Here is a 69,997-nt window from a genome sequence, read left to right as displayed (position 1 = left end):
GTCACCTCTGAACATGTGAATTTTTGATTATGCACTAACCCTCTAATGAGTTTGTTTTGAGTTTGGTGTGGAGGAAGTTTTCAAGGATCAAGAGAGGGAAATGATGCAATATGATCAAGGAGAGTGAAAGCTCTAAGCTTGGGGATGCCCCGGTGGTTCACCCCTGCATATTTTAAGAAGACTCAAGCATCTAAGCTTGGGGATGCCCAAGGCATCCCCTTCTTCATCGACAACATTATCAGGTTCCTCCCCTGAAACTATATTTTTATTCCATCACATCTTATGTGCTTTGCTTGGAGCGTCGGTTTGTTTTTGTTTTTGTTTTTGTTTGAATAAAATGGATCCTAGCATTCATTGTGTGGGAGAGAGAGACACGCTCCGCTGTTGCATATGGACAAATATGTCCTTAGGCTTTACTCATAGTATTCATGGCGAATGATGAATCTTCTTCGTTAAATTGTTATATGGTTGGAATCGGGAAATGCTACATGTAGTAATTTTAAAATGTCTTGAATAATTTGATACTTAGCAATTGTTGTGCTCATGTTTAAGCTCTTGCATCATATACTTTGCACCCATTAATGAAGAAATACATAGAGCTTGCTAAAATTTGGTTTGCATATTTGGTCTCTCTAAAGTCTAGATAATTTCTAGTATTGAGTTTTCAACAACAAGGAAGACGGTGTAGAGTCTTATAATGTTTACAATATGTCTTTTATGTGAGTTTTGCTGCACCGGTTCATCCTTGTGTTTGTTTCAAATAACCTTGCTAGCCTAAACCTTGTATCGAGAGGGAATACTTCTCATGCATCCAAAATCCTTGAGCCAACCACTATGCCATTTGTGTCCACCATACCTACCTACTACATGGTATTTCTCCGCCATTCCAAAGTAAATTGCTTGAGTGCTACCTTTAAATTTCCATCATTCGCCTTTGCAATATATAGCTCATGGGACAAAATAGCCTTAAAAACTATTGTGGTATTGAATATGTACTTATGCACTTTATCTCTTATTAAGTTGCTTGTTGTGCGATAACCATGCTCCTGGGGACGCCATCAACTCTTTGTTGAATATCATGTGAGTTGCTATGCATGTTCGTCTTGTCTGAAGTAAGGGCGGTTTTCACAATCAAATGGTTTGAGTATGCATACTGTTAGAGAAGAACATTGGGCCGCTAACTAAAGCCATGAATCATGGTGGAAGTTTCAGTTTGGACATAAAACCTCAATCTCTTATGAGAATATTAACTGTTGAATGCTTAAGCATTAAAAGAGGAGTCCATTATCTGTTGTCTATGTTGTCCCGGTATGGGTGTCTAAGTTGAAGAATGATCAAAAGCGAGAAATCCAATGCGAACTTTCTCCTTAGACCCTTGTACAGGCGGCATAGAGGTACCCCTTTGTGACACTTGGTTGAAACATATGTCATGCAATGATAATCCGTGTTAATTCAAGCTAATTAGGACAAGGTGCGGGCACTACTAGTATACTATGCATGAGGCTTGCAACTTGTAAGATATAATTTACATGATACATATGCTTTATTACTACCGTTGACAAAATTGTTTCATGTTTTCAAAATAAAAGCTCTAGCACAAATATAGCAATCGATGCTTTCCTCTTTGAAGGACCTTTCTTTTACTTTTATGTTGAGTCAGTTCACCTATTTCTCTCCACCTCAAGAAGCAAACACTTGTGTGAACTGTGCATTGATTCCTACATACTTGCATATTGCACTTGTTATATTACTTTACATTGACACTATCCATGAGATATACATGTTATAAGTTGAAAGCAACCGCTGAAACTTAATCTTCCTTTGTGTTGCTTCAATACCTTTACTTTGATTTATTGCTTTATGAGTTAACTCTTATGCAAGACTTATTGATGCTTGTCTTGAAGTACTATTCATGAAAAGTCCTTGCTTTATGATTCAGTTGTTTACTCATGTCATTACCATTGTTTTGATCACTGCATTCATTACATATGCTTACAATAGTATGATCAAGGTTATGATGGCATGTCACTCCAGAAATTATCTTTGTTATCGTTTACCGCCGGGATGAGCAGAACTAAGCTTGGGGATGCTGATACGTCTCCGACGTATCGATAATTTCTTATGTTCCATGCCACATTATTGATGATATCTACATGTTTTATGCATACTTTATGTCATATTTATGCATTTTCCGGCACTAACCTATTAACAAGATGCCGAAGAGCCAGTTGCTGTTTTCTGCTGTTTTTGGTTTCAGAAATCCTACAAAGGAAATATTCTCGGAATTGGACGAAATCAACGCCCAGGGGCCTATTTTTACACGAAGCTTCCAGAAGACCGGAGGGGAGACGAAGTGGGGCCACGGGGCGCCGCCACACTAGGGTGGCACGGCCAGCATAGGGCCCGCGCGGCCCTGTTGTGTGGGGCCCCCGTGGCGCCCTTTGACCTGCCCTTCCGCCTACTTAAAGCCTCCGTCGCGAAACCCCCAGTACCGAGAGCCACGATACGGAAAACCTTACTGAGACGCCGCCGCCGCCAATCCCATCTCGGGGGATTCAGGAGATCGCCTCCGGCACCCTGCCGGAGAGGGGAATCATCTCCCGGAGGACTCTTCACCGCCATGGTCGCCTCCGGAGTGATGAGTGAGTAGTTCACCCCTGGACTATGGGTCCATAGCAGTTGCTAGATGGTCGTCTTCTCCTTATGTGCTTCATTGTTGGATCTTGTGAGCTGCCTAACATGATCAAGATCATCTATCTGTAATGCTATATGTTGTGTTTGTCGGGATCCGATGGATAGAGAATACTATGTTATGTTGATTATCAATCTATTACCTATGTGTTGTTTATGATCTTGCATGCTCTCCGTTATTAGTAGAGGCTCTGGCCAAGTTTTTACTCTTAACTCCAAGAGGGAGTATTTATGCTCGATAGTGGGTTCATACCTCCATTAAATCTGGGACAGTGACATAAAGTTCTAAGGTTGTGGATGTGCTGTTGCCACTAGGGATAAAACATTGATGCTATGTCCGAGGATGTAGTTATTGATTACATTACGCACCATACTTAATGCAATTGTCTGTTGTTTGCAACTTAATACTGGAAGGGGTTCGGATGATAACCTGAAGGTGGACTTTTTAGGCATAGATGCATGCTGGATAGCGGTCTATGTACTTTGTCGTAATGCCCAATTAAATCTCACTATACTCATCATATCATGTATGTGCATGGTCATGCCCTCTCTATTTGTCAATTGCCCGACTGTAATTTGTTCACCCAACATGCTATTTATCTTATGGGAGAGACACCTCTAGTGAACTGTGGACCCCGGTCCATTCTTTTACATTAAATACAATCTACTGCAATACTTGTTCTACTGTTTTCTGCAAACAATCATCATCCACACTATACATCTAATCCTTTGTTACAGCAAGCCGGTGAGATTGACAACCTCACTGTTTCGTTGGGGCAAAGTACTTTGGTTGTGTTGTGCAGGTTCCACTTTGGCGCCGGAATCCCTGGTGTTGCGCCGCACTACATCCCGTCACCAACAACCTTCAACGTGCTTCTTGGCTCCTACTGGTTCGATAAACCTTGGTTTCTTACTGAGGGAAAACTTGCTGCTGTGCGCATCATACCTTCCTCTTGGGGTTCCCAACGAACGTGTGTATTACACGCCATCAAGGGTTAACTCATAAAGCAATAGATTCAAAATAAAAGGCATTGAAGCAACACAAAGGATGATTAAGTTTCAGCAATTGCTTTCAACTTGTAACATGTATATCTCATGGATAGTTGTCTACATAAAGTAATATAACAAGTGCAATAAGTAAACATGTAAGAATCAATGCACACAGTTGACACAAGTGTTTGCTTCTAAGATAGAAAGAAGTAGGTAAACTGACTCAACATAAAGTAAAAGAAAGGCCCTTCGCAGAGGGAAGCAGGGATTACTCATGTGCTAGGGCTTTTTATTTTGAAAACATGGAAACAATTTTGTCAACAGTAGTAATAATTCATATGTGTTATGCATAAAACCTCCAAGTTGCAAGCCTCATGCATCGAATACCAATAGTGCCCGCACCTTGTCCTAGTTAGCTTGGATTTCCATGGATTATCATTGCATTACATATGTTTCAACCAAGTGTCACAAAGGGGTACCTTTATGCCACCTGTACAAAGATCCAAGGAGATAGATCGCATTTGATTTCTCAATTTTGATAGATCTCAACTTGAGGACATCCATACCGGGACAACATAGAAAACAGATAATGGACTCCTCTTTAATTCTTAAGCATTCAACAACAGATAATATTCTCATAAGAGATTGAGGATTAATGTCCAAGCTGAAACTTCCACCATGATACATGACTTTGGTTAGCGGCCCAATGTTCTTCTCTAACAATATGCATACTCAAACCATTTAATCATGAGAAATCTCCCTTACTTCAGACAAGACGAACATGCATAGCAACTCACATGATATTCAACAAAGGTGTAAAAAGTTGATGGCATCCCCAGAAACATGGTTACCGCTCAACAAGCAACTTATAAGAACTAAGATACATAAGCGACATATTCATTACCACAATAGTTTTTAGGCTACTTTCCCATGAGCTATGTATTGCAAAGACAAGGAATGAAATTTTAAAGGTAGCATGCAAGCAATTTACTTTGGAATGGCAGAAAAATACCACATAATAGGTGGTTATGGTGGACACAAATGGCATAAGTTTTGGCTCAATGTTTTGGATGCACGAGAAGCATTCCCTCTCAGTACAAGGCTTAGGCTAGCAAGGTTGTTTGAAGCAAACACAAGTATAAACCGGTACAACAAAACTTACATAAGAACATATTGCAAGCATTATAAGACTCTACACTGTCTTCCTTGTTGTTCAAACACTTTTACCAGAAAATATCTAGACTTTAGAGAGACCAATCATGCAAACCAAATTTCAACAAGCTCTACAGTAGTTCTCCACTAATAGATTTAAACTACATGATGCAAAAGCTTAAACATGATCCACTTGAGAGATCAAAACAATTGCCAAGTATCATATTATTCAAGACAATATACCAATTACCACATGAAGCATTTTCTATTTCCAACAAAATAACAATAAGTGCTGCGGCTTTCAGCTTCCGCGATGAACATGAATTAAGAACACAAGTGTTCATATGAAAAAACGGAGCGTGTGTCTCTCCCAAACAAACATGGTATGATGGTGCCCACTTTATTGAAAATAAAATACACAACAGAAAATAAAGACGCTCCAAGAATAACACATAATATATGAAGTAATAAAAATATAGTGAACATAAACAAGACCTGATATTTTTATTGATGAAGAAGGGGATGCCTTGGGCATCCCCAAGCTTTGACGCTTGTACTTCTTGAATATATCTTGGGGTGACATGGGCATCCCCAAGCTTGAGCTTTTGTCCATTCTTCATCTCATCTCATCATTCTTCTTTCCTACACTTGAAAACTTCCTTCATACAAAACTCATCACAAATCTCATTAGCAGCGTTAGTGCAATGATAATATTAATCAAATCTACAAAGTTCAGTATGACATAAAAAATATATTTTAATAAGCATTAGCTACTGTAGCACAACTTTAATAAGGTTCTTTGATCAAGAGAACTCAAAAAGGTGGGCAAAAAGATGCAAATGCAAAACAGTGCAAGAATCTGTCAAAACAGAACAGTTCGTAAAAATTGATTTTTAAAAAATAGTTACGCTGCGTAACTCGAAAAACTCTGCACTAATGAAAGTTAGATAAATACCTGGGGAAGATGCTCATAAATTGGCAGCTCAAACTTACGTTCTGGTGATTTTTGGCGATTTTTCTCGTGACGAACCAGAAACAGTAAACAAGATTGCAAATCTCCCAAATACCACTTTCTTACCATTAGAGGCAATTCTTGGCACAAAAACAAAACAAACATGATAATGAGAGGTTGCTACAGTAGTAATAACTTCCAAGACACAACAAAATAGTAGCAAAATAAACACATGGGTTATCTCCCAAGAAGTGCTTTCTTTATAGCCATTAAGATGGGCTCAGTAATTTCAATGATGCTCTCGCAAGAAACAAGAGTTGAAGCAAAAGAGAGCATCAAAAGCAAATAAGAAACACTTTTAAGTCTAACCCACTTCCTATGAAAAGGAATCTTGTAAATAAACAAGTCATGTAAGCATAATGCAACAAGCATAGAAAGGCAACACAAGCGCAACTTCAAGATTCTCAACATAAAGAGGGGAAACTTAATATAAGATGCATATAACCATGTTTCCCTCTCTCATAATAACTTTCAGTAGCATCATGAACAAACTCAACAATATAACTATCACATAAAGCATTCTTATTCACATGCATAAAAGTATCATTACTCTCCACATAAGCATAATCAATTTTATTAGTAATAGTGGGAGTAAAACTATCACAACCATCATTGTAATTATCATAAATTGCAGGCATGGTATAATCATAATAAACTTTATCCTCCATAGTAGGTGGCACCAAAATACCACTATCATTATAATCATCATAAATGGGAGGCAAAGTATCATCAAAGAAAATTTTCTCCTCAAAACTTGGGGGACTGAAAATATCACAACCAGCTCCCCAAGCTTAAATTCTTTCATAGTATTAGCAATAATAGTATTCAAAGAGTTCATGCTAATAACATTGCTACAACTATTTTGCAAACAAAGTTCCATGGGTTTTTTAATTTCCTCTTCAAACACATCATGTCCTAATTCAATATAAAGTTCATAAAGATCTCTAATTTTTTTTGTTGTTTTCCATTATGCCTAACTAGTGAAAATAAAAACAAGAGACAAAAAGATAAAATTGCAGAATCTAAAGGAGATACCTTCGAGCACTCACACACCGGCAACAGTTCTAGGAAATAGCTTAGTAGTCGGAGGATGTGAATACCTTTTACCTTACCTCCTCGGCAACGGCGCCAGAAAATAGCTTGATGTCTACGCACGCTTCTATTCCTGTAGACAGTGTTGGGCCTCCAAGAGCAGAGGTTTGTAGAACAGCAGCAAGTTTCCCTTACGTGAATCACCCAAGGTTTATCGAACTCAGGGAGGTAGAGGTCAGAGATATCCCTCTCAAGCAACCCTGCAATTAAGATACAAGAAGTCTCTTGTGTCCCCAACACACCTAATACACTTGTCAGATGTATATGTGCACTAGTTCGGCGAAGAGATAGTGAAATACAAGTAATATGGATGATTGTAGGTAGTAATTGCAATCTGAAATAAAAATGGCAGCAAGCGAACATGTAACAGAACTTGTTGGAAACGGTGTTTCAATACTTAGAAACAAGGCCTAGGGATCATACTTTCACTAGTGGACACTCTCAACAATGATCACATAACTGAATAAATAAATGCTACTCTCTAACACTCTCTTGTTGGATAACAAACATCATTCATTGTGTAGGGCTACAAGAGCACCCTCAAGCCGGAGTAAACAAGCTCCACAACTTCATAAAGGAATCACACACGATGCGCACACTGTCACCGTCACACCGTGGAGAGTGAATCCGGAGTTCATATTAAAGTAACCTCTAGAGTGCATAATAGACCGTTGTAATTTAGACCGAGTACTAACATAGCATACACACTGTCAACTATAGCTATGAAAGGGGGAATAGATCACATCAATACTATCATAGTAATAGTTAACTTCATAATCTACAAGAGATTACAATCATAACCTACGCCAAGTACTACATGATGCACACACTGTCAACTTTACATCATGGAGGAGGAATAGACTACTTTAATAACATCACTAGAGTAGCACATAGATTAATAGTGATACAAAGCTCATGATCACATAAAGATCACACCATGGGAGAGAGAGATGAACCACATAGATACCGGTAGAGCCCTCAGCCTCGGGTGAGAACTACTCCCTCCTCATCATGGGAGACAGCAACGGCGATGAAGATGGCGGTGGTGTCGATGGAGATGACTCCGGGGGCAGTTCCCCGTCCCGGCGGCGTGCCGGAACAGAGATTCTGTCCCCCGAAACTTGTCTTCGCGATGGCGGCGGCTACGAAACTCTTTGTGGAACATGACTGGATTTTTTAGGGTTTTCGCGACGGGGAGAATATATAGGCGGAAGGGCGGCATCGGAGGAGCCAGGGGTGGCCTCCCCATAGGCTGGCGCGCCTGGGGGCCTGGCCGCGCCGCCCTGTGGGGTGGGCCCCCTGCTGGCCGCCTCCGACTCTCCTTCGATGTTCTGGAACCCTCCGTGGAAAATAGGGCCGTGGGCTTTTGTTTCGTCCAATTCCGAGAATATTTCCTGTGTAAGATTTCTGAAACCAAAAACAGCAGAAAACAGGAACTGACGCTTCGGCATCTTGTTAATAGGTTAGTACCGGAAAATGCATCAAAATGATATAAAGTATGAGCAAAACATGTAGGTATTGTCATAAAACTAGCATGGAGCATAAGAAATTATAGATACGTCGGAGACGTATCAGTCATCGGCGTTAATAGCCTCCCGCGCGGAAACCCAAACGGCGAGGGCGGCGATTGGCTACGCGGTGTCCACCTACGTTACCCACGTGCCTTCAATGCGCGTCCGCCATCTCCCTTAATACCCCACCGGCGCGCACTACTCACGTTTCCCCACCGTCCAACCCTAGCCGCCGCCGTCCAACCTCCGCGCAAACCTCCCACGCACCCCGCCGACGATGGCGCACAACGACCAGGCCGGCGGCAGCGGCGGCGGCGTGCTCCGCTCGACGCAGCTTAGCTTCGACGAGGCCGACGTACTGTACTGGCACAGCATCCCCGTGCCAGTACAGTTCAAGTTGTCATACGGCTGGCACGTCTCCAACGGCGGCTTCGTCGTGCCGCCGCCGCCACCGCCAGGAGCACAGACGCGGGCCCTTGCTCCTTTGACTCCCAGCGCCGCTAGATTTTTTTTATAGTTTTTTTAGTTTGAATTCGCGTTAAATTTGTACAAATTTTGTTCGAACTTCGTATGAATATCGTTTTCAAAATTTGAATTTGATTTTCTAAATCTACCGGAGCCCGCCGGTTTGGGGGCGCCAGTGTGGGCGCAGCATCCCCAAATAGAGGATGCTCTGCCGGCGCCCCCCATATGACAGGGCCGACGCCCCTGCCGGCGCCTATTTGGAGGCTGCCGGTAGAGATGCTCTTACTTTTTTGAAAGAGGCAAGGTCCCCAAAGACCTAGACTATGCTGCATTAGTCAAAGCGGTGGTACACGATACATAATAAAAAAGAAATTACAAACAAGTCCCTCAATTTTGCACAGGGACCTCTAAGGAACTTGCATGAACGCGATCCAGTCCCTCTGTCACACTGCCTCTGGGGGATGAACTGCGCCGGTGGCCTCCGTCTTCCTCGTCGGGGACATGACCACTTGGGAGAAGCGTCGCCACCGCATCATCAGAAATGGGCCTCCGAAGGAGGTTGCTGAGACGCCTCCCTGGCGTCAACTGATGCCATCCTTGGGCATCCAAGATCGATGACCCTCCTGTGGTCACCGTGAAACAGCTCAAAACTACAGCATGAGTCTCGCCGACCGTCGAGGCTTCCCTATCGCCATCGGTGCCCTCTCCCTAGCTGCCACGGCCGACCAAGATGACACCCAGGAGAAAGAGGAGCTTAAGCTGCCGGAGCATGCACTTATTGACCGAGCTCGCCGCGGTCGCGCTGCTCGTCGCCCACCTCGAACACGAATCCTAGAACCACCAGGGTCTACTCCCCGATGATGCGCCACCGCATCAGGAAACACGAGCTCCCACCCGTCTTATTTGCCGAGATGCCTGAGCCGAGGTCGCGCGCCAGCCACCGCCCTCGCCACCGGAGCCGCACCGCTGCACCACCCAACAACATGATGCACCAGATCTGACGAAGAAGAACTGGTGACCTACTCCAAGACGTCACTATGGAACCACTACAGCTTGCTCTACTATATACACTACGAAGGCTGGAGCCTCGCCTCAGTCACTCCCTGTCGGAATCGGTCCGGCCTGGAACAGGGGAAACCTCTCCCAACTACTGTAACGAGGTGAGAGAGGGGGAGGGGAAAATGAGTGATAATCGGTATTTGCTTACTGAACATCTCATTCTCTTTGAAATAGACTGGCCTCATTCACCTCTACTACTCAGTCTGCCGAAGGCAAACAGCAAGCCCCAGTAAACCATACTATCATAGAGTGACCTGGCATACTTAATTTAACCAAATTCTCGTTTGGACTTCAGGATAAACCAAGGTTTCAACTCCAGAATTCAACCTGTCAACTCAAAAAAGAGCTTTGAACTCGATGAAACCAATGTTTCAATTCCAGAGTTCAGATCCCAGGCTTTCGACTTCGATTGGGAAACCCTCACCTGTGATATGTGTCCGGGGAAACTTGCCAACATTAGAGCATCTCCAGGCGCGTCCTCCAAAGCGTCTCCCAAACGGCGCGGCATCGAGCATTTGGGGACGTGTTTTGTTTGTGCCGCGTTTGAGGGACGTCGCTCCCCAGCCGCGTCCCCAAACAAAATTTGAGAAATTTAAAACTTGAGCGAATTCATTTAAACTTGCTATACATTACATAGATTCAAATGAAATTCGATGAAATTTAAACTAAACCCTAATCTAGAAGTACTTGCTGCGACTAGATGCGTCGTAGTACTGGTGGAAGTTGTACATGTCGTCGGTGACGATCTCCTGCTCGTTGACGGGTTCGTCCTTCACCAGTCCGCTTGGCCCAGCCTCGCTGTCGTCGGTGAGGTCCACGAGTGGCTTGCCGGTGTCGCGGATGGACATGGTGATCGCCGCCTCGAGGTCGCCCCTCTAGGTGTCCTTGTCGTTCAGCGACGCCGCGAACGCCGCGTGCAGCCCTGGGCAGTCCTCGGGGTCGTCCCTGCTTGCGATGAGTCGCTTCTGCCGCTCGTACTCCGCCAGCAGCGCCGCCTTCTCGGCTGTCTCGTTGTCCTGGTCCTCCTCCTTCACCTCCGACTCTTCGGGATGAGGAGGGCATCGCCGCCGCGCCTTTGCTGCTGCCGGCTGCCGCTGCCGCGCCTTTGCTGTTGCCGGCTGCCGCTGCCGCCATGCCTCGGATTGACGGGCGGCGTCGCAAACTCCGGCTCCTCCTTCACCTCGCTCTTGGGGACGGTGTAGGGCACAACGCGGGGCGACGAGGACGGCGCCGATCGCGTCGGCCTTGACGAGGAAGAGTTGGAGGAGGACGTACTCCTGGGCTGCCAGCGCGCTGCGGGAGACGGTGGCGGCGTGGACGGCTTCTCCAACCTTGGAGCGCCGTTGTGGATGACGTTCTCCAGGGTCCGCCCCGGAACGCCCCAGAAGAGGACGCGCCCATCCTTGTTCCAGCTGTTCCGTTCATCTCGATGTCGTACTGCGCTTGGAAGTAGGCGACCCACCAGGCGTCGTTGCCGGTGGCCGCCCAGGTTGGATCCGCCCGCTCCTCGGCGGTGAGGCGAGTCCGCCGGGTCCTGATCGCCTCCCTCCAGTGATCCGTGTCCAGCGACGGTGGCGGCGAGACGCCTATGCCGTTGATGGCCATCCTCCACCCACCGCTGCTTGGCAGGCGCATGTCCGGCGGGATGGGATATCCCGCGCGGTACAGCGCCCACGCCTCCGCCACGGTGAGGCTGCCACGGCCGAAGCCATTCGCCGCGGCGTTCTTTCGGGAGGACGACGACATTGGCTAGGGAGAGGATATTTGGGAGCGGCGATATATTGGGGTGGGGAAGGAAGCAGGGGCGCTCTTAATGTACAACGGCGGCAAACGAAGCGGCAACGGGTCGTTGGACGCAATAAACGCCGGCGCGGATGGCCACGCAGCCATTCACGACGAGACGCGTCCCTGCGCCATCAGGGAAATCTGGAACGCCATTAACGTCGCTTGACCAAAGGTAGAGGCGACGGAGTTTTAGGCTCCCGACCCGCTGACGCGTCGGTCCCGCCACTCCTCGCCTCTTTCGTTGTGTCCGACGTGCCCGAAGCGTCCCATATGTAGCGAGGACGGACTCGAGGTGCCGGACACCATTTTGGATCGCATCGAAAAAAAGAGACTTTAAAACATGCGGTTGAAAACTTCTTTTTTGTCAGGCACGCTCCAAATCTCTTTAAGGACGCTCTTTTGTCGAGGGTATTATGGGGTGGTAGCAGAGCCGGCGGCTGAGTCGTGGATGGCTCCCGGAGTAGCTTACGGGTTGGGACCGTCGATTAAATGGGAACAGCGGTCTTCTGTAGGTAGACAGGCCTGTCCTTGTCGTTTCCTTATCAATTAGGCGCTCCATTAAGATGCCCGATAGACATCAGGGCATCTTCAGCGGCGTGATGCAAATGGACGCTAAGCGAACGTTTCGTCGAGTCAAAAAAAATGCGTCTGGTATCACCTTAGCGGGGCGATGCAAAGTGTTCGAGCCATCCGCGGTGACGCAAACCTGATCCAAATTATGCGTCTAGGATGCGTCTCTGCGGACGCTGCGCGGACGCGCAAAGTGTCCGCTCGCATCTAGCGAACGTTTCGTCGTGCCCGCCTGGCAGCGACCCTGCATCGATGCGTATTCTCAAGCGCGTCAGCAACTGGCGCCGCTGCGTCGCTTCGGCAGTCTACGCCACGTTAATGGCGATGCCTCGGCTGCCGAGCGCCCGCTGCCTACCTCCGCCAACCACGTTAATGGCGACGCCACGCGCGTCCCATGGCCATCGCCTGCCTCCAGCCTGTATAAAGAGGGCGCGCGCTCTTCTTCCTCATCCACTCCTCCAAACAAACCCTAGCCGCCACAAACTCCACCGTAGCGCCGCCTAGCTCTTCCTGCGACGCAGCCAGGCCCGCGAGGAAGTCCATGGCGAGTCCTGGTGGCTGGCGAGGCGGTCGAGGCCGACTGCCAGCTCACCTTCCTCTACGAGGGGGACGACGAGATGATCGTCAAGGTGTTCGACGACACAGCCTACCGCAGACACTACCACACTGGTGAATCCGGCTCGGACACCGATAGTTAAAACTTAGAGTGTTCTTTCTTTGCAGCGAATATGGCTACGGCCAGACGAAGCCAGTAGTGAAGGTTTCTGCCTGTTCTTCCTCGAAAGAACCAACATGGGCACCGTCCCAAGCTGGATTTTCCAGTTTGGGTGACTGGGTGTGCCCTCGAATATTCTTTCTTGGCAGCGAACAATCGGGAATCAACACAACTGGTTTATTTTTTAAATATTTTTATTTGTGTCAACCATGGTTCAGACTATGTATTAGTTTATGTAAACCATGTTCCAAAGTATGTGTTAGTTTGTGTAAAATCATGTTCCAATATGTAATATTTGGAACTATGTTTAAATGGAGAAGAGGAAAAAAAACACGTCAAAAAAATGCGTCGCCTCGCTGGAGCCACCCCAAACGCAAACGGACACGCGGACAAAAACGGTCATTTCTGACAATAAAATGTCGTCGCGCCGCTGGAGATGCCCTCAGTCGGCCGATGCAGACCCAAAAATTAGTCGCCTTCTATTTGTGGGTCCAGTACTATTGGAATATTAATCAAGGACGGCGACTGATTAGGATTTTTCAGTTGTTGGACAGGACTCCAGGGACTGGAGAACACATCTAAAAAAAAAGGGACTGGAGAACAGAAGTCATCCAAGTCAAAGAAATGAGATGCATTCACTTTAGTTAGCTGTTACAGGTAACATCAGAACGAGCGACTGTAAGAGCATAAAGTCATAGCAATAAGCAGCTTTCACGAAAGAAGATGGACAGATAACAACCCATATACTCAGTACTCACCTTAATTTCCAAGCGGTTAGAATTGACAAAGCTGGTTAGCTGAGCACAACTGTCAACCACACCATTTCTCACATTACAACCATCAGGTGCTAATATACGAAGAAAGAATGAACAAACTAACAGTACACTATGTTAAGGATGAGCAGAGGTGCATTCTTCCAGAAAAACAAAGGGATGTAACTTGTTTAAATTAATATTTGCTAACCAACACACAGCCAGAGGTAAATACAAGTATTCAAGTTTTGTTTATAACCAATCGTGCTTTAAGAGAACATGAGCCACAGCCCAGAACAACAGAGATCGACGCAGAATCAGGTGCCTGCAGTTCTATCTCCCCATCTTCACCCACCAAAATTCCCATCTCACCAAGTTCACAAGAAGTGATAGAAAAATAATCACCACACCTACAATCGTACAACAGCTCAACACCATCGGTGGAACTTTCAACAGTCATATCATCAATCTCAATTTCGGACGCAATAATTTCAATACTCTGTCTGGATGACCGCAGCTGTTTATCGTACTCTGCTCGAGATTTAGGATGCCGTAGGATTTCCCATGCTTCCTGTACACCAAAAAACCCATGCTGCTCACTGGAAGACACAAATGGTTCGAGAGTTGTCTGTGCTTTGTCAGGATGTGTACTTAAAGCAGCAGACTTGTATGCCGCACGGATTTCGTCATATGTAGCATCTTCACTCACAGATAGAACTTCATATAAGGTGTTCAGGTTGGAAATGCTGTTGCCTTGAAGCATTTGCAGAAGTTGGTTCACCGAGACTGTGCAAGTAAAAAAGGGACTCAGCAAAACAAGGAAACGGAGAGAGTATGCAATCTAAACCTAGTCAGACTTCATCAAGAAACAACTGGGACCCAAAGCAGAGTAATACATACTGAATATATAACATAGATTTCTATAAAGAAAAGAAAAGACACTCCAATAAATGGGAATATTTCTCCACCTTATGCAATGTTCGGAAACCACCTTTTATCAAGAACAAGCTTCAGGATGTCATATTTGATACTGTTGTTACTTAAGAAACAGAGATCAGCCCGAAATCAGCACCTTAGAGCATCTCCAGTCGCGTCCCCCAAACCGTCCCCCAAACCGCGCCGGATCGAGCGTTTGGGGGACGTGTTTCGTTCGTGCCGCGTTTGGGGGACGTCGCTCCCCAGCCGCGTCCCCCAAACGCCGCCCCCAAACATTTAAAATAATTTTTCTGGCATTTTTATTTCAATTTCCACAAACTAATACATAATTGGGAACGTGGTTTACACGAAAACATAATTGGGAACGTGGTTTTCCACAAACTAATACATAGTTTGAACCGTCGTGGACACAAATATAAAATGTTGCAAAGAAACTAAACCTAACTAGGCCGTGCATCGAAGGTTTCCTGTGTTCGCTGCTAAGAAAGAACACTCGAGGGCACACCCAGTCACCTAAACTGGAAAATCCAGCGGGAGGATGGTGCCCTTGTTGGTTCTACCGATGAGGCGAACAGGCAGAAACCTCCGTGCACGTATTCGCTGCGAAGAAACAACAGGCAGCGCCTCTCGTCGAAGACCTTGACGCTCATGTCCCTGTTGCCGAAGTAGGAGAACACGAGGATGAAGCCGGCTTCGAGGCTGTGGTGGCGCGCGAACTTCTCCCAGCCGATGTTGAGGTACATCTTGCCGCGCGCGTCGTAGATCGCCTTGACGATCCACCGGCAGTAGCCGCACGAATGCTCCCGCAGATGCATCGTGCGCGGGCGTACGCCGCCGACGTACTCGGCGAAGGAGTCCGGCAGCCTCTGGATGCCGCGCGGGTCGCCCTTGAGGACGTGGACGAACTCGAACAGGACGTCCGGCTCCACGTCCATCTCCGACGACGAAGACGACGGCGTGGGAGGCGACGGCGAGCGTTCAGCTATGCCGCGGCCACGACCACGACCACGACCACGGCCGCGGCCGCGAGGTCGGCCTCCGCCTCTACCAGACATAGCGTCGAGTCTTGTTGAGAGATGGTGGCGGCTAGGGTTTGGGAGAGAGGCGCTAGGGTTTGTGTGTGAGAGGGACGATGAGAGGCGCCCCTTTTTATAGGCCGGAGGGAGGCGGAGGAGCGGTGGCGCTCATTAACGCCGGCACGCAGAGCTAGGCGCGACGGGACGCGTCGCTGCGCCTCTCGCGGGAATCGCACCGTCGGCTGCGCGCCAATAACTTCCGTCGCGAGGTAGGCGACGGTTAGGTTTAAATTAATTGTGCCGCTGACGGGTCGGCCCCGCCACTCCCCGCCTCGCTTTTCGTTGTGTCCGGCGTCCCCGGAGCGTCCCCTGTGGGACGGGGACGGGCTCGGGGCGCCGGACACCGTATAGGGGCGCGCCGGACAAAAAAGGGCTTTGGGGGACGCGGCTGGAACGCATTTTCTGTCCGGCGCGCCCCAAATCCCTTTGGGGGACGGTTTGGGGGACGCGACTGGAGATGCTCTTATAAACACCACTTCCAAGGCCCATCACCAGATTAACAGCACAACTAAAAGAAGATGGCGGTGGGTTCTTTCACAAAATTGGCAAGAAATAATGACCCTTACTATTTCCTATAAACCTATCCAAACAAAATCCAGTTCCAAAATGATATGATAATTTGTGTACAACCAACTGAACAGAACTATTAATTTCAGGTTTTGATTAAAACCCATAAAGTGTAAACTTTACTTGGCTCTGAAGGAAAAAAAACTCTTCCCCTTTTTTCCTGAACACAGATTTCAGTAATGAATAATGTCGAAAGAAGTGATGCCAAAAGTTCTTCTACATCTCTACATCTGATTGCAGGTGGACAGATTGCTTGAAGTAATTCGTGCACTACATGCTACTTGTAAATTTTCCTAGAGAGACCATCAACGCCAATTATTAGATTGTTCAAGGCGTACCGGATTAGCTGACTAATGGAAGACCTGAGACGCTGCCTCCAGGATCTGCAAGCAGTCCACGGCGAAATCCTACAGCCCAGGTGCACGCAGCTCAAAGTGATCACCAACCAGCCAGCCCCTGCCACACGTGTCAGCCTGCCATCTGCCACCCAACTGAGTCAACAGCCGCCTAAGGTTTTCGCCGTAGCGCTCGCTTCTTCTCGGCTAGTCGGCCTCAGTTGTGTACTTCCTGAACGACTCAGCCAGGTTACCGAGACTTTTTTTTTTAGCTGAGGCTGTGGCGGAATCAGCAATGGGTTGGGTCTGGTGAGGGAGCTGGTGTGCTGGGGAAATGTCCGAAATGCTCCTAGGATGCTGAGACAACTGTAGTTTGCTACTGTCGTCTGTCGTAATGCAAAATTGACTGATAATAGAACCTTTTGGTGTATATTAATGTAAAAAATTATTTAAAGTTATCAAAATGCTAGCTAAAATGACTACACGATTTTTTGCGCAAAGGGTTCACATACCCACGATCATGTTGGGAATATACAGTACATAATTTGGCAATTTGCAGTAAGCGCACTTCGTCCAGATTTCAGAGCATATTTACCTTGCTTGCTGCAGAGGCTGGAGGGGAGGGGATTGGGGTGGCGGGGCAGCAGGTGCACGAGGGCCTGAGCAGCTCGACTTGTGCCGGCCCTGGAGGAGTGGATCCAGGCGGCGGGGATGGGGCGGGAGGACCGAAGGCGGCGTCGACCGGGAGGCTTGGTCGGGCGGCTACTGGAGAAGAGGGAGGCGGCGAGCCGATTCGGGTACAGAGGTAACCCACGCGGCAAGGTCGGCGACCGACGGCGGGGTCCCGGAAGGAGGGCGGCGGCGGCGGCGACCGAGCAGTAACCCTACCCGCTGGTCTCGCTCGGACAGAAGGGTTGGAGCCTACGCGTCGACCCTGTTCACAAAAAAAAAAAAAAAACGATAAGAAAACCCTGGCCCTTTCCGTGCAGGCTGCAGGCGGCGTGGGGCAGTATTTATTCGCGAACGAGGCGATATGCGGGCACTCACGGCGGCGGCAGCAGCAGCAGCAGTGGCGGCGCCTACCCCTGCGCGACTCCTCCTCGTCTCCGCCCGCCGCGCCGCTCCGCGATTCGGTGAGTCGTCGATTCCTCCGCGACCTCTCGTCCACCTCCCCAATCCCGTCCGGTTCCGCCTCCGCTTCGGCTGTTCCTACCGCCGCGGCGCCGCGCCGTCCCCCAGAGTTGCGAGGTCCGGTTTGGCCGCGGGAATCCGGGGGTTTATGGGGCTTAGAGTTTGTGCCTATGTTCGCAGGAGATTTAGCGGAAATGGTAGATTATCTACTGGACTTAGTGCGGGATTCAGAGTTTAGGATGCTGCTCGAATATAGTTTCCCCGCTAAACCAAATTTGTTCTGCGCGAATCTAGTTGTCAGCGGCAGTATGTTCGCAGTAGTTTCGAGTTGAGCACTAGGAATTTATGCACAGATTTTGGAATTGGGGCCACTTTGCTCAACTGAACATACGAACATGCTAGGATTTAGGTTGTAGCTATTGGATTCGTGGCTAGAAATCGTAGAGCCTTTTTGTTGTATTCTCGAAAAAAATAGAGCCTGAATTTAGGCATGCTTTCTCATTTTTGTTGCTGCCTATCTAGCTAGGTTATTGTAGAGCATCTTCCGCCTCAAGGCTACTGAGGAGCTCCTGCTACGCTTCCACCACCATGGAAGACGAGACCTCCACTTCCGCCTCTGCGCAGGTGCAGGAATCGGTGAGTATTGGATGTGTGTTTTGCCTGTACCCATTTGATTGACAAATGTGACAACTCAAACATATCGCTATGCACCTGTGCCGCGCAGGGAGCTGGGAGTGTCAAGCAGCAGGTCTCCAACTTAGTGGCTTTGTCACTCCGTGCAACGGTGCCTGAAGTGGATGTAGAACCGACGGTTGAAGTTTGCACAACAAAATTTGGTGACTACCAGTGGTATGTATGTTATTGATTCTTTGCCGTGCCTGCTCCATCATAGCATCCCTTCTATGTGCTCATCAAGTGATTGCCATATGCAGCAATAACGCAATGGGATTGTGGTCAAAAGTTAAAGGGTCCGGGACAAGTTTCAAAAATCCCAATGCAATTGGACAGGTTAGAACGATCCTATCCTTTTGGAGTCCTGGTGGTTTACTATAAGAAGACCTCATGGAGTAGCATTCTTTTGATCGGTGCTGCTGCCATTATTTCCTTGTTCGTTCATTATTTTCCTTTTTCATGGATTGGATGCTGAATTTGTCACAGGCCATTGCCAAGAACCTACCTGCCGGTGATGTTATTGAATCAACCTCTGTTGCTGGTCCTGGTTTTGTGAATATTGTATTATCCAACAGCTGGGTTGCAAAGGTCTGCTTTACATGTTTAACCTGCAAGCTTTGCATCTATTGGCACTATAATTCTTTCATGCTAATCACCAATAAACTACATTGTTGCAGAGAATACAAGATATGCTTGTAAATGGTATCAAAACTTGGGCACCAATTCTGCCCGTTAAGAGACTAGTGGTTGATTTTTCATCCCCTAATATTGCAAAGGAAATGCATGTTGGGCATCTAAGGTCAACAATCATTGGAGACACCCTAGCACGCATGTTTGAGTTCTCAAATGTCGACGTTCTCCGACGCAATCATGTGGGAGACTGGGGTACACAGGTAACAGACTAGTTGATGCTTCTCGCAGCTGAAAATTGCTATTATAGATGTATGGTTGTTTAATCTGCCTAATCCATTTTGGTTCATGGACAATGCGGTTATACACACCAACTCATACTTCTTTTTTCCTCGGTGAGGTTGTCCTTTTTTTTTGGCCTGCATCACTTACCAAATTCATGTACCTTCCTTTTTGGGACACATCAATGCATTAAAAGGTTCAGCTCGTGCGCTTCTTTGTGACAAGGTCTATTGATTCTATTTTGCATGAATTCTGAACATCCTACCTAGTACCCTATGATTTGCTTTATTGCACTGTTTTCTGTACTTTGATAGTCTGATAAAATAGAGCTTGTTTCCACTTCACAATCCAATATAATTTGTTTTCCAGTCACTATCATCTCTTTGACCGTTTCTCATAACCTTGTAGTTATATTATACTATTAGTATCTAGGCTTTCCTGAGTACTACTTTATGTAGGAAAAATTGGAAGTGTACTTTTGCTGTGCTGGAGAAATTGCTGCCTTGGTATATTGCAATAGCAGAAATGTCTACTTCTGCTTGTTCTGTAGGCACTAGTAACTGCTAAAATGTTTGCTGATATGGAGGCCTTATAAGTTAACGGATTTGTTGCTTTTCGTACTAAACTATGCTCGCCTTTGTTCATGCAGTTTGGAATGCTCATTGAATTTCTGTTTGAAAAGTTTCCGGAATGGGAGGAACTTGGCAGCCAGGCCATTGGTGACCTCCAGGTAAGGTGTTGTTCCATGCATTGGTGGTACTATTATAGTATAATTTGTATATAAGGCTGCCAAGTTCGCTGTAATGGTTTGCTTAATCTATGCATCAGTATTATCACTGTAGTGGTTTATGCCTTAACCAATTCTAGTAACATATTAGGCAGGCATGTGATGCTATTGTTTTGAATGCTAAGTTTAATTGGATTGCCTTTTTTGTATCGCTTAGCTTGAGAGGGTAAGGGCCATGGTGTTTGATTTCATATCGCTGCGTATTGGATTTTCCTCTGGTTGCTTGTTCTCAGCTACTATCCAGTTATCTGCTAACCTTCCTCAAAATCCTTCAAATTACATTTCTTAAATTTTAAATAATTGGAGCCCATGAAGCTGTGCAGAGCAGAAAATCTGAATTGGTTGTCATTAGCATACAGTCAGGATGAAATAACTGTGAATATTCTGAAGCGCATACTATTTAGATATGTGTTGCCTGATTGCCTCTACATGTGCATGCATGTTCATATCTTGCGAAGGTCGAAAGAGGTGCTTATTGTGCTTTGTGTTAGCCTTTCTGATTTGGTAAAAAAATGATCACGTTTCATTTGGTTATTTTTCTGCAGCTTTTCTATAAAGCATCCAAAGAAAAATTCGATAATGATGCCGAATTTAAAGATAGGGCTCAACAGGCTGTCGTTCGGTTACAGGTAAGTTGACCTTTCTTATATGTGGAGTCTGGGAAGATCGTGGTCTTCTCTCATTCTCTTCTAAGCAATATATGCTATGTAGGGAGGGGAGGAGAAATATCGCTCTGCTTGGAAAAAGATATGTGAAATCAGCAGGAACGAATTTGACCAGGTTTACAAGCTCTTAGATGTACAACTTGAGGAAAAGGTAGTATCACTTTCTACTGATATTTGATTTAATATTCTAAGAAGTTACCAGCAAAACTATCAACAGAATATAGCTGCAATTTGAAACGAATTATGTTAATTGGACTTCAGATGAACACAAAGACATCTTTTTCTAGAATGTTTGCCTCTTGCCCTATGCAAAATGAATTATTGTACTTTGTAAAACTGAAATCTGTGCAATATTTGTTGACTAGAAATTTTCCCTCAAAAGATTTAGTAGTTTCTTTCTCTCGTTTGAACCATATTGAAGAAGATTCTGTCAGACATAATACAACTGCCACCAAAAATTTAATTTAGCTTCACTTATTAATTGGTACGCATCAGTTTGCCAGAGAAATATATTGAACTCTTGATGTATTGTGCTTTTCATATTACCACTAATATGTGTGGAGATATTTGCAAGACTTCAGAAATATCTCTTTCTTTGTCTAAGTCATTTTTTTAATCTGTTGTAGTTCATCTGAAATCATTCTGATCAAAGCATGTGTATCTCCTTGTGTTCAATCACTTGCCATTGAATGCTTATATACATGTTATCTGTCTTTTCCCTGGAAGAAACCCAAGAAGGTTATTGGTTTATGGTTGTGGTGATAATCAAAGCTAATTACTCACCTTTCAGGGGGAGAGCTTTTATAATCCTTATATTCCACAAGTTTTGGAGGGATTGAGTAACCAAGGTTTTATCAAGGAAAGTGAGGGTGCTCGCGTAATTTTCATTGAAGGTCATAAAATACCTTTGATTGTGGTTAAAAGAGATGGTGGCTTCAACTATGCCTCAACAGACTTAGCTGCTCTTTGGTTAGTTACTGAATAATAATTGACTTGTCTTTTCTATATCTCATCTTTCTGGGTTCTTTTTTTTCCCTGTAATCTAAGTCAACACATTTCATATTTAATGTAGTCTGGTTTGTTGCACTCACATAGATTGTGAACTTAACTTTTTTTTTGTCTTTGCCTTACTGAAGGTACCGACTTAATGTTGAGAAAGCAGAATGGATAATATATGTAACAGATGTTGGTCAACAGCAGCACTTTGATATGTTTTTCAAGGCAAGACCATAGTATCATTTATCTGCCTGAAACATGTTATTGTAATATTGATAGTTCAACCATTTTAGATCTTTATTGCTTTGGTGGGATTTCATATTGTCTTCTGTTGCAGGCTGCTAGGATGGCTGGTTGGCTCCCCGATCCAAATGAGAAGAAGTTCCCGAAAACAAGTCATGTTGGGTTTGGCCTTGTTCTTGGGGCAGATGGCAAGCGCTTCCGAACTCGTAGTACTGAGGTTGTTAGGTTGGGAGACCTACTTGATGAGGCTAAAGCACGAAGTAAATCAGAACTTAAACAGCGTCTCACTGATAATGGTATGTGGTATAATTATGGAATTTCGTTTGCTTTTTTTAATAACCTTCCTGGTTAAATATGATCATGTGTTTGTTCAGGTAAAATTGTTGATTGGACTGATGAGGAACTAGAGGAAACTTCAAAGGCAGTAGGATATGGTGCTGTCAAGTATGTATCGACTTTTCTTCCTTAAAGAAAAGCTTGTTGGACTGAGATTAAATAACAAAGATTTTTAAATCCTAATCTGATCAGTATTCTCGCGTGTTTATACCTTCAATGTAGGTACGCAGATCTGAAGAACAATAGACTGACTAATTACACCTTTAGCTTTGATCAGATGCTAAGTGATAAGGTACTTCCAAACTCCAGTATTTACTTGCTCAATTATTTGGCAATCTTGGCATTCTTCACCATTTATCTGTTCTCAACTGCCGAAATACTGCATTTGTATACACTATGTTCTGTATTAAATCTTGTACTGATTAACATCCCAATTTTCTCTGTGAACAGGGAAATACTGCTGTCTATCTTCAATATGCTCATGCTCGTATTTGCTCCATTATACGGAAATCTAACATGGATGTAGAAGAGCTAAAAATGGTAATACTTGTTAAATTTATGTGCTAATTTTGGCCACCAGACACAGATTAAATTGTGACTTTTTTTGTTCTCAGAATGGGAAGATTTCTCTTGCCCATCCAGATGAGCGCGTCTTGGGACTGTATCTTATCCGTTTTGCAGAGGTATGGTTGGCACTATTAACTAAACTTATTCATTTGATCGACTTACCCAGAATCAACTGAAAACTTTGATCCCATATATTGTTGAGCAGTGAGTGACCATACTACCATAGAGATTAGAAAACATTTTAGTTGCGTGCTAGGATTGAGTATCTTTCTGGGTTCTAATAAGGTGTATGTCACTTGATATGATGCTGTTTGTATTCAAGTTAGGTGTCACCAAACTTGAGATATAAATCCACTTCACCCCCTCTCTCCCCTGATGTTTCACATCCCCCTCAAATATCAGGACCTTTTATTTTAACCCCCTGTCCTAGGTTACGAGAAGGTATTTTGACCACAGTGGCAACTTTTTAGCCTACATGGCTACCAGTCAACAAAAGTTTCAGGCCCCACATTTCTTCCCTCTCTATTTCTCTTCTGTTCATGTGTTCCCCATAGTCCAATCCTGTGCTGATGATGTCTGGCATGTGAAGTCTCCAGCTGACCAACTCTCTCGAGCTCCATGACATGCAGTTTGCTTACCTCCCCATCCCTGTTTCCCACAACTTCACCAACATGCTCAAAGAGTGGATCGGTGAAGTGGTGATAGAGACATGTGCATCGCCGAAGGCATCTATGGTGAGCATGGCACTGCATCATGTCCCTCCACATCAAGTGTGCAGAGTGACGCACCGAGCACGTCGCTTGTTGGTGTGCATCCCTTAGTAGGGACAGAGCTCTCTAGGTCAATCTTTCCAAGGTCCAGCTTCAAGACGAGACACCCATGTTTGTCTTTGTACCGCCAGCCCTGTGGAAGTCCCCCAGCACCATGATCCTTCACCTCACATTCTCCAATTTCCACCGTCCAGGCCTTAATAGGCAGACACAGTATAAGCTGCTTGCTGGAGCTTGTCATGTCGTTCTCCTTCCTCACAGCCCTGTGAAGTCCTCCAGCATCATGATCCCTCACTTCACATTCTGCAATCTCCACCGTTGAGGCCTTAATAGGCAGACACAGCATAGGCTGCTTGTCGATCTCCTTCGTTGCTGCATTGATGTGTGTGCCTCACTACCCTGGTTCAAAATTTTCCCAGTACCAGAACATTGTGCCCTTCTTGGTCCTCAGCAGAAGCACCAGCGTGCCATCCATGGCGTCCTCTTGTTTATCTGGACCAGAGCAATGCTGCCATCCATTGGCTCCTCCTCTCATTCTGGGTACGTGTGCCTGGGAGGTGACACGGGCAATTTATAAACAAAACAAATAAGTCCTACATTTTCATTTGTTAACCATGCAACCTGCTGCTCCCATGAGTCAACTAGTAGAGTATTGTGGCACTTAATGTATTCTGAAGACAATTCCTGTATGATACTATACATCATCAATACTTAATACGTCAGTGAGGAGTATGGCTTAATTGGGAGGGATCTTGTTCTCCTATTGTATTTATTTATGTGCTGATATCTGTATCAGGTTGTTGAAGACGCATGCACTCATCTCCTTCCCAATGTTCTGTGTGAATACCTATACAACTTGTCTGAAATGTTCACAAGGTTCTACACCAATTGTCAGGTACACATCTCTCTGTTTCCATCGTAGTACCTTCCACCTACCAGGCGCTAAGCCTGTCAGCAGCCTAGCTCATGTGATTTAACTACTGCCTATGTTAATTCCGCAGGTGGTAGGATCACCAGAGGAGCCAAGCCGTCTGCTGCTCTGCGAAGCGACTGCGGTTGTTATGCGTCAGTGCTTCCATCTGCTCGGGATCACACCAGTTTACAAGCTGTGATGGACCAACGTATTGATCCTTACATCATACACCAGTTTTCATCCTTGTAACCTAGTTAGCATTGCTAACATATTCTGATTTGATTGCCCCATTTGAGAATTCAAGCGTAATGAAACTATGTACTAGCACAAAGGATTAGTGGAAACATATTTTTTGTTTGCCCATTTCCTCATCATCTGTTGTGCCTTTCATATTTTTTGTGCGGCGGCTTCTTAGTTGCTGTTGGTTGCTGTTTACTGGTTAGCACAGCAGCACTGTCTGCAGTTGGGCAGTCTTTATCTTTGTGAATGTTTGTGTTCGATTTCACTTGCTGGGCTTGCAAGGCATGGTCGTTATAGTGTTGTGTGGCCGAACTGGACCGCACTCTATCCGCTCCCCGATAGGGCTAGTGGGTTGTACTCCCTCCATGCAGAAAAGTAATTGTCGATGTTTTAGCCATTTCACAAGTTCACCTACTTTTGTTTATCTCTATTTTATGTGTGTTGGTTCATTCTTTTAGTTTGTATCTAGTTTACTTTAACAATATTTTAAACATCTTACATTATTTTTGAAAGGAATACAGTAAGGGATGCCTCTACAGTGATTTTGTTTTTAAATAATAAGAACCTAAATTTGCATCCCTGGAGACTTGAACCTAGGTGGTTGGGTTATACATCCACTTCCCTAACCAAGTGAGCTAGGCTCACTTCTTAAAAAAATATCTTACATTAGTGGACGGAGCGAGTATGACAGAAAATATCTTGCAGCCAGCCTCCCAATAGCCTAATTTTGTCCGGCATGTCAGTTCTGGGCGCCTTGACACAGATTAAACCCTAAACCACTTTCCTCTCTCATTTCACTCTCTTTAAACGTGTGTGTGTTAGTCCCCATGGGATGGCAACTGGTTTTTCCAGCCGTGTTTGACCGCCAATCCTTCCGGGGTGGCGGTTCTGCACTACTGTATCAAAGAAAAAAATAGGGACGAAGAGATTGGTGGAGATGAGTTGTGGCTCACCTTGATGAGAGGACATGGAGAAATAAGCTGCCCAGGAGGTAAATTTACCGGTCCGGAGACAAGCTAGTGAGCTTGCCGTGCCGGGGATGATGTTGTCGGTACCAGAGATCACAATCAAGATGAACAAAACAGACGACGAATGCAATATCAATATTTTGAATTCCTCATAAAAAAATTATATTATAGATTTGGTATTATAGATTTTATATTGTTTGTTCAAACTTTGACTCTGGCTAAACCCACAACACGTGCTAACTAAAAGTTTTGACTCTGGCTAAACCCACGACACGTGCTAACTAAAAGTTGAAGTAGTAGATTTATAACTATGTAAGAGCATCTGCTGGAGATGATGTATATTATACATCACCAAACCAATTATACATCACTTGTTTTAGCTTTTTTTTCTTCAGTTTTTACTCAACTGGATTTTTTCCGGAATCATGATGTAAAATACATGACATGTGCTCCAACAGATGATGTATTTTACATCACCACCTAGGGTGATGTGCAATTGCAAACTTATATGATGAAATATGATGAATATTATGAAACAAATATCATATATATGATAAATAACACACGAATTAAGATCAAGCACACACATATCATCAAGTTGATCACAAACATGTCATCTAGTTCAGCAAGATATCATGGTTCATCGTAGGCACAAATATGCGCGAAGTTTGACAAATACACATAGACAAACAACAAAGTTTGACAAACACACATGGACAATAGCATCTCCTTTTGTTGTCTTCCAACACCACTCATGAATTTGATTTTGTTTAATTGATGAAGGAAAAAAAAGAAAATTTAATACATTTGGGTCATTTCATCGACCATGTTGCGACCGGTCGGCGGCGCGTATGAGAACGCAGGTTCCTCCACAGCAAGCGAGGGCGGTGGCGGGGCCACGAACTAGACGGTGCTATCAACAGAAGTCGTTGGATTCTTTCCATGCCCGCCTGTGGCCTTCTTCTTGCTTCTTTGGGGACCGGGCGTGGTGGGCAATGACGCGGATGTCGCCGACGTTGGCCTCTTGGAGCCGGCCGTCTTGGGCTTCTTTGCGGCTTGTGGTCCCATTGTCTTCAACGGCGCAACATCGGATGTGTTCGGCGCACTGCTTTGGGAGTGGCGCTGCGAAGACCAGCCAGCGGAGGGAGGCTCTAGGTTTTGCATCTGCCGCGGCCTCGGCGGTGCTCGATTTGGACAGGAATTGGGCGGCGACAGTTATGGGAGGCTGGAAGGGACGGGCATGGCTTGGGAGTTGCCGGAGGAGGGCTCCATGGATGGGATTCGTCCGGCAGCGACGCGATCGAGCTCACATGGGCGGGGAGCGGGAAAAGGACAAAGTGGCCGTTGGTGGCCTCGCACGACCATTTTTTTACGATACATATTTGCATCGTCCGTTGTAAATTTTGCATCGCGATGTAAAAATGTTGGATCTTTTTTTTTTAAATCTATCATCCGTTGGGTCTGTTTTTTGTGCCAACATGATGTATATAACCGCTTCTTTTAAGACAGTTATAGGGTTGTCGTGCGCAAGGTTGAAAGTCAGAAATGAAGCCGCCAGTTTGGGCAATGCGGCGGTAGCTCCTGTGCGCGCGCGTACGTAGGTCCAAGCCAGGCGGTTTGTCCTTGGCAAGTGGCAACCGCCAACCGGTCACCCATGCGACGGCTACATCGGCACGTGACCGGCCGATCACTCGCCGCCGAGACCCAGCGCACCAACCAACTCGCCGCCCCGCCCCCACATGACGACGGGCATCTCCCGCGCATCTTCCCGCGCGCGGAACCCCCACCGCACCACGACACCCAACCATGCTGTGCATGATCCCTTCCCTCCATGGCGCACGCATCTACTACGGTAGATTACCGTCCGGGAAGAAAGTGCTCCGCGCGCCTTCCACCCCAGTTGAGTTGAGCGGGCTCACTCCCCGTCCCAGCGCACTCCGCCCCGCTCGGCCGCTCCGCATTGGCGGTGGCAGCCTGGCGCGCGCATGCGGCCACAGTGCGCACTGGCGCCCCACTCCACCACCGCGCGCGCGGCCATGGCAAGTACACCAGCACGTACCATGCCCCAGCGCGACACGTACGTCCCGCTCCCGCTCCCTTTCCCGTCCGATCCCAATCATCTTCCCCGTTCTTTCCTTCACCTGCATGCGTAAGCTAGGCGGAGGCTACTGGCTAGCTGCCCTTAATTACTGCTCCATCGGAATCTCTAGTCTCGCCTCCGTCCACCACCCATAAGCGCGGCCTCCACTCCACTGTTTCCCACCTAATCCTATCGTTATCTCCTCCCTATTCCCATCAGCCGGCCCCCGTAACACCCAACGTCCAACGGAACAGAGAGAGAGAAAGATAGCGGAAGAAAAGAGTGAGAGAAAGCTAGCTAGCTAGCGAGCGAAGAAAGAAAAATTCATGGCCGCCACGGCCGCCGCCGCAGCCGTGACGGCGGTCTCGTCGAGCTGCAGCAAGCGCGAGAGCAGCATTGCCGCGGGCGCCGACCTGTCAGTCCCTCCCTTCCAGCTGCCTTCTTCTCTTCGTGACAAAGAACCTGACTGCGCTCCTTCCGTGGAGCTCAATTTCGCGGACGCTTTAGCTGACTTCTCTCTCCTCTCTCTTCCTTGCCGCGCGTGCAGGCCCAAGAAGGCGAACAAGGGGAGGTTGCCGCCGCCGGAGGAGGAGATGGAGGCCTTCTTCGCCGCGGCGGAGAGCGGCGTTGCACGAAGCTTCGCGGCCAAGTGAGTATACGGCGCAAACTGCACATCACAAGCCCATCATCTCAGCTCTAGCTTCCCAGTTCCTCCTCGGAGAAAACTGCGAGGCTCGGGCTGAGGATTTATAGAGCTACCATGCACTAGCAGCAGCAGCAGTGGGCCTGTAAATTCTCTGCTCAACTAACACGAGACTGCTGCTGCTGCAGAAGATCTCGGTTGTCAGTGTGGTGTTGCACTGACACTCGCAGGCGTCGCAGACAGTAAAAACGCCAAGCCACTAGAGCGGCATGTCAGCATGTGCCTGCCCTGCGATTCTCTTTCGCCCTGTTTTTTTTTTTTATCTTCAAAAGACCAGCTGCTCGTGCTAGCCGCGTATGAATTTGAACAAAATCACCACGCAGATAAAATTTTGGGGAGTCTTGGGCTTTTATTGAAAAAAAAAATGGCTGGGACATGCAACTCGCTTTTTTACAAAATTTTAGAAACTCAATTCACAGTTTTTTCAAAACTAAAAAAAAAAGACAACGCAATTCACACTTTTAAAATAATTCTAAAAAAAGTTAGAGGTGGGAAAATTTGGATTTTACAAACATACAAAATCTCAATCCAAAATATGTAGTAAACTTATATTCTATGATTACCAAAAATGAAAAAAATCTGAACGGTTTTGGAGGATTGAAAATTTGCACTGTTCACAACTTTAGATGTCAGATTTTTTATTTATTTCTGTGCATCTTGAAATATGGGGTATTTTGAGTTGAGGTTTTTCTAGGTTTGCAAAGTATATTATTTTCTACATCTAGAAATTTTTCTTTTTTTTTTAAACTTCAAAATGCAGTTTTCAAATAGTTTAAAAAGGGTGTTATGCGTAGTTCGTAATCCGAACGTCCGCACCCATGAGGTTTCTACTTTCAACTCCAAGCTAGTGGCCCAAACTTTTTATGGCAAAGGGGAAAAAAGGTTTCAACTAAAATTTTGTTTTTGTCAACTCAGCTCAAGGAATTATTTGAAAAAAAAATAAACAGATTAAATTGTACCAGTTTTGTAACGTTTGGATCTTGTGCTTTTGGTGAAGGTACAACTATGACGTCGTCAAAGACGCTCCCATGGATGGGCGGTACGAGTGGGTCCGAGTCAGGCTGTAGGATGCCGCAACAGCCAGTCAAATGCCAGAGGCACCCTTTTAATCATTCTTTTGTACGTAGCTACCATGTGGTGCTTTAGCTGTAATTATGCTTACCAGACGCCTAATCCTGTGTAAAAGCTCACCGTGTAAGTCAGTGGATGTTTCACTTGTAACTTCCTTTTATAGATGTGGAATTCAGTTGTAACTTAGTGGTACTACGTGCTTTAACTCCTTGTCGACTTGTCGTATGTTGGTCTCATGAAAGAAAGAGTACAAAATGTGTCGTTTACTGTGTAGATTGTCTTCTTTCCCTTTCCATCTATGAACCTGTGAGGCGGCAAAAGCGTTTCATTTTGTGAAATGTTTGTGTTCAAATGTCAGAGAAGATTGGCCCTCGTATCTTTCTGCCTGTAGGGCACGTCAGCTGGAGGAGTCAGCAAATAATCCAGTTTTTCACATATTTTTTTCATTCATTAAGTTACACCATTGAACACAACTTATTCCAACAAATAGCGCCACCACGGCTTATTCATACAGCACAATACTGGACCGCGCGATATTTTATTCAGATAACAAAATACGACAACATTACACCATTACTCCCAGATTAAAAGCTTGTTGATTTCCATGTCAATGCTTTGCTCTTTCATATACTCTTTTCTTGCTTATACTGCTGTAAACCTAGGCCTTGCAGCGCCAAGGAAACAAATTACTACTAGTGTAGTTATTTGTTTGGCTAACCCAAATAGACAAGAAACATAATGGAAGAACCCAAGGCTGTCTGTACCTTTAACCTACGAATTTTATCACAATACGCTCTACATATCCTGCCTGTATCATACTCTGAGATCTGGATGTGTACAGACTACAGCTTAGCAAGTGTCTGACTGTATGCCGGATCGATGCAGACAACGACCTGAAGAAGTCCCACATTAAAAATATGTAAGGTGGAATACAATATACAAGACAGGCATTTCTGTTGTCATGGGTTTATGGCCATGGTGCTACCTTGCCAACACTTTTGCCAGAATGGAGATATTCTACCGCATCCGCCACAGAAGCAACACCGATGAATTTCTTGGGGTCAAGGGAAACCTGCAGTGTGTGGCGCATAATAAATTAAGTTTGAAGAAGAAAATTACAGTTACTATGGAATGGAGGAAGAGACATCCAGTATTAATTGATAATTTACCCATGAACAACTTTAAATTGAGCATCCACTTTGTTAAAAGTAGGAGAAAGGACAACTTGAAGCTGTGAAAGTATGCACTTTCTCCATTGCTTAAACTAAGATTGCAGGGAACTTTTTTAACAACGACCTGTTATTTGCCTAGCTTGTTGAGATTTCTTCTGAATTGACAAATGCAGATCCTAGTTGAAATATTCAATCTCGAAATAACTGTCTAGTTAGTGCCATTTTATGGACTGACGTCACTGAAGAGAGTACCAAACAGAAAACACACATTGGCATACCTTTAACTTCCTAGAAGCATACAGGTCAAAAAGCTTGTCAAGATGTTTTTGCCACAGGTCAGCATACTGAATCAGGAAAAATCCAGCCTGAAATCGGAAAGGAAATTAAGAGCACATTGGATGCAACTTCAATACGTATGATTCAACATCTGCCCCATAAGTTTCTGAGTACACATAGTAAAGTTTGGGGCATGTGGGACAGTAGGAGCCGTATATGACTATTCAAAGTTGAATTATGTTGCTGCATCTATTGATGTATATCCTGAATTTGCAGTTCCACACATGCTACTAACAGCTAACCAGAAAGGTGGATCCAAGACGTCCAATGGAGCACCATTTTTTGTACTAATATTGTGGCTCATTCAGCTTCAACTTCAGTAAAACTCTTGCTTTGTCATGAACAGTTATTAAAAAGGGAAATATCATGTTGTGCATGCAAACTGAGAATTTCCAGTATTCTGCTGTGCATACATACCACAGTTTGACTCTTTCCAAGAATCTTCTCACATAACCCATTGTAATTCCGTGGCGTCCATCCATCGTCTGCTTGATACTGAAAATATCAAAGATTCCTACTATAGTGATATCAATACATTACAGGGATAAGCTAAAACTTCATACTTTTTTTTGCGGGAAAGCTAAAACTTCATACTAAAACCAAGTATAAGGACAAAAAGAATCAGATATGTATCAAAAGAATCATAGTAGACCAACACTTACCCGACAGTTAGTGCAGATGCATAATGGATTAATTTAACAATCAGTTTGGGGCGACAATTCAAAATATTCCCAGAGGGTGTTTCTTTACTTCATTAATGAGCTTTGCAAACCAGTCCTCAACTGCTCATTTGTTTCAAAATCCATGAAATATTGTATTGGGTGAAACATGGAACAAACTAACCATATTCTATTTATCCCACTGAAGTTACCATCAGAGTGGAAATGGGTAACTGCAGGTTAGGAGTCTGCCAAAAATATACCTGGGAGATCATGCCAATCACAATGAGGCGTCCATGGACCGCGAGTGCATTCAAACATAGGTCAAACATATCGCCACCTACAGATTCATATATTATATCTGCACCTCTCGGAAACTCCTTTTTCAGAACCTGAACCAAACAGTCAAACAGTCATTTGTTCCTAAATTTTATTTTTTGACAGAAATCAATTCCTAAAGTTCGACAAGAATAAACAAAGGATGGGTGTAATAAATGACGGTTCATTAAGTTCAAGCTACTCATATCAGCGACACTACTATGACAATAAACATTCACTAGAGACATTACATACATCTTTGATCTTTTCATGTTGGTAGTTGATGACTCGATCAACTCCTAATGAAGCCAGAAGTGCAGCTTTACTTGCGCCACCACATGTAGCAACAACCTTGTTACCCGCTAGTTTTGCGAGCTAGTGAAGTGACGGAAAAAAAATATTCAGAACATATGGATATTGTTCATAATAAAAAAAAATATGTTAACAGGACAAAAAAAGAATAAACATGATGATATTGCCCATTTCCTAGAAATATCAGATTCAATGCATGAAATGTACATGTAAGGGGCCAAAACATGGCCCACGTGCTAGTTAATCATGGAAGATAAACTCTACATTGTTCCGACTGCATGACACAATTATCTTGTTCAAGTTTCAAAAAGAAAATAATCAGGCATTATATTTGTGCCCCTAGATAACTACAGAAGTAGATGAGCAACTGAGAATAGCATCAAACAAGAATAAGCAACAATGATGGCATCAAAAGTCAAAATTCCATCAACTGACCTGAACAGCAAATTGTCCTGTTCCACCAGCAGCTGCTGTAACTAAAACAACTTGCCCAGATGTCATTTGACCAGACTAAAGGCAGCAAAAATCAACCCAGACCAAATGAGGAAGGAAGTTATATTCCAGAAGTGAACTTAAAATCTGGTTGACTGAAAATGAGCTCCAAACCACACATGGTGTAGCAAGATAACCTTTTCGAGAGAAATTGAAGCAGTTAATCCCGATGTTAGCATTGCGACGACCTCAGGGTCCGGTCTTGGCACCGGAAGTAGATTTTTGGCTGGAACCTTTTAACAGGAAATGTAAGCACAAAAACTGTAACAGCCAGACAGAGGTAACTATATTCAAATGTAAAAACTCAAAAAGGTTCTATATGGTTTCATTTTAAAAAGCGCACAGTTAGTTGGTGATTTGTTCAGTAATAAAAATACACTTTGATTGCAGTACCAGTGTAAATTCAGCATAGCCCCCAAAGGTCATAAGGGCCACAGCAGTGCCAACTTTGATATGTTTCACTGAATCTCCAACAGAAGCAACAATTCCCACAGCCTGCACATAGTGGTTTTTTATAGATAAAATATATTAATATCTTCAGTGAAAATGTAAGGACTTATGTAGCAATGCCATATCAAATCATTAAAAGTACAAGATGATTTGATGGATGCATTTTGCAACGGTATATGCTATTGAGTTCTCTGTTTACTTCAAATATCCAGGTGATTCCCATATTATTAGATTCTATTGATATGAACTCCTCACAAGGAGGAGTTTCCATGTTTTTGTGATTATACTAGCACGAAAGATAAGGAGCCCTCGCCTCCCATTTTTCTCCAGAAGCAGCCTCGGAGTCTTGTATCTACACCAGGAGGAAGAGTCTACAGCTAGTCGATCAAGAGAGAGCATGCTATCATTGCCCTTAGGTCCCTTACACAAGCAAGCATATAACAATAATGGATAGGCCATAATTTGTTCGATGATGCAGTTGGCTTGGCCGCGAGAAGTTATGAACATGATTTAGTTTTAGCAACAAGTTGAATATTATAACAAAAGGTTGATAAATCGGCTCTTAGTAGAAACTTCTTTGCTATGCTGGCACCGTAAAACTATCAGAGGCATTACAATGCTCAGGAATTCAGAAAATCAAAAAGACAGTGTGTGTGTGTGTGTGTGTGTTTTACACAGAACAGCATGTGGAGTATCAGTTACCTCGAAACCAACATCAAATGGAAGGTGTGCAGAAGCTTCTTTAGCATTGCCACTGAAATAACGACCAGAAGTGAAGTTCACCTGGAACACATCATTAACATTTTTCGAAGGTTAACAAATGTAACTCAAAATAAAAGCAATTGAAAATACACATAAAAGGACTTACATCGCTAGCATTTACACCAGCATATATTATTTTAACAAGAGCACTATGCGGTTTCATGGGCAATCTCAGTCGCACACGATCAATTCTTGTAGCATTGCGGAAATTATGGCTGAGTGTATGAGCAACTCTACAGAACCATCATGAAATACAAACACCTATTAGTAAAATATACACAGTTATGAATATCCGTAAAAAAAATCAGCATGGTAAGAACTGCCAGGGCATTGCTTTGACCAAAATATTTCAGCATTGCTAGGACACAATGACCAATAAATTTGTATCAAGAGAGAATACATATGATAAAATCATATGTATCGATATACCGCGGCATTTCTGTGCAATAATTGAAGTGAGCTTAGCTCATTTGGTTAGGGAAGTGGATGTACAACCCAGCCACCCAGGTTCAAGTCCCCAAGCTTCCCCTACCGTATTCCTTTCAAAAAAAAAAAAACCTGATAATTGTCTACTTAAGGGATCAAACCAGTGACTTTAAACATTTTAGGGAAGGACTCCAACAATAAAAAAAAAACTACTACAGAGACGTTGTTTTCCTATTTATGAAAATATTCCACAAGTCCTTAGAAAAATATGTGTATAATATATCAGAACTACTTATACTTACATCTTCTTGAAGAATTCAGGTGTTTGGATGCTAGGAAAGACATTCTTTGTTAATGTCTTTTTTGACTTCGATGAATAAACCAAATAACTTTTTTCTTCCTCTGATGTTGGCCAGTATACCATCCCTCTTCTTTTAGATATCCAAAGGCAAGCACCAGCCTTGCTCACATCTTCTATAAGCTCGAATGCACCTAACCCAAACCGAAGTGGTAATTTCCGTTTCAGGTAACATCAAAAGAAAGACAAACATAATAGGCAAGAGATATACATATATGATATATCAGTAGCTCGCTAGATATAGAAATAGTGAAGTACAAAATGTCCCTAAGCTTGCACAGCTGTGTGCTACTTGTGATAGGAACTTGAGGCTGCATTGGTAGCAGGTAACCAAGGCAGGAAATCCATACCAAGTACCTACCAGCACAGATGGCTAGCATAGCCTAACAACAGATATATAATTTAATACTGAGTGCTTTAACCTATTGATATTTGAAAACTAAACAAGAACTCAAGTCTGGGGACATAGTTTAGTCAATTTGTAATAGTAAATGCATAGGTTTCACATATAAAAACAGCATTCATATTCATTTTCATCAATTAAAACACCCGATATCAATTGAGCGCCAGAATGACTCATCTAAGGCTCAACTGTAACCTGTAATCCTGGGACAACAGATTATAACAGGAAAGTTGGAGAACAACAACAACAACAACAACAACAACAACAACCAAGCCTTTCAGTCCCAAACAAGTTGGGGTAGGCTGAAAGTTGGAGAACAAATTAGAAATTTAATTACAGCTTAACTATGTGAGAAACAGTGTACCAGTAACAACATCCTCCATCTTCAAAAACCCACCCAGCGCATCTATTAATACGCGACTTACTTGTCCTCCCATATTAGTTTCAACAAACTGCATACAACAGTCCCATATTGTCAGGATAAGTAACACAGATGCAATATCACTCTTGTCTTTGTCCCTTGTAGCTATTAACCATGAAATAAAATGATAAGCTAGTATGTTTACGCCAAATCTAAAGTCTAATAATATGCTCCAGCAGAAATCAACTAAGAAATGTGGAATATCAACTCTCGGTAATATTTACTAATTCCCTCAGATGGATCAATAGATAAAATTGGTCCATACAGGAATGCTGCTTGCTAAAAAATTGTAACCATGTGCCCATACAAATTTAACTCGGAAAGGAAACCACATAATATTTTAGTTGTGCACCGGTCACCCTAAGAGAGCTGATATAAGGGGCCTAAAAGGGCTCCGGCAGTAACCCTTGAGAATTAAAATAGTGAGCAGTCACATTCGATATTCAATTTAATTTAACCGGTTCACACAAATTTATTTAATGGCGAATACAGTAAACTCTACGGTACAATTGTCTATCATGACATAGTACAAAATCAATCACAAAATGCTCACCAGTTTAGGAAAACAAGGCACAATATGAATGTAACTACAATAAACTAAGTCAACAAGTGAGTATGTAAGGTATTTTCCCCGGCTCATGCAAATTTTTAGTACCTCAGGGCAAAGAACATTGACACGAATGCCATGGCGTTTTAATGGAGCGAGTGATCTTGTAAACATAACCACACCACCTACAGAAGACGAAGTTTTGAGGTCATATTGTGTACACTATGCTTAAAATAGATCTTACAATATATAGAAGGAACAGACAGCATGTATAGAAGTACAACAGGCATCAGCACTGAGCATTTTATTTGGCCAAAATGAACTTATGTGCAAGATTTGACTTGTGAATGACATGATATGTCTAACTGCAAAAGCAATTAAATTCTGCCTACAAAGCAGACACTTTTTTTTATCGGTTACCAATCTCTGAAAGAAAAATAATACAGCAGCAATGCACTGGGACCACATTTTAAAACAGAAAGAAAACACTAGATCAACTATCTGCGGTCCATTTTGGAGTGTAGACATCCATCCATGTACAAAGATGGCTGAAAAATACAATGAATTCCTACATAATATATGCAACAAAAAGTTGGTAGATTATCAGTGCTCTAAGAAGTGGATCTAGAGACAACTTTACAAGAGAAAGTAAAACAAAACGTTCCGGCAAATTTTTTGCTTTTTAGAAGGCCATTCCCAAGTTTGTAGGAGATTTTTGATCATTACCTTCTCATTACGTTGGTCCAGAAAAGGAAGGCACAAAACCAAGATACACAGACAACATACAAATAACATGCCAATGGAGAGTAGACAACAATGGCACCAAATAGCAAGAACAAATTTACAAGGATGACCTGATACCATTTGCATTTTGTCTCTTTTTACAGAGGTTACAGCATACTTATTTTCGTGACGACTTCTCAGTCAGCTGATTACTATCCTTTAGGAGTATCATTACAATAGTATCCCAAGTATTTATCTTGATTTTACTTTAATAAGAGAAACACTAGACTTGGCACTTACCACATCACAACTGACACATTAAGAAAACATCATTTAAAGTTTATTACCAAATATATGAAAAGAGATCGAACCTTTTGTCCCACTATAGATGGGCTCGTAGTGCATAGGATATAAGCCAGCAACTGAACCGATATTTAGTATGGCACCAGGCTTCTTCTGTGCTCGCATTATTTGGGTCTGCAGTAAAAATAAAATCAGACAAAAACTAGTGCTCACATGCCATTTGCAGGGAGAAAATATACATAACCATTCTGGCAATAGCAATTGATATTGTCTTTCAAGTTATTTCACAAACAAAGAGTTGAAACTCCATGAATAATGCAAGCCTCATTGTTCAGTCTTCATTGATCAAAAGTTATACTTATATCTTACTTCTTGCTCTATACGAAACCTTATGGACATGCTATATGGTGACACAAAGAGTAATATGTCTTAGTATCCTCCAATAATGCAAAAATAGGGCCATAGGGGGGAAGCCAAATACTTTCTTCTCCCTATTGTAAAAAAAAAATAGTTTTTGTTCTCTCTAAATAACTTTATCAACAGAATATTTTTAGGATAATGTATCAGCAGAAATTGAAGCCATGTGCATCTCTGTAATGATTTACCTAAGTTAATAAACGGCAATACAGTACCAGCAGTCTGTTACTGCAAATAATTCAAGTTACTAAATAAATTAACTTGGCGAAAAAGTACTCCAATAGTCAATGGCAGACTTACCGCGATGCGAGTACCATCAACAACAGCAACAAGGTTCACATTTATAGAACGCCGCCATGTGTTAATTCCGTTGGATGTATCATCATAAACTAAGGATTTGCTGATAAATCCAGCACAGTTAATGCAGACATCTAATCCACCATACATGTGTACATGTTTCTCAAAAGCAGCAGCAAGAGCATCTACACATGAAATCAGTGTGACTTTAAGATCATGGCGAACATGGAGTCCAAGAGTAATTAAAATTTCAGTCAACCGTTGAAAGCATAAGGCAGTGTGATGATCATTGAGAACATAAGAAAGCAATATATATTAATTCACCAGAGTTTTAAAAATACCTAGATAATTATACTGAAACAAATGTCCTGCCAACAGTATATAATGCCTGAAGCAAATATTATGGTTGCAACATCATGTCAATGAACTATATTGTATGAATTATGCCTAAAAAAAATTATCGAATGGTATTAATTACACTTCATCAACCAAATGCTACATATACTTCAGCTATGATGATGATATGTTATTTCCACTGGTGCCTCCAAGCTCTAGTATATACAAGCTATAACTTTGGTCTGAAAAGTTATGTAGCACACCAAGCAAACAAAATGCTATTACCTGCATCAGTAACATCACACTTGATGGATATAGCAGATGGAACTTTAGAATCTCCATGGAACTGGCTGGCTTCCTTTTGAACTAAGGAAGCAACTTGTCCTCCATTTTCTTCAGAGAAATCGACAATGGTCACAAATAGACCCTTCTGTGCAAGAGCAATGCAGAGCCCTTTCCCTAAAAAGTAAAGAAGAATTGTTAGACCGTGCAATATGTAGTACAGAGTAAAAACTATGTTCCTAGACAAGATCAATCCAATCGTGACGCTTAGGTATTGCAGAGGGCGAGCTGGAGCATGAAGAGAACAGCACAAGGAGAGAGACAGGGGTGCCCGTTACCAATGCCGGAGCCGCCGCCGGTGACGAGGGCCGACATGCCGGGCTTGAGCTTCATCGCGCCGGCGCAGCGGTGAGACCGGTGAGGTTTTGGCTGGTAGTCGCAGCGGAGAAGAAGGCGAGGAAGACACGGAGTGGGCGAGAGGGCGGAACCGGGAAGGTACTGGAGTATACGACTCGCCCGGCCGGCGGAGCTGACGAGAGGGGAGCAGGCGGCGGCAACGAGGGAAGGTGGTGGCGGTGGCGCACTCGCCCTCTTTCCCTCGTTAATCTCGCCATGCCTCGCTCTGCTTTCATTCCGTTTGGTTTGTACGGCGAGACGATGCGAATTGGGAGCGGCGGGGCGGACATGCGCCGCGCCCGCTTGTGGTGGGAATTTTTTTTTTTTTTTTTTTTTGAACACAAGATGGGGTCAGCGACCCCAGTGGAGCATTTTCATTGAAACACACACGGCAGGTACAAATTACAGCAGAGTCCCTTATCATCTCATGCCCTGACTAACCAGCTATTTGAAGAAGAGACCCTACAAATTACATAAAGCACCCTGGAAAGAAAAGAAGAAAAGCAATCCAGTGCCTGGATGCCTCTGCCACCACACGCCGGCAAGCTCAAGGCGTCGCCGCCGAGCTCAGAGAGCTGTATGCCCGAAAGCCCTGTTCCGGCGAGAAGATCCCGCTGGTGGCAACCTCCAGGAGGCCGGGGACAAACCACTTGGACTCCCAAAGGCGTCGAGCACCAGCAGAAAGATCGGAGGGCCTCCAAAACGGAGGTTGAGGATGGGTCACCTTGTTGACCGAGGATCACGGCGACAATCATGGTCGCCGCGTGTTGCGCTCGTCGGAGAAGAGATACTGCTCCAGGACGCTCTCCCGTCGATACAGAAACACGGCTCCAGTGAGGATCTCCTCCTCTTTTCCACCACCCCGGTGGCCATGAGAAAGAAGATCCAGCCCAGATCCGGCCAGATCAAGAGGAAAGCATATGAGCTTTATTTGGGGGGTCGTTGTAGCGCCGCCGCCGTCCGCCTCTGGCTCCCACCATGGGAGCGCCACGCACCGCCACGACACCACCACAGGCCACCGGGAGCAGCCCGAGCTCCACCATGGCTGAAACCCCATGGGCATGGCGCCATTCTCCACATGGGTAGCATCTAAAACTAGGCTAGATCTGCAACTATACCTACTCCTACCTACTCCGGCGCCCATCTTTGACCTACTCCGGCCGGCTATTCCGGCGGAGAGGGCCTCAGATCGGCCCGGCCGACGGGGGTCGACCCTCAAGGTCCTGTAGCAGAGGGAAAGAGGGGAAGGGGGATAATGAAGGCGCCCCCAGCGAATTTGGTGGGAATTAAATATCTTTAAAGTTCATCCCAGGGCGGACATAAGCTAGACTTCATTAATGAACTGCATAATGTCATGGCTTGTTGGAGTGGTCCTACCCTGGTTGGTGGTGATTTCAATCTCATTAGAGAAAGGTGTGAGAAAAACACTGGAAACATCAACCAACACCGGGCCAATCTCTTTAATGATTGGGTTAATAAATTTAATTTGATGGAGATTAAAAATCCTAGTAGGCAATTCTCTTGGGCTAATAATCAAGATAATTTGGTTATGGCTTTACTTGATAGAGTGTTTGTGACTACTTGTTGGGATTCTCTTTTCCCTGCTAGTAGTCTAGCCTCTAAGGCTAGGGTTGGAAGTGATCATACTCCACTGGTTGTGGATACTGGGGCTTTGAAAATTCCTGTTAATAAGCAATTTAGATTTGAGAAATGGTGGCTTAATATTGAGGGGTTTGACCAGGTGGTTGCCAAATTTTGGCAAGCTCCTTGTCATCTCCAGAAACATATTGACAGATGAAATTTTAAGATTAGAAATACTAGGAAACGTTTAAAAGGTTGGGCTGCTAATAGTGAATCTGCTCAAAGAAAGAATAAACAAAAGTTGGTTGCTGAATATGATCTGCTTGATATTATTGCTGAAACACAGTGTTTATCCCCTGTTTCTAAGAAGAGGATGAAAGATATTTTTCTTGAGCTCACCAAAATTTGGAGTAATGAAGAAATTAAGGCTAGACAAAGATCTAGAGAAAGATATATTTTGGAAGGTGATCGTAATACTGCATACTTCCATTCTGTAGCTAATCAGAGGAGAAGGAAGAAGCAAATCTGCCAATTGCAAGGTGATGAGGGGATGGTGGAAGACAACAAAGGTATGCTGGATATTGCTGTTAATTATTATAAGGCTTTGTTTTGCAAAGAACCTTGTATTGATGTTGATATAGTAGAGGATTTCTGGGACCCAGAGGATATGGTGTCACAGAATCATAATGAGATGCTTGATGCTCCTTTTTCTGAGAAAGACGTAAAGGAAGCTATTTTTGGCTCTTATGCTGAAGGTGCTCCTGATCCTGATGGTTTTTCTTTTCTCTTTTATCAACACTTTTGGGAGCTCATTAGAGCTGACTTCATGGCTATGGTTAAGGATTGGAATGAGGGAAAACTTGATCTCTTTAGGCTTAATTTTTCTCTTTTGACCCTGATTCCAAAGGAGACTGATGTTGTAACTATACAGAAATTCAGACCTATTGCCTTGACAAATTGCAGTTTTAATTTTTTTTCTAAATGTGCCACTAATAGGTTGGGTGTGGTAAGTGAGAAACTTATTTCTCCTAATCAGACTGCCTTTATTAAAGGGAGATATATACTTGAGAGTGTGGTATCTGCCCATGAAGTAATTCATGATGCTGTTCATAGTGGACATGGTGGTTTTATTTTTAAACTTGACTATGAAAAGGCATATGATAGAGTTGATAGAGATTTTCTTTTGAGAGTAATGAAGTTGAGGGGTTTTAGCCCCAAATGGATGTTGATCATTGAAGGTTTACTACATAATGGTTCTGTTGGTGTTAGGATCAATGATTGCAATAGCAAATTCTTCCTTACTAGCAGGGGTGTAAGGCAAGGGGATCCTATATCACCCATTCTTTTCAATTTTATGGCTGATGTTTTTACTAAAATCCTATATAAAGCTGCTTCTGGAAGAAAGATAGTTGGGCTTATGCAAAGCCTGGGAAGGGGGGTATCATTAGTATGCAATATGCTGATGATACCTTACTCTTCCTTGAAAAAAGTTTAACTTCTGCCATTAACTTAAAATGGATTTTGGCTTGCTTTGAACATATGTCTGGGATGAGGATTAACTTTCATAAGTGTGATCTAGTTCCTGTTAATGTGACTGAAAGTGATGCACAACTTTTCGCACAAACTTTCAGTTGCAAGTTGGGTGAGTTTCCTCTGCAGTATCTAGGGGTTCCTCTGCATCACTGCAAGCTTAAAAAAGAGGATATCCAACCTGTTGTTGATAATATCATTAAAAGAGCTGCTGGCTGGCGAGGGAAACTCCTTAACCATGCTGCCAAACTAGAGCTGGTTAGGAGTGTTTTGGCCAGTATTCCCATTTATCTCCTTAGTGTGATCAAGTTCCCTAAATGGGCTATTACTCTTATTAACTCTCAGATGGCTCACTGCCTGTGGGATAATTATGAGGGGCACCATAAGTACCATCTAGCTAATTGGGGTTTGGTCACTAGAAAGAAGGAATATGGAGGTTTGGGCATCCCTGATTTATCAGAGATGAACATATGCCTTCTAGCTTCCTGGATTAAAAGATACAATTTGGATGATAACAAAATTTGGAGACGGATAGTAGATAGTAAGTATAATGTGAGTAACCCTAATATTTTTTCTTGCTCTGCTAATGGGGCCTCTCCCTTTTGGAAAGGGGTGCTATGGGCTGCCAAGGCTGCTAAGATGGGATATATGTGGAAAGTTGGAAATGGTAGAACTATTAAGTTCTGGGAAGATCATTGGTTTGGGTCTTGCTCTCTGGCTATTCAATTCTGGGAAGTTTATTTCCTGTTAAATGAGCAAAATAAAACTATTGCTGATCTATGGGATGGTGTTTCTTTGAAAATGACTTTTAGAAGGTGTTTTGACCACAAATTGATGTTGCAATGGTTGGAAATTCAGCAAATTGCACAAACTATCCTCTTGGATGATTCTAAGGATTGTTTGATTTGGAAGTGGGAAGCAAGTGGGGTTTATAGTGTTAAATCTTTATATGCTATGGTTAACTTTGGGGGAATTCAAACTGTGGACATACATTGTGTTTGGAAAGTCAAAGTACCCCCAAAAATACATTTTTTCTCTGGTTCCTCTCCCATAATAAACTTCTCACTAGAGACAACCAGGTCAAAAGACAAAGTGTAGATGATCTGACTTGTGTTTTTTGCAATGAGTTAGAGTCATGTCAACATTTGTTTTTTGATTGTGTGGTTGCTGCTAACATTTGGAAGGGGACTCTGGATGCTTTGGGTGTTGATTTGCAAATTTCAAACATACATGATGTTGCTGCTTTGTGGAGTGACAAAAAGAAAAATAAGAAAGTTAATATGATATTTGCTGCTGTTTTGAGAACTATCTGGATTACCAGAAATGACCATGTTTTCAATCGGGTTCAATGGTTGGGTATGCAAGCTTTGTGGAGACGCTTGGTATGCATCTGTGCTCAGTGGAAGATTTTGCTGAAGGAAGAGGAAAAAGAAGGGCTGATGTGTATGCTGAACAAGTTGGAGGGAATAGCCAGGTTGCCACCACTGATATTGTGGCCGGATCCTGGGTGATTCCACAGAAAAATGCAAGAACAACGCTGGAGGTTTGTGACATGAACAGCTCGAGAGGCTTTGGCCCAATGTTAATGACTGCAGAAGATTTGGCAAGGACCCTTGAGGTAAATGATTTGGTCCTGGTGGGTGATGGAGCGTGTTTCCAAGTTATGGATCGCCAGTGACCCTGTGATGGGTTGGTGTGATCTGTTGCTAACCCGCCTTCTTCTGATGTTGGCTGTTGTTGTGTGCGGTCTCTCTAGTGCCTTGGTCTGTGGTGTAGTTCTGTTTCTGCAAGTGGTGTTGGTTGGTTGTGCTTGGAGTTTTTGGGTGTTTGTAAGGATAAAAACTTCTGAATGCTGTAGACTGTTTATCTGGTTTCAATATATTGGAACCGGGGGCATGCCCCTATTTCTCTAAAAAAAAAGTTCAGCCAAATTTAGTCCTTGTATAGGGATCTTTGGTTCATAGAATTACAAAAAAACAATGAGATTCCTGCAATTCGAAGAAAGCCTAATACATTTAAGGCTTGTTTGGTTCATAGAATTACAAAAAAAACATGTAAGATAGGAATGCATGCGCAAAAGGAAGACTGAAATACACAGATTCGTAGGATAGGAAAAAGTATAGCAATAGAAAAAAAACATAGGATTGAGGTGTCATGCATACTTGAATCCTACTGGAAGATGGGGTGTGTTCGATTGTAGCAAAGGAATTTTCCATTAGTTATGGCCTAAAAAAAAATTCTTATATAATTTGCACTACAAGATTTCTATAAGATTAGTTTCTATAGGATATGTTCATTTGAATCAAACAACTTGTGTAGTCTTATAGGATCCAAATCCTACACAAATCCTATGAATCAAAGAGGCTCTAAGAATTTTTTTAAACTTGGTTGTTTGATTCGCAAGAACAAGAAAGACACATGAATGCTAATAAACATGGTCAAACCAAAGTCAAACCACATGGGTACAGTTAGGATTTTATTGAGCCACTAAAGACAGGGGTCTCTTTCTTCTAGTGCAGAAATTTGAAAAGGATGTCCAAGTGGGTTATAAAATTGCTAAATTTATTCCTTTAAACTGAGATTGAAGGATTTTTTTACTATGTTTTTTATCTGCTATATCCCTTTGAACCAAACGGGTGAATAATGACATCACGGGAAAAAAATTCTATTTATTTGGTGTTTCCCCTCTTCTCCATTTAGCCAAAGAGGCCCTAACAGTTCAGTACTCATGTTGCTGAAATTAGCCAGGTCAACTCTAGATGCCTTGGGATCGAAAAAAATTCATGTCCTGTTTGATTCAAAGGATTTTTATAGCAATTTTAGAGGATTGGAATCCTCGGGAATTCTTCCCTTGTTGGTTGCTCGATTCGTAGCATTGTTTTCTTAAGGATTCCTTTCTGATGCATTCCACAGTAACTTTTGCATTCACTCAAAACACTTTGAAAGAGAATAGACATGAGATTATAATCCTACATTTTCCTTATTTCTGAATTTTGAAACGCCTAACAATTTAACAGGCTCTAAAGTGATTTTACGAAAGAAACAACAATCCAGAGCCAACTCTACAAAAATGTGACGATGAGCTTTGACAACTCGAGTCCAAAGAGCGTGTGGCCAACCTAATTCACTGCCTTGGCGGTTCATCGCCGTAGTCTTTGGCGCTGAGAAAACTAAACCTAACCTAGACAAGTTCACCATTGCAGAGGTTGTCGCAGATTAAAATGATTAATTTTGGTTAAGGTTTCGGGTTAGTTATTTGTAGCTGAACTTTCAATAGATGACCAATTTTGTCAATTCACATACTTTTGAAATTTTGAAGCAAAATGATACGTGATTAAACAAATCCCACCCTTTTGGACCAACACCACCTTGAGCCTTGAGGGTCTTAAGAATTTTAGCCTTCATTTGGGCGCTGCAAATGCGCCATATTTGTTTTTTTTTTGTGTGGATAGGATCATTTCTTTTCCAAGTTTGAAGAACGGGTTGTATTTGCCAGTTTCTGCAGGGTCGTTGCTGCAGCCCGGCTGCGGTGCTCTACAGCTCTGTCAGTTTTTCCTCCGTGTCTGGTGCATCAACATTGCTCAGCCGACACGGAAAATTATAATTGTTCCTCAGTCTGTAAATTCACGATAAAAATGTAAGATCACCCATTCCTCTTCCCTTCATTTTTGGTCCAGCTGCGTTGGTTCCAGATCGAAGTCCACCGACAATGAATAGACGAGGCGGGAGCGAGTCAAGTGAGTGTTTAACTGAAGCTAGGGATTAAGGAGGAAAGGCTTGGCGGTGACTCAGGGAGAGGCATCAGGAGTTTGGGAAGAGCAGACGAAGGGAACTGCCCACCGTCAACTAGAAAATCATGTCCTAATTGTCACTGACTGCATATATGTATAGGCCGAGCATCAAAGCCGTTTAAGAACTAAATTCCCTCATAATATCAGAACTCTGTTTAAGTAGCCTAAAAGAAGATGAGAGCTCTAGCTCAGCGCTTACTTAGCTATCAGCTGTTGCTTCCTTTATTGAAGCTACAAATGGGGGCCAAGCTACATGTAGCCCCCTACTTTAAAAATCGAAAATCATAGTTTAAAGTTGTTTTAAAAATCCTACATGTAGCCAATGATCTATGCTACAAAAGTGCAAATTCTTAATGTGAAATGTAGCCTAGAATATAAAGAATTTCACATTAAGATAGCCTTGTAGGATACATCATTGGCTACATCAAGATTTCTTTTTCAGAATTTTTTCAAACTTCAAAATATGATTTTTGAATTTGTGAAAATAAAAAGCTACATGTAGCTCAGCCTCCATTTGTCCACTCGCACCAAACCACCACCCAGTATACTAAGTTTGGCACTTAACATAAAGGACGGAGTAATTTATTTATACAGAATTCTAGTTTGCGATACTACAAACTTATTTAAATTCTATAGTATAAGGCTTGCCCTCTCATATGGTACTGTCTACTGCAAGCTAGCTAATCAGATAACTGAGCTACACGGTGTCTTTATGCAATTACTCAGTTTCTCCAGCTCAACATTGTATGTTGTATGTGCACCTATAACGTGTGCATTTTTCATATGTTACATTCCCCGTGTCATACATTGTGACGATGAAAGACGATGTATCTCACGTCTGCAGAAGTACAGACTACAGCTTAGCAAGCGTCTGGCTGTATGCTGGGTCAATGCAGACAACGACCTGAGAAGATAGCACATGAAAATTTGTGAGCTGCATTAGAGTAGAGGAGAACGAGTCTGCCATATAGAGATTGTAGTACCTTGCCAACACTCTTGCCAGAATGAAGATACTCTACCGCATCCACGGCGGAAGCAACACCCATGAATTTCTTAGGGTCAAGGGACACCTGTTGTATGTGGTGTGACAGGTAAAGCTAAGTTAGAACTAGTCGCACACATGTTTAATATTATCCGGTGAATCAATGGGTCGTTCGTGGATCTGGGGAGAGCTAATATGAAAAATAGCTATTCCCATGCTAGGATAATCTAATGGCATAATGGGAAGCTAAATAGGAAATGAACACAATATCATTTTTCTTCGTGTGAATATAAAATAAGCTAAGTAATAAAGAAATGAGGAGAAACTAGGTAGCAAATAGCAGAGGAGCAATGACAACAATTTTAATGTGCAGAACTTTTCTTGATATTTCTTTGCTAAGTATTATGTAGGGGCATGGTTTGTTTATTATGATACAATAAGAATGAACTAAGTGAAGTATCGCTCAGTCCACAATGAACCCCTCATTAGGAAAGAACAGGCTGGTGCTAGTTTATAGTGGTTCTCAGCTCAGGTAAATTGAGGGGCCCTGTGCTTCCCCCAACAACAACAACATCAAATCCTTTTTCCCAAGCAAGTTCGGGTAGGCTACCCTGTGCTTTCCTCCTTGTTTAAAAATGATATTGTGCATAAATATTTTCACGTGTAGACTATACGAAGAGTAGCACGCAATGGTAAAAGATAAGATATGGTTTAATGCTCTGCATAGATCAGTGAGATTTTTGCCCTGTTAACTGAAGGAACATTTGGTTACAAGCCCAGCGAACCATTGGTGGAAAAATTGGTCACAAAAATCTTGGTAACGTAATCTACCACTTCTCTCTTTATAACATGCTGAACCAGCAACCTTTGCTTCCTCGCATTTTGGCAATTGTTTGACTCGTGCACATACTTTAATCGTGACCAATAACTGGCTGGGTGAATTAGGGTAGGCATCCGAAGTTCCAAGCACCCACAATTATTTCTCAACTACAATAAAACAAGTAGAAAATAGCAAACATATATGGTGAAACATACCTTCAGCTTTCCAGAGGCATACAATTCAAATAGTTTGTCAAGATGATCTTGCCACAGGTGAGCATGCTGAACCAGGAAAAATCCAGCCTGAAATCGGAAAGGAAGGAGTTCATAGTTTTTTAAACAGAGATGGAGCTCAAAGTTCCAAGAGAACATATAAAGGTTTGGTATTCGCTACTAAACCTTGATCAAGATTCCATTCATAGCTACAGATTCCATAAGTTCGAATGTACTAGCCAAAAAAACACACTCAATACCATGCTTGCTCTGATATTTCCGATGGGCTAAATGAACATAAACTTTTGCCAATACTACAGTGTGAACTAGCTGGATGCCCGACACATTACTGAGGGAACTACCATATAGCACATGAATTTAAAAAACAGATGGTATTCTTTCTTTGAAATCAGATCCGACTGGTAAAATTTAGTTGATGATATGGATCTATGAGAATCCAAATTTGGGTATCAAATTTCTTAGTATCACAGATTTCCTGGTCAATTTACTTAATGAATAATGAATACAGTACATGGAACTAAGAAGTTCAGGTGTTCTTCTGCATACACGTACCACAGTTTGGCTTTTAGCAAGAATCTTCTCACATAGTCCAGTGTAATTCTTAGGCTTCCATCCAACCTCTCCTTGATACTGAAAACATCAAAGATTGTTCACTATCATTTGGTATCAGTTCAGCCATAAGGCATGATATTCTAATAGAAAAGGTACATGGGATATGATACTAAGAAAAGGTACATGGAATAGCTGATACTAATTCAGATTACATGGTTTATAAAAACTATGATAGATCAACGATTTTCCTAGGTACACTCCCAGATCAATTTTAGATGCAGAAAGATGATGGCCAAATTATATTAACGCTTCTTCACTCAACTAAATGAATCAAAAAATTCATAAAGCAACTGCAGCTCTAGTGACCAATGGCCTGTGCTGTGCAGATAAGCTTTCCACCAATATTTCCATATTAACAGCACATAGTACAATTCAAAAAAATATCATAGGCTGACGATCTTACCTGAGAGATCATACCAATTACAACGAGATGTCCATGAACTGCAAGTGCATTCAGGCACAGATCAAACATTTCCCCACCTACAGATTCATATATGATATCTACACCTCTTGGAAACTCTTTTTTAAGAACCTGGAATCAAGCATTCAAACAATCAGTAATTACTGAACATACTGTGAAGAATAAATAAGGGAAACATATAAATAAATTATGGCCGCTTGAAGGTTCAAAGTGGTCAGTCCTTCATCATACTAGTTATTCTAGACATTCTCTGTGGAGATATGACAGGGCATACATGTAATTCAAGCATTCCTGACCAACATTCTGCATCATCAGCGGCACGTGAAAGGTTGCACATATGTAAGAATTATATTTCTTGGAATGTTCTATCCTGGTGTGTTGAGGTAGGATACAAGGGTAGATGGGCTAGAAAATATATCTGGCACACTTTTGTTAGTGTACCAGATAAGGAGATATTATAAAGTAAACACGTAACACACAGATGACAAATTATTCAAATTGCATTTGATGCAAATGTAGAGCCAGAAGAAAGCTCACTTCTTTGATCTTTTCATTTTGGTAGTTGATAACTCGGTCAACTCCTAAGGAAGCCAGAAGTGCAGCTTTACTTTCACCACCGCATGTGGCAACAACCTTGTTGCCTGCTAGTTTTGCGAGCTAGAGAATTGACAGAAAAAACATTCAGAACGTAAGGATATGGTTCAGTAAAAAAATTCAACAACAGTTACTTTCAAAAAAATAATAACACATCGACACAAGAGAGAACATTGTGAATTCCTATAAATGAGAAGTCAACATTCTGAAAATGCTCCCGGAAAAAAAGAACAAATGCCGTATCCCTCGCAAGGGGCGACTTCCTGTGCCACCATCACCGCTGGCTGCTGCCATGGATGGGGCTTTCCCTGACAGGTGGTCAGTGTGGGGTCTCCTGGCATCGCAGCTTCCCCCACAGTGTTCTCCCAGAGGCGGTGAGTTCCGACTGCGACGGCCGCTCAGCTCCCTCTTGCTCGATGGCTGCTCCCTGTGACGAGCCCCTAGAAGCAGCACGGCTGATGGAGGCATGGTGTGGTTGGGTTGCTGGCACCAGTTCTCTAGATCTGGTCTTCACCTGATCTGGTGCCGGTGTGCTCTGGCCGTGGTGGCTGCCAGTGGCTGCTTGGTGGTGGTGGACTTCCGGCATAACTGACTACGCTGGATGGCGCCGCCCTACGAGTGGTGATCCGACAGGTGCTTCCACTGTTTTTGTCAGCAATGGCATGGTGATCTCTTTGCGGTGGTGGGCAACCTCAGCAAGTTGCTTCCCGTTCTATGCCCCTCTCAGCCGCTTCTTAGCTGATGGCTGTCTTGTTAACTTGTGGAGGCTGGGCGAGGAGGTGGTCTCTGCGTGTTGGTCTGCTTTCAGATCCTCCTTAGGCACGATGTTGGGAGTTGGCTGGGGTAATCCTGGAGTCATGGTCATATTTTGAGGTGCCAGACAACTGCCATCAAGCGATATTGAGGTCCAGTGCTGCGCTTCTTCACCATCCTTGGCTGGAGGTTGGGCAACACCAGTCTTGTGTCTTTGCAGTTTGAGGATTGGCAGCATCTCCTCAATGCTTTAATCCTGGGCTGGCTGGAGATCTACTTGCATAGGCAGTTTGTTTTTCCTAGGAGGTCTTTTGTCTCCTGTAGGTCTTTTAGTGAGGATGGTCATGTTTTCTTTTTCTTTTTCTTTTCCCTTTTTGATGTCCTCGCTGTGGGGGGTGCAGTGTTCTTGGCATATCCTTGTAAATATTGGCGGCTCACACTATCTAAGCACTTTCTTAATGAAAATGACCCGTTTCCACACATATTTGAGAAAAAAATCCTAGAAATATCATAAGGAATGATTGACCAAAACATGGCCCCAAATGGTAATTAACTATGCAGACAAGTATAGATGTTCCAGCTGCATAAAATAGTTATCCTGTGCAAGTTTCATGCAGCAAATTCAATCATCGTATTTATTCGTCATAGATCAAATGTTGAGATAGATGAGCAATTGAGCAATAAATCAAACAATAGAAGTCATATACTTATATTAACAGTATGAAAATAGCATCAGCTAACCTGAACAGCAAACTGTCCTGTTCCACCAGCAGCTGCTGTAACTAAAACAACTTGCCCAGATGTCATTTGACCTGCCTAAAGGCAACAGAAATCAACTTAGATCAGAACAGGAAGGGAGATACATTCTAGAGCTGAACTTAGATTTAATTCAGCAAATATGAGGTTAAAGCCACATGGTATACGATCAGAAAAGAACTGTGTATCAAGATAACCTTTTCAAGAGAAATTGAAGCAGTCAATCCTGACGTTAGCATAGCAACGACCTCAGGATCTGGTCTTGGCACTGGAAGAAGATGTTTGGCTGGAACCTTTCATCAGGAAAATGTAAAGACAGAAACTGTAACTCACAAACAGAAGTAATAATATGTAGAACTAAAAGCTCAAAAGGTTGAAGATGGTTTCACTGAAAGGATGACAAGGGTTAGTTGATAATTTATTGTGTAACAAATGGACGTGGATGTAGATCGCAGTACCATGGTAAATTCAGCATAGCTCCCAAAAGTCATAAGGGCCACAGGACTGCCAACTTTGATATGCCTCACTGCATCTCCAACAGAAGCAACGATTCCGACAGCCTGGATATATTACAATTCTCATGAAAAAAGATTGTGAACTCTTAATACACAAATAAAAATCAGTATTTCCCCACCATCGGTTTGAAGATTTAGTTTGTGCGAATAGCAATTGTTTCAGTATGTTGAGGATACACAATCTATTTAGAGTTTAATAGCCTATTTATTTAGAGACCTGAAGAGCAACAAAATCTTCTTTAAAAAAATAGCCTGTTTTTTATATCATATCTATGTCCCATCAAATTTACGAATCAAAAGATGAAAACATATGCTGTGTTACCAGAAATTTTGACAGAAGAACATGTTAAGAAGTATTCAAAATTGAGTATGGCATTAACATAGCATGTAAGAACGCCGATCACCTCAAAACCAGCATCAAATGGAAGGCGTGCAGCAGTTTCTTTAGCACTACCACTGAAATAGCGCCCAGAGCTGTAGTTTACCTGCAAGACACCATTAAAAGCTTCCAAAAGTTAGTCCACATGGAATCAAAGAAAAGGAATTAGGAAACACAAATCCAAGGACTTACATCACTAGCATTTACACCAGCGTATATTATTTTAACAAGCACATTTTGTGGTTCAATGGGCAATCTCAATCGCACACGATCAAGTCTTGTAGCATTGCGGAAATTATGGCTGAGAGTGTGAACAACTCTACAAAATCATGGAGACAAGCATCAATAAATCAAAGCGAATGTCACCACGAATTTTCAGTACGTGAAACTAACTTGCACAATATTCCTATTAGGAGAATTTTGTGTGTGGGAAACTTGACTGACAAGCAATATAGTGTTGAGATCTCATATGGTGTCAAAAAATGTCTGGATAATCACACATGACTTACAACATAGATTTCAGAAACCAGCATTCATATAACTTGTAAGAAACAGCTTTTCGTGGAAATTCCGATAGTGTAATCAAGATCACTTACAACTATCCATTATTACATGTAACAGATTAGTACTACTGCACAATTGGAGAGAGTGTTTCGAGACAAAAGAAAAATTGAGGGTATTTTCTGCGTGTCATCAATCAAGAAATCTTGAACACTCCAATATGACAAATGGAAGTAGCATACAGTCAAAGCTCTGCTATTGATCAGCTACACTAACAAGTGCAAGTACCGAGAATTAACGAACTTGGGAAACAGCACCAGAACAGAAACAAAAATATAAGAGATTTGACTTCAACCCACAATCCGTGCATGGAAATAGCAAAATAGTTCTTACAGTACAATAATCTAAAGTACTTCTCTAGAGAATACAGACTACAGAGGCACAGTAAATATGTCTGCAGGTGTATACACACATTCTTTGTTTAAGAGTATACTGTAGCGCTATGAAGATGATGTGTCTAGAAGTTATGCAACTTCAGTTTAAGGGATTGAATCAGTCATTTCAACCATTTTAGGAAGGATTCGTACCAGAAAGAACTAATAAAGCTTTTGGGAGTAGGGAGTTGTTCTGTACTCGAAAAATTCCATAAGTGCTTAGAAATATAAAAATATATAAAATAGCAAGGCTGCAGGATTACTTACATCTTCTCAAAAAACTCAGGTGTTTGGATGCTAGGGAATACATTGTTTGTTACTGTTCTTTTTGACTTGGTATACTTCAACAGATATTTTCTTTGTTCCTCAGATGTTGGCCAGTATTCTTTCCCTCTTCGTTTAGTTATCCAAAGGCAAGCGCCAGCCTTGCTCTCATCTTGTATAAGTTCAAATGCACCTACCGAAACATAAAGGGTCCTTTTCAGATAACATTAAAAGAGAAAGAGAGTAAACATCATATGCAAGAGATGGTAGGTTTCTACTGCTATGTCAACCATCTCTGTGGACTAAGTTATGGCCTGCTGTCACTCACTTATACAAAATGAAAGACCTAGAACTAAAATTTTCAACTTTGACGAACCAAGTGATCATGTAATTATTCAATTTGTAATAATAAACTCATGTTTTACACATAATACATGTAGGAAATTTTCCATGTTATTTTTTTACCATTTAAAACAACCCATATCAAATAAACACTCAAACAATTCATCAAATACCCAAAAGTAACCTGCAGTAATCGTGACACATAAATTACAGTAAAGAAACTGAAGGTCGGCAACAAACTTAATTACAGATTTAAAAGATGAGAGATGATATACCATCAATAATTTCCTCCATCTTCAGAAAACCACCAGTTGCATCTACTATTTTCCGATTTATTTGCTCAGCCATGTTAGTTTGAACAAACTGCATACACAAGCCCACAAATAACACTTACGAAAGATCATAATTGCATTTGTACCTTCCAGTTATTGATAGTGACTAATGAAAGATATGCCAATCTGTCTCAAATAAGAACAAGCATTCCAAAGTATACTCAAATCCCTGCAAATCACATCAAATTGCGAAATCTTTTTTTTCTAAGATCAAATTACCGATTAATTGGGCATTTGGCCTGTTCAGTTGATTTTGCAATTTAGCTCAAATACATCTATAAACCAGTCTTTCATGTGTGCATGGGTCCCTAAAAAGATATCCGCCGCTGGTATTTGAGAACCAGTGATCACACTATCTGGTCAATCTGGTGACTTTTTGGAGAAAATATGGCAGTATGGTGTTCCGTTCTCAAGTTAACTTGACAGACTATCAAACCTATTAGCAGACTCTCACAACATTAGGACAAAAGCCACAGCTAAACTACTACAGGGAGCAAACACAGTAGAAATAAATAATAATAATAATAATTCGCATCATTCAACTCGTTTAATACCTCGGGGCAGAGCACATTGACACGGACACCATGGCGTTTCAATGGAGCAAGTGATCTTGTAAACATAACAACACCACCTGCCAAAAATGAAGTTATCGCATAGTGTAAGTATAAAACATAATGGAGTAGAAAGTTAAGATTGAAAAGTGCAGCTGGCAACAGTATTGAACATTCTATGTGACTAAATGTGAACTTCTGTACAGTTTGTGCTGGCATGTATCTTAACGATGTAGAAAAAGAATTAACAAACATATTATTTTCTACTAAATCAACAATCATAGTTAAGAGTTCAAAATGGCCACCCATCGGCACTGCAATCTGCGGCCCTAGAAGAAAAAAAGTAGAAGAAGAGTTTATGGGGTGGTGTATGAACCTTTCGTCCCAGAATATATGGGATCAGCGTACATGGGATAAAGGCCAGCAGCTGAACCAATATTAATTATGACACCAGGCTTCTTCAGGGATCGCATTGTTTGACTCTGGTGAATATCAATAAACAACCATAAGTTTTGTGCATATGGCATTTGCATGAAGTAACGTAACATGTTAGACAACTGAAATAGTCATTCCAATCATTGCACAAATGAAGAATTCATATTCCAATAACTTCCGTTGATTCAAAATGTCATCCTTTTCTTGCTCCCAAGGAAAACAGACAAGCCACATTACGACAAAACCATTACCTCTTAACTCGCTCCAACAACATTAATGAGAACACAGAAAGAAATCCACTACGTACTTTTCTCTGAAATTACTGGATGAACAGACAATGAAGTCTATGCGAATTTCTGGATTGTATTAATATGTCGACCATGCATAAAAATCAGTGTTACCACAGATTACCAGTTCAAGTTATTGAACAAATAAATATGACACTTCTATTCTAATAGCCATTAGTCAATGATAGACTTACTGCAATGCGAGTACCATCAATAACAGCAACAAGGTTCACATTTATGGCATGTCTCCATGTACGAATTCCATCAGATATGTCATCATAAACTAATGTCAAGTTGGCAATTCCAGCACAATTGATGCAGATATCTAGTCCACCATATGTGAGTACATGTTTCTCAAAAGCAGCAGCAAGATCATCTGCATATTAAATAAGAGTAACTTCAAGATCATGGCAAACTTGAAGCACAAGCAAAATTGTGCTTTTATTTAACAGTTGAAACCTTCCTACATCCACTTATCCAGTGACAACAATAATCACAATATTATAACTAAAACAAGAAAATGATCTGAGTTTTAGAACAAAGAAAAGAATGAACAAAGCCCTGTTAAAAGAGAGTTGATGCTTCATTAAAGCAAAGGCAAGAAATATCATATTGATGCATTAGGTATTAAAACCAGATACATATTAGAACATTTCTGAGATATAGCAGGATTACTAGTTTTGTTTCACAGTATTTTCAGATAGTACAGAGGTGAAAAGGTTAGATGTAACGCCAACATACATGATCTCTGTAATGGAATTGGTATGGTCTTGCATTACATATTATTAAGAATGCCTATGCCTGACAACTATAGTATATGACTGAAGTTACAGTTGGCTTATCATACTTTGCCAGTCTTGGGAGATTTGACACTCAACTAGTTCAGTTCTGGCGTTACGCACTCTTGTTTCCAAAAATTGCGCATCAACAAATAGTTCACAGAATTACGTAGTCAAGCAACTTAACTGACCTTGCTTACTTCACATAAAAAACTCTTACCTGAATTAGAAACATCACACTTAATGAATATGGCAGGCGGTACACCGAGATCTCCATGGAACTTTTTGTGCTCCTTTTGAACTAGAGAAGTAACTTGTCTCCCATTTTCTTCAGAGAAATCGACCACAGTCACAAACAGACCCTTTTGTGCAAAAGCGAGGCAAAGCGCTTTCCCTTGAAAAAAAATAGAACAGGATGAAATGTCAATATATTAAAAGCAGTCAACTAAAATCATTGTGCTGCACAGAATCGGTTAGACTGTTAATGGAATGAACTTGTGGTTGTAGTATTTGGCATCTATGCTGGAACAAGCTTTAGAGTGCTGGCTTAATCTTGCAGGGCCCCCGATGTTATAAAGGGATCAGAGCTGACAAATTTTCATAAAACACTTAACTGGTAACCTTTACAAAGCACTGAACAGAGAACAGGGAGTTATTTACATTCAATCCTTCACTACGCAAAAGTTCAGCATCAAGGAGGTGATAATATGCTCCGTTATTGCAGTTCCATGCACAATTGGACATCATATTAGAGATGTACAACTGAATGTCACCCACGGTCGTTCATTTGCACAAGCGCAATAATGTGGCAACTAATTTCCGAATTCCGATGCTGTTTAAACAGCCACCAGTTCACGTAAAGTACTACCCGGCGTAATTAGCCCGCTCCTAGCCCCTGTTCCCACATCAAGCTCGCAAGTCAAACCCGCAACTAAGCATCCCAAACCCGAAGCAACCGCACGTATACACGCGCGCAGAGCCGCAGTGAGGCTCGTCAGGGCCGAAAAGTTCACGAATCGACGCGGACGGGAAGAGGGGAGAGGGAGGGCGTCCCTTACCGATGCCGGAGGCGCCGCCGGTGACGAGGGCCGACATGCCGGGCTTCAGCTCCATCTCGCCGGCGCTGGGCGGAGAGAGCGCGCGACCAGCTTGAGGCGAGGGGTCGCGACGGGAGAAGGCGAGCGAGAGAGGGGCGCGGGGCGGGTAGGAAGAGGTTGGCCGGCCGGCCTGCCGCTGCCGGATGCGGAGCTTCCGAGATGAGAGCTAGGAGTGGGGACAAGGCCGGCTTGCCTCCGTGTTTGATTTGTTGGTGATCGGGTTTGGATTTTGGAAGGTGACGCACGCTCCGTGAGCAGTGTGGACGCGAATGGGGTGATCCAACGGCGCCACACGCGAATTACTTATACTTGCCGGCTGCCGAAAAGGTTGACCAGATGTGTTCCAAAAATATCTCAAATTTATTAAAATTTAGATGTATCTTTTTGATAATACTAAAATTTAGATGTATCTAGATAATAAAATTGAAACACCTTTGGTTGGACGGAGGGAGTACTTCTGTTTGAAGATCCAATGGCCCCAATGAAGTATATTATGGATATTTCGGGTGCCACCCAAAAAACATTTTGAAATGTGAAAAAGATCCGAACAAAAAATTTCGTGCTTACGTATCAACATTCTACGTGGGCACTTCAAGTTTTAGAAAACCAGACATTGAAAAAGACAAAAAAAAATGTCTTGTACAGAACCTTTTTTGCACCATTTTTTTCTTTTTTACACGTGACACTAAAAATTTCTGTTTTCCGTGGAACCACTCTGTGAACATGTAGAATTTTAAGATGTACCCACTAAATTTTGTGTCCGGATTTTAAAACATTCTAAAAATGTGTTTAAAATGAAATTTAAAAACCGGGAGCATATGCTCCCGGGTTTCAAAACACCATTTTCGGAATGTACTTCTTATATTGTGAATAGTACAATTTATTATTGTTTTGTAGCTTACATATTTTTATATTTTTGGTTCAAATTTGACATGCACATACCTAATAGATTATCTACACACGATTTATACCATATTTTTCTTATTATATTTAGTATTAGTATTTGATTTAATTTAATTGTTGAAAGCAGGTTATGGTGAGCAAAAGTCTGCTCGTGAGGGGCACACTACTCAAGCGGTGCATTTTTGAATTTCTGCTATATTTTCTTTTATTGTATAGGTCACATGTGGTCGTATTTTTTCTTAAAAATTTGCACGGGCAAATAATTTCAAACTTTTCTAAAACATTTAAATAGATTTTTCAGTTTTTTTGAAATTAGGTGTGCGGACTGTCGTATCTTGGACCTTGCAAATGTTTTTTTATAGTACTCCCTATGTTTCTATGTGTAAAGTGTATTTGGCACATGAGCACTAATGCTCCTGCTTTTTAAAAACCATATTTTTGAATTTTAAAAATGAAATTAAATATCCACATACATATAAATATTCTGAAGATACAGTATGAATTTGAGAGAAAAATATGTTGTATTTTGAGCTATACAAAAAAGACAAATATCTGCCCCTATATGTAGCCACGATTTTTTTTCCTGTAGCTCAAAATATAATTCAATTTCTATCGAAATTTTGCACGAGTATTCAGAACATATATATGTATTTATGAAATAAATGTGACGATTTTTTAAAACGCAAACATACAATTTTAAATATTTTGAAAACCAAAAACACTGATGTTCATGTGCACCAAAGCTGCTTCCTACCACTATTTTAAAGCTTGCCGCATTTATATCAATCTTGTGAAAGTATTTAGTATATTCGCTGGGGTCACGATCGTCATGTATATATGTATACACCACATGTCACTGGAGGGAGTTGGTACTTGGTACATATATCCTTTTTGTGCTACGTGATTTGCATCCCGGTCCGTGTACAATCCGGTGACGGATTTTGAAACCAGCCGAACTCGGTTGTTGCCTACCTACAATAACATAAAATTGGGACGATACATACATGTTGCGACGTACTCCCCGTAGACTATTAATTTATACGTAGGTGCTGGTCACACACCGTCGATGGCTCCACGGGCGAAACGCCGACGAGGAAACACGTCCGCGGCCGCGCCGGAGGTTGAGACGGCCACGCTGCCGGCTGATCTCATGCTGGAGATCATCGCGCTCTCCGACTTCGTCACCATCGTCCGTTGCGCCGCCGCTTGCAAGCTCCTGCGCCACGACATCCTCAGCTCGTCTTTCATCCGCCGCGTCAGCCGCCAGGCGGCTCCATGCGTCCTCGCCTACCTGTGCACCAATGTCGACAAGCTCTTTACCCTCGTCCACCCGACCACCCCTGCCACTGCATCCCTCTGCTACGACCACCTCTTTCCTTCTTTCCTGCGCCGTTCTGCTGGCCTCTTTGGCAAATACAGCGTCGAGACGTCCCGACATGGCCTCCTTCTTCTGCGCCGCTCCATCACTCACCGACCGAACTCCGAGCGACGCTCGGACCTGTGCGTGTACGACCCTATGAGCGGCGCCCGCACCTTCCTCCCATGTCCGCCGGACGTTCGGAGCAACTCGATCAGCTCCTCCCGTAACTTTGTCCTGCTCACAGCCGCTGACGGCATCAACGGCTCCTTCCAGCTGCTCGTGGTCAATATGGACACATGGAGCGTCAAAATCCAGACCACCTCATCGCGTGGTACATGGCAGCCTGTGACGCATGTGATCGACAAGGCCTTCCTGTCAGGATCGGTCGAACGGCGCCGCGATCCCGTCGTCCTCCATGGCGGCATCATTAACTGGCTGGTGAATCGTGACAATCAAGTCCTAAGCTACGACTTGGGCAAACGAAAGCTACGCCCGATTAAGCTCCCACACACCAATTGCGATGTAAACCAGCTCCACTTGACGACATCGTCGGACGGGAAACTTCTAAAACTGCTCGCCATTGATGGGTTCATGATGTCCGTGTGGCTACAACTCCCAACCTCGCTATCAATGGGTAGTGGCTGGTCGCTGGAGATTGTGATCAACATGGAGAAGAAGTTACAGTTGCTGCACCCAAATATCTCTAACATCCGTCCATATGAATTTATTTTATTCGGTGGCTCCGAAAATTGGAATGGCAACGTGGTGTTGCTCCGGGTGCCTGGGCCAGGTTATTACAATATGGTTACCGTCTTTGACTTGGAGACCAAGGATATGTACACACAACTGCGTGGTTACTCGTTGTTGGAGATCGACCTGCCATCTCGCCTACGGAACATGAAATTTTTTCCCTAGCAAGGATAGTCATGTAAGTTGGGCATCATGCATATGAATCTTGAGTGGTCCATCTCTATGCAATATTCCAAACATTAAAATATCACTATTATGCTGTGCTCCAATTCGAATGTTCGGAAGCTTCATCGACTGTGGCATCAATAAAATGGATTTCTATTTTTGTATCCTTAGTTATACTCAGTTTTTCACAGCTGCTAAACTTTTTTCTTTTTCACTTTTCCCCTTCCTTTAGTCTCAAGCCCTTGCAAACGGTCGAACAGAGGGTTGTCGTCAGGTCACCGTTACATGCTGACATGTGGAGCCATGTAGGGATAGTTCTTTCTTGGCCTTTACGTGTTGACGGGTGGGGCCAGGAGACACGTCGGGCCAATCATCCATCTCTCGCTTACGTGTGGGCCTCTTCGGTTCCTGATTGTGTCTCAAGATCAAGTAAAACTACTTGATTGGTTGTATAAAGTGCGGTCTAGTTCTACCAAATCATGCCATTTGGTCAGCGGGTGAGTTGCACCGAATTGGTAAAGGCACAACGGCACACTCCAGGCCGAGGGAAGTGTCACACCTTCAATATGAAGACGATACCATTATCATGATCCAAAATAATGACCTAGCTGTTGTCAATCTTAAGTTTATCCTCATCTGCTTTGAGTTGCTATCGGGCCTCAAGATCAACTTTCTTAAGAGTGAAGTTATTGTCACTCTAGTTTCAACTCAGGAGCAAGCTAGAGTGGCTAACCTCCTCAATTGCCAAGTTTGGAATTTCCTTTTACGTTTTTGGCCTTCCCCATGGCCGACAGATAGCTCAATAGACCGAGAAGGCCATGTGGGTGTGGTGGGACACAGGATGGATCCCTCGCAGGTAGGTTCATGTCTTCGACAGTGCACCTCATCTTAACAAACTCCTCTCTTGCTAGTCTCCCCCTACCTTTGTGATGGACTTTTTCCTCCTTGCCAACGGCACTCATGCAACGCTTGACAAGCACCTGGCCTTTTCTAGGGATGGTCCGGGAGACAAAGTGTAAATATCACATGGTTAGTTGGCCTGAGGTCTGCCGCCCTAAAGACCAAGGCGGTCCGGACATGATGTACTCTAAAATCTTCAATATTGGGCTCATGACTAAGTGGATTTGGAGGCCTTACTCTGAACATGCTTCCAACTGCCTCTAGTTTCGTCTTCTCTGCGCAAAATATGCGGGCCCGGAGAATATTTTTGAATCTACTCTAGTGGTAGGGTATTAATCTTGACGCAGCCTTCACAAAATCAAACAGTTCTTCAAACTTGGAGCCAAGTTCATGCTTGGTAATGGAAACAAAATTCGCATTTGGACATATGGTTTGATTGGGGAGGGCTCTTTTCCGACCGTTTCCCATCCTATTTGAAATCTCCTCAAATTTGGCCCTGCTTGTGGCCCAGGCCCATGAGCTAGCGTCTTAACTTACGCCGATGGGGTTATCGAATCTTAGTTGCGACATCATCGTTAGCATGAATTAAAAAGCAAATCTAATGGTCTGGGGGTATTTTTTCTACTTGTAACATCACTTGCAACTCAAAAGAATATCGTTCAGTTGCAATCCACATTTTTCCTCTCTTTGTTAGAGAGGTTTTTCACGTTAAAATTTTGTGTCCCTTGCCTGTGTTCTTATTCGCTCTTTGTTATTTGCTTGTCGTGCTTATATCAATCTTGTGAAAGTATTTATTATATGAATTCATACCATCAGCACGTACAACCTGATTTAGACGAGTCACAATGGAAAGTATCATATAATACTATCATGCATATGGTACTAGTGTACGATACTATCTCCATAAGGCAGAGTATCGTGTACTAGTATCATAAGCTAATTATATTTACTGATTTTTTCAATCTCAATACAAACATGCGTACAAGATTTGTTTGGAATTAATTTTTCTAATTCTATGATATAATATCTACCTATAATATTACTATCGTCTCTTTCATCATTAATTGGTGTGACCTATCAGCTTTTTTGCGTCAATGTAGTTCATAATACTAGCTACGATATCTTGTGACTCTTGGAAGTTGGGATTGAGCTGCAGCGTATTCGTTGGGATCACTATACTAACGTATGCATACACCACATGCCACTAGAGGAGTAGGTACACGTCCGTTATGTTGTGTTACGTGATTTGGATTCCGATCCGTGTACAATCCGGTGACAGATTCTGAAACCAATCGAACTCGGGTGTTGCGACTCATGCCCGAAGACTATTTATACGATGTACGTGCTGGTCACACACGCACGACCCCATCATGGCGCCACGGAATAAGACGTATGTAACGACGGACAGGCACGCCATGGCTCCACGGGCGAAACGCCGACGAGGAAACACGTCCGTGGCTGCGCCGGAGACTGAGACTCCCACGCTGCCGGCTGATCTCATGCTGGAGATCATCGCTCTCTGTGACCTCGCCGTCATCGTCCGTTGCGCCGCCGTTTGCAAGCTCCTGCGCCATGGCATCCTCAGCTCGTCTTTCATCCGCCGGGCGGCTCCACGAATACTCGCCTATCTGCGCTCCAATGGCGACGAGCCCTTTGCCCTTGTGCACCCGGCCACTCCTGCCGCTGCGTCCCTCTGCTACGACCACCTATTTCCTTTTTTCCTGCGCCGTGCTGCTGGACTCTTTGGCGAATACAACGTCGAGACGTCCCGACGCGGCCTCCTTCTTCTGCACCGCATGAACATCACAAGCCGACGCTACTCCATCTTTAGCCGACCGGAACCGGACTCCGAGCGATGCTCCGAGCTGTGCGTGTACGACCCTATGAGCGGCGCCCGCACCTTCCTCCCATGTCCGCCGGACGTCCGGAGCAACTCGATCAGCTCCTCCCGTAACTTTGTCCTGCTCACAGCCGCTGACGGCATCAACTGCTCCTTCCAGCTGCTCGTGGTCAATATGGACACATGGAGCATCAAAATCCAGACCACCACATCGCGTGGTACATGGCGGCCTGTGACGCATGTGATCAACAAGGCCTTCCTGTCGGGAGCGGTCGAACGGCGCCGCGATCCCGTCGTCCTCCATGGCGGCATCATCAATTGGCTGGTGGATCATGACAATCAAATCCTAAGCTACGACTTGGGCGAACGGAAGCAACGCACGATTAAGCTCCCGCACACCAATTGCGATAACAACGGGCTCCACTTGACGACATCGTCAGACGGGAAACTGCTAAAACTGCTCGTTATCGATGGGTTCATGATGTCGGTGTGGCTACAACTCCCAATCTCACCATCAGCTGGCAATGGTTGGTCGCTGGAGACTGTGATCGACATGGAGGAGAAGTTACGGTTGCTGCACCCAAATATCCCTACCATCCGTCCAAGTGAACTTGTTGTCTTCGGTGGCCCTGAAAATTGGAATGGCGACAACGTGGTGTTTCTCCGGGTGCCTGGACCAGATTATTACAATAAGGTTACCGTCTTTGACTTGGAGACGAAGGATATGCACACACAATGCTGTGGTTACTCGTTGTTGGAGATCGACCTGCCATCTCGCCTACGGAACATGAAAACCTTTCCCTAGCTAGGATAGTCATGTAAGTTAGGCATCATGCATATGAATCTCGAGTAGTCCATCTCTACCCAACATTCCAAAGATGAAAATGTCACTATTATGTTGTGCTCCAATTCGAATGTTTGGAAGCATCATTGACCGTGGCATCAGTGTTGGTCAGAATCATTAATAAAACAAACAGACAGTTCGGGCAAATAAAGGAAAAAAAGACTATTTATTTATAATTATTAGTACGCAAATAATCATGGATCTTTGATTCAAGCTATAGAAAAAGGATAGGAATAGAAAAACATAGGACTAAGATGTTATTTCTACTTGAATCTTATGGAAAGATAAACTATGTTTGGCTGTAGGAAAATAATTTTCCATAGGCTATAATCTAGTAATATTTTTTGCACTACAATTTTTTTATAAGATATATTCCTATGAATCGAACAACATGTGTAATATTTTTTTTCATAGGATCAAAATCCTACACAATTTCTATATAGATCATATGAATCAAAGAAGTCCTTACATAAAGAGAGAACACATGCAAAAGCAATTTATAGCTACTTGTGAGCCGAAGAAAACTAGCAACAACGTGCGCCTGCTGGGATGGATGTGGATCACATGAGCGCTAGCTAGCAGAAAAGCAAGTCGGTGTATAGACTAGCAAAGTAAAACACCCCGCATCGCCTAACCCTAGGCGACTCGGGGGCGATCCCCCGCCGCCGGTCGTTGCCACCTCCCTCCTCGCCCCGTCCTCCTCGGCGCCGCCGGAAGACGCGCAGGGCAAAGCCCTGGCGGCGACGGCGACGGCGGGGGCTTCGTCCATCGCGCGGTGGAGGCTCCCCTGGCGGCGGCGACGTACGTCTCCAGCGGCTCCGGCAGCGAGCTGGCGCGGGAGTGCGGCGGCGTGGACGTCTCCACGGTGGTGGAGCGGCTTCCAGCACGATGGATCGCCCTACTGGCGGTGGATCTTCGGACCGCTGGTGGTAGGGGCCCCTAGGGTCTCGGGAGGCGCTGCCGAGATGGTGGAGGCGGCGTCGCGTCAGAATAAAGGTGCTGGAGCTCGGTCCCCATCTCGGCAAGGCCACGTGTGGCGGCGCCGGCGAGCTGCTGGCCTGGTTTCCTCTCAGATCGATGGATCTGGGGAGGGTGGTCTCTCCGGGCACGGTCGTCTGTCGACTCTGCCGTGGAGCCTTGGGAGTCGGAAGGCTGTTGTTAGTGATGTCTTCCCCTTGGCCGGCCGTGGTGGCGAGGGAGGGGAAGGGGACGGTACAATCGCCTTCCTCGTTAGGGTTTTTATGGTCATTTTTTTGAGATGCGACTGTCGCGTCGTGAAGCTTCCTCCGGCCGGCCATGGTGGAGAGGGGAGGAGGTGGCTTGACGTGGCGTCGATGGTTGGGACCTACTGCTCGGGGTGCGTGGATTGGAGGTTCTGCTTGGTCTCCACCAGCTCCCGCATGTCCGATGGTCTGGAAAAGATTACTAGCTCTCACCCCTCGGGGTGGGCACTCCTGCGGTGTTCAAAGCCCAATGTGGCGATGGTGGCGGCGGTGACTCGATGGTGTCTGAAGACGGGAGCGCGGCTTCCAGATTCGGTCTCTGTACTTGGGTGGTGACGATGAGGACGATGAGCTTGATTACGATTTGGGAGTACGGTGTGTGGTCTTCTGGTTCCATATTGTATTTTCCTTTTTTGTGTGGAGTCGTTTGTAATCAGTTTCGCCATTGTTGAATTCCATCAGTTGTTATCTCAAAAGAAAAAGCAAGTCGGGGCGAGCGAAAGGTGGCCGGGAGCGAGCGGATGCGCGAGCCAAATACGACCAACCGATCGGCCCATATTAAGCATTTTTTTTACATTGGCCGTGCCAGACTTGGGGCACGAAAGTGTGGTACAGTATCACCACGAGAAAAAAGGTTGTTGCCGTTGCCGTGCGTCTCGCCTTTGCCGTTCGGCTCTGCACGGCAAAGATTTCTTTACCGTGTATCAGCAAAGAGGGAGCACAGTAAAAAATCATTGCACGGTAAAACGACTAACGGCGCATGGGAAAAAAACCTTTAATGGCGCACGGCAAAGAACCTTTGCACGGTAAAACGACCAGTGGCGCACGGAGAAACGTCTCACGGCATGTGGCGATTGGGAATCCTATTTCGAACGCGAAGCGTTTTCTGTCTCGCTTTGGCGATTATGAAAGCGATCTAGGTCTTGCCCGCCGCCGCCGGCGGCGGTTACTGTTCCCGTGGCTGGATAGGCACATCGGTTGCTTCTGTCCCCGCCATAGGGTTCCCTTCCTCTCGCCCGACTGTGTCCGGCGTTGAGTTCATGTTCTCCGGTCTAGTTCAGTCCCGGTTCATTGTCTTCTTACAGGGCAAAGTTTGCTGAGGATTAGCGTTTCCTGGAGCTCTTTTGATGCGGTGTGTGTTTATTTGGTTTCAGTTCTGATCTGGTTCTGGTAGTCTGGGGAGAAGTTGGAGATGTGTACCTTAGGCTGGAACTGTCGTGGTACAGGGCCTCCGGCGACAGTTCAAGAACTTTCATGCCTCGTGCAGACGTATAGGCCTAGCCTGGTTTTCTTATGTGAAACTAGGCAATGTGAGGATCGTGTAAAGAACCTTCGACACCGCATTGGTATGCAAGGGTGTTACTCGGTAAAGGGAGATGGAAAAGGCGGTGGTATTGCTCTTTACTGGGAGGAGGGCATTACAGTGGAGATTCTTTCGTTCAGTCTTCGCCACATCGATGCACATATCAGTGGGGGTCCATATGAACGAAAATGGAGAGGTACCTTTGTTTATGGTGAACCAAAGGCGAGTGAGCGTCATAATATGTGGACATTGTTGCGACGTCTTAAACCTAGTTCGTTGGAACCATGGATGATTATGGGTGATTTTAATGAAGCCATGTGGCAGGAAGAACATTTCTCGCGCTCAAAGCGATCTGAGAGGCTGATGATGGACTTTCGAGAGGTCTTGTCTCATTGCGACGTATTCGACATTGGCTTTACTGGGACACCGTGGACTTTTGATAATAAACAGAAGGGTGATCGTAATGTCAAGGTTCGTTTGGACAGAGTGGTGGCGAGTACGGCGTGGTCAGCGGCTTTCCCAGATTTTAGGCTTCGCCATATTGTCTCGTCCAGGTCGGATCACTGCCCAATCCTTTTAGCTGCAGATGATTCGGTTCAGGGCTCCGGTGCCCCTATAAGGAGATATGAAGTGGCGTGGGAAAGGGAACCATCACTAGCTGCAACAGTAGAGGAGGCCTGGTCAAGGAGAGTTCCAGGACAGGATTTAGGCGATGTGCATGCTGCGTTGAGCTCTGTCATGTCAAGCATGCATTCGTGGAAAAAGGAAAATTTCAAGTCAGTTCCAAAGGAAATTGAGAAGATGCGCTCTCAGCTGGACGAGATAGCTACTTTGACAGATACAGAGAGTACAGAGAAAAGGAATAAGATGCTGAGAGAGATGGAGGAGTTATTATACAGAGAAGAAAAAATGTGGCTGCAACCGCTCTAGAGTGGACTGGTTACGTGAGGGAGATCGAAACACTAAATATTTTCATCGCAAGGCTTCAAGGAGACGGAAGAAAAATCAAATCCGTAAGTTGAAGAAGTCGGATGGGTCCCTGGCAACACATGCACATGAGATGGAAGAGCTAGCTCGTGAATTCTTCCAAAATCTCTATACACGGGATGAGGAGGTTGATCCTAAGATTATTCTGGACCAAATGCATGCTTGTGTTGACAATGACATGAATGGAAAATTATGTGCCCCTTTTAGTGAAAAGGAAATTGGTGATGCACTTTTCCAGATAGGTCCCCTTAAAGCTCCGGGGCCTGATGGTTTTCCAGCCCGGTTTCTTCAAAGAAACTGGGGTATCCTACGTGATGATGTTGTTCGAGCTGTGCAGCGTTTTTTTGAGGAAGGGATAATGCCGGAAGAGGTAAATGATACTGCTATTGTATTGATTCCGAAGAAGAACGAGCCTGAAGAATTAAAAGACTTTCGCCCCATAAGTCTCTGTAATGTGATCTATAAGGTTGTTTCAAAATGTCTAGTTAACAGACTAAGACCGTTGCTCCAAGATATAATATCTCCCACACAAAGTGCTTTTATTCCGGGACGGCTCATTACGGATAATGCTTTTGTGGCTTTTGAATGTATTCATGCTATCCAGGAGAAATCCACGGCAAGAGCAAAATTTTGTGCGTACAAGTTGGATATGGCTAAGGCGTATGATCGGGTGGACTGGAGGTTTTTGGAAGGGGTTTTAGCGAAGTTAGGCTTTCATAGTCAATGGATTCGGTGGATCATGGCTTGTGTTACCACCGTTCGATATTCGATTCGCTTTAACGGTCACATGTTGGACTCCTTCACTCCGTCACGCGGACTTCGCCAAGGTGATCCCTTGTCACCATATTTATTCTTGTTTGTTGCTGATGGCCTATCTTGTTTGATCAGAAAGGAAATTGAGGATGGAGCTCTACATAAATTAAATATATGCCGCCGAGCACCTGGAGTATCTCATCTTTTATTTGCTGATGACAGCCTCTTGTTTTTTGAGGGATCAGTGCAGCAGGCCCAAGTAATAAAAGGGATTCTTGATCGCTATGAAAGGAGCACCGGCCAGCTGGTGAGTTTGGGGAAGTGTTCGATCATGTATGGAGATAAATGCCTACCTGAAGTTCAAAATGAAATAAAGGAAATCTTGCATTATGAAACGGCTAGTTTTGAAGAAAAGTATCTAGGGCTCCCGGTTCCAGAAGGGAGGCTTAAAAATGGGAAATTCCAACCCATCAAGGAAAGGTTTCGGAAACGGGCTAGTGATTGGTGCGAGAAATATATGTCTGGTGCAGCAAAGGAGGTCCTCATCAAATCGATTCTGCAGTCCCTTACTACTTATTCAATGGGGGTGTTTAAATTTCCCGCGGGGCTGTCAGATGATTTATCTCATATTATTCGGGACTTTTGGTGGGGAGATGAGCATGATCGGCGCCGCATGCATTGGATGTCCTGGGAGAAGTTGGTTCGTCCTAAAACACAGGGGGGAGTGGGTTTCCGTGATCTTCGAGTGTTCAACCAAGCGTTACTCGCTAGACAGGCATGGCGTCTGATCTAATTCCCTGATAGTCTATGTGCTCGACTTTTGAAGGCAAAGTACTTCCCGGTGGGGAATCTTTTGGATACTGCGTTTGTGAAAAATTCCTCACAATCTTGGCAAGGTGTTATGCATGGTCTAGAGTTGCTGAAGAAGGGGGTTATCTGGAGGATTGGCTCGGGCACCAGTGTAAAGATATTCCGTGACAATTGGATCCCAAGGAATGGCTCTCTTAAGTTATCAGGGAAAAGAGACAAGTCAAGGAGGCGATGGGTTTCAGAACTAATTGATCCTATCACACGTAAGTGGAATGAACCCATCATCCGTGAATGTTGCTACCCTCATGATGCTGAAGCGATTCTTGCCATTAACCTACCTGCAAGACAGTGCGAAGATTTCATAGCGTGGGAACCTGAAAAGAATGGTACATTTTCTGTACGATCGGCTTATCGGCTAGGTCTCCAGCCCGTCTTGGAGAGGCTAAGCCCAGGCCAATCGAGTACAACACCAGAGGGAGATAGGAAAATATGGAAGTGTGTGTGGCAAGCTCGGGTGCCACCTAAGCTGAGAGTTTTTGCTTGGAAAGCATCGACGTCAACTTTGGCAGTTATGTCCAACGTGCACCGTCGGATCCGCACGGTCAGTCCAATATGCAAAATCTGTGGCCGTGAGGAGGAAGATGAGCATCATGCCTTGGTGAAGTGTACACTAGCTAGGGGATTAAGGGAAGAGCTAAGGAAAGTCTGGGACCTCCCTACAGAGGAAGCTTTCCGCAATACAGGAAGGGAATGGTTTTTGAACCTGATCGGTAATATCTCTGAGGATATGAGGTCAAAAGTAATTTTCCTCTTATGGCGAGTCTGGCATCACAGGAACAACGTCGTCCATGGCGATGGGAAGGCGACCATTTCATCCTCAGTATCCTATTTAAGCAACTACGTGGTTGCGTGACCGTGGTGGCGCGAGTTGGTGGGCGGCAAGGTTGGCGGAGCATGACGGAGTGTCCGGGACCGTGGGACTTTGGGGGACGGGAGAA

The 69,997-nt window shown here is 43.6% G+C and overlaps 6 protein-coding genes across 8 annotated transcripts; 3 read left to right on the top strand and 3 right to left on the bottom strand.

Moving 5' to 3' along the window:
- Positions 1-13,961: 13,961 nt before the first annotated feature.
- On the bottom strand, positions 13,962-17,669 carry LOC127301868 (uncharacterized). Of its 2 annotated transcripts, XM_051332152.2 has the most exons (3): positions 17,304-17,669; positions 16,712-16,853; positions 13,962-14,580 (listed from the first exon to the last, which is right to left on the bottom strand). In XM_051332152.2, the coding sequence occupies exon 3, from the start codon at positions 14,555-14,557 to the stop codon at positions 14,036-14,038; it is 522 nt and encodes a 173-aa protein (XP_051188112.1). In that variant the 5' UTR covers positions 14,558-14,580; positions 16,712-16,853; positions 17,304-17,669; the 3' UTR covers positions 13,962-14,035. The 2 variants fall into 2 exon arrangements, with proteins under 2 accessions (XP_051188112.1, XP_051188111.1); XM_051332151.2 differs by lacking the exon at positions 16,712-16,853 and having other exon boundaries at positions 17,304-17,668.
- Positions 17,670-17,685: 16 nt separating this feature from the next.
- Positions 17,686-25,063, top strand: LOC127301865 (arginine--tRNA ligase, cytoplasmic). 2 transcript variants are annotated; one of them, XM_051332147.2, is made up of 18 exons: positions 17,686-17,841; positions 18,366-18,475; positions 18,564-18,688; positions 18,772-18,847; positions 18,998-19,099; positions 19,189-19,404; positions 20,073-20,153; positions 20,756-20,839; positions 20,922-21,026; positions 21,666-21,844; positions 22,012-22,096; positions 22,209-22,410; positions 22,489-22,558; positions 22,673-22,742; positions 22,901-22,990; positions 23,065-23,133; positions 24,584-24,682; positions 24,789-25,063. In XM_051332147.2, exons 1-18 carry the CDS (start codon positions 17,742-17,744, stop codon positions 24,897-24,899), a joined length of 1,974 nt encoding a protein of 657 aa, XP_051188107.1. In that variant the 5' UTR covers positions 17,686-17,741; the 3' UTR covers positions 24,900-25,063. The 2 variants fall into 2 exon arrangements, with proteins under 2 accessions (XP_051188107.1, XP_051188108.1); XM_051332148.2 differs by having other exon boundaries at positions 17,688-17,841; positions 18,362-18,475.
- A 3,129-nt stretch (positions 25,064-28,192) lies between these two features.
- On the top strand, positions 28,193-30,035 carry LOC127301864 (cyclin-dependent kinase inhibitor 6-like). Its single transcript, XM_051332145.2, has 3 exons — positions 28,193-28,403; positions 28,536-28,637; positions 29,689-30,035. Exons 1-3 carry the CDS (start codon positions 28,315-28,317, stop codon positions 29,756-29,758), a joined length of 261 nt encoding a protein of 86 aa, XP_051188105.1. The 5' UTR covers positions 28,193-28,314; the 3' UTR covers positions 29,759-30,035.
- A 230-nt stretch (positions 30,036-30,265) lies between these two features.
- On the bottom strand, positions 30,266-39,422 carry LOC127301863 (uncharacterized). The gene is made up of 18 exons (XM_051332144.2): positions 39,115-39,422; positions 38,780-38,953; positions 38,162-38,343; positions 37,513-37,618; positions 36,527-36,603; positions 35,815-35,902; positions 34,992-35,181; positions 34,370-34,496; positions 34,204-34,284; positions 33,445-33,546; positions 33,189-33,284; positions 32,995-33,069; positions 32,503-32,622; positions 32,193-32,321; positions 31,688-31,765; positions 31,213-31,299; positions 30,748-30,834; positions 30,266-30,655 (listed from the first exon to the last, which is right to left on the bottom strand). The coding sequence occupies exons 1-18, from the start codon at positions 39,167-39,169 to the stop codon at positions 30,605-30,607; spliced, it is 1,905 nt and encodes a 634-aa protein (XP_051188104.1). The 5' UTR covers positions 39,170-39,422; the 3' UTR covers positions 30,266-30,604.
- A 7,195-nt stretch (positions 39,423-46,617) lies between these two features.
- LOC127301862 (uncharacterized) lies at positions 46,618-57,426 on the bottom strand. Its single transcript, XM_051332143.2, has 18 exons — positions 57,123-57,426; positions 56,285-56,458; positions 55,480-55,661; positions 54,940-55,045; positions 54,567-54,643; positions 53,956-54,043; positions 53,342-53,531; positions 52,332-52,458; positions 52,165-52,245; positions 51,704-51,805; positions 51,443-51,538; positions 51,231-51,305; positions 49,680-49,799; positions 49,125-49,253; positions 48,662-48,739; positions 48,092-48,178; positions 47,058-47,144; positions 46,618-46,978 (listed from the first exon to the last, which is right to left on the bottom strand). Exons 1-18 carry the CDS (start codon positions 57,175-57,177, stop codon positions 46,928-46,930), a joined length of 1,905 nt encoding a protein of 634 aa, XP_051188103.1. The 5' UTR covers positions 57,178-57,426; the 3' UTR covers positions 46,618-46,927.
- A 9,338-nt stretch (positions 57,427-66,764) lies between these two features.
- LOC139831738 (uncharacterized) lies at positions 66,765-67,379 on the top strand. Its single transcript, XM_071821061.1, has one exon. It carries the CDS (start codon positions 66,765-66,767, stop codon positions 67,377-67,379), a length of 615 nt encoding a protein of 204 aa, XP_071677162.1.
- Positions 67,380-69,997: the final 2,618 nt, after the last annotated feature.

The sequence above is a fragment of the Lolium perenne genome, chromosome 5 (genome assembly GCF_019359855.2).
Source record: "Lolium perenne isolate Kyuss_39 chromosome 5, Kyuss_2.0, whole genome shotgun sequence".
In the NCBI taxonomy this organism is placed as follows: domain Eukaryota; kingdom Viridiplantae; phylum Streptophyta; class Magnoliopsida; order Poales; family Poaceae; genus Lolium; species Lolium perenne.
This window is presented reverse-complemented; position numbering and strand designations above follow the sequence as displayed.

Coding starts and splice junctions, on each gene's coding strand:
- LOC127301868 (XM_051332152.2), bottom strand. CDS start 14,557: ATGCTTCAAGGCAACAGCATTTCCAACCTGAACACCTTATATGAAGTT.
- LOC127301865 (XM_051332147.2), top strand. CDS start 17,742: ATGCGGGCACTCACGGCGGCGGCAGCAGCAGCAGCAGTGGCGGCGCCT. Junction 18,476..18,563: donor CTGCGCAGGTGCAGGAATCG/GTGAGTATTGGA, acceptor TGTGCCGCGCAG/GGAGCTGGGAGTGTCAAGCA. Junction 20,154..20,755: donor AGGCCATTGGTGACCTCCAG/GTAAGGTGTTGT, acceptor ATTTTTCTGCAG/CTTTTCTATAAAGCATCCAA.
- LOC127301864 (XM_051332145.2), top strand. CDS start 28,315: ATGGCCGCCACGGCCGCCGCCGCAGCCGTGACGGCGGTCTCGTCGAGC. Junction 28,404..28,535: donor ATTGCCGCGGGCGCCGACCT/GTCAGTCCCTCC, acceptor CCGCGCGTGCAG/GCCCAAGAAGGCGAACAAGG. Junction 28,638..29,688: donor GCACGAAGCTTCGCGGCCAA/GTGAGTATACGG, acceptor CTTTTGGTGAAG/GTACAACTATGACGTCGTCA.
- LOC127301863 (XM_051332144.2), bottom strand. CDS start 39,169: ATGAAGCTCAAGCCCGGCATGTCGGCCCTCGTCACCGGCGGCGGCTCC. Junction 35,182..35,814: donor GATGGAGGATGTTGTTACTG/GTACACTGTTTC, acceptor GGTTTGGGTTAG/GTGCATTCGAGCTTATAGAA. Junction 33,547..34,203: donor CATTTGATGTTGGTTTCGAG/GTAACTGATACT, acceptor CACTATGTGCAG/GCTGTGGGAATTGTTGCTTC.
- LOC127301862 (XM_051332143.2), bottom strand. CDS start 57,177: ATGGAGCTGAAGCCCGGCATGTCGGCCCTCGTCACCGGCGGCGCCTCC. Junction 49,800..51,230: donor CAGGACAGTTTGCTGTTCAG/GTTAGCTGATGC, acceptor TCAATTCTCTAG/CTCGCAAAACTAGCAGGCAA. Junction 48,179..48,661: donor TTGCTAAAAGCCAAACTGTG/GTACGTGTATGC, acceptor TTCCGATTTCAG/GCTGGATTTTTCCTGGTTCA.
- LOC139831738 (XM_071821061.1), top strand. CDS start 66,765: ATGTGGCAGGAAGAACATTTCTCGCGCTCAAAGCGATCTGAGAGGCTG.